A 72,089-nucleotide genomic window follows, 5' to 3' on the forward strand; every position below is an offset into this window, starting at 1 on the left:
GTGACAGACCGCCGGGAACAGTAGTGTGACAGACCGCCGAGAACAGGAGTGTGACAGACCGCCGAGAACAGGAGTGTGACAGACCGCCGAGAACAGGAGCGTGACAGACCGCCGAGAACAGGAGTGAGACAGACCGCCGAGAACAGGGGTTAGAGAGACCGCCGAGAACAAGAGTGTGACAGATCTCCGAGAACAAGAGTGTGACAGACCGCCGAGAACAGGAGCGTGACAGATAGCCGCGAACAAGAGCGTGACAGACCGCCGAGAACAAGAGCGGGACAGACCGCCGAGAACAGGAGTGTGACAGATAGCCGAGAACAGGAGTGTGACAGACCGCCGAGAACAAGAGCGTGCGAGCTCTGACAAAAGTGCATGACAATCCGTGATATACCGTCATCAAGATACATTGTGAACAGACAGAGATAAACAGATCGTTAAGTTAACTTAAAGCGATAGAAAAGGTAGGAAGAGCATCAGAATGTAACATTACCCTTTGTCAATAACCAATCTTTATGAAGCCTAAACAAATGTTGTCACCCTCCTCGACGACATACGACCTGCCTGTGCAATACTTTGGGTTCACTCATAAAGAATTAGTTGATAACCAATTTGATTGTTAATTCGTTTTAGACATTTCTCATGTTATGTCTTTCGTAACATAAAGCAGGAGAAACATGTCCCACGGCAAGGTGAAGTCACGCGAGATTTCATCCCCGCCTGTCATCTCTCTCGATCAATATCTGTGCGAATGTGTGTACATACTCTCTAACGATAGCTACATAGTAACAGTAGCTCATTGTTGAATGCTGCATGGGAAGTTAAACATATTGAGGCATATGTTACAGTGTACACAATATTCTAAAGGCAGCGATATGTTGACGAGGTAACTCCTTCTTGGAGACAAGATAGTGACATAGAAAGGCTTTGTTAAAGGCTGTTGGGGTATACAAGCATGTAAAGTCAGCTCGGTGGTGGTATAGTCAGGCATACAGTATTGTCGAAGACAAAATGGTGTGTACATTTCTGTCATGGCGCAACGAGATAGTGACACGGTAAGGCATTGTTGAAGACGAGATGGTGACATAGTCAGGCATTGTTAAAGGCGAGATGGTGACTTAGTCAGGCATTGTTAAAGGCGAGATGGTGACTTAGTCAGGCATTGTTGAAGACGAGATGGTGACATAGTCAGGCATTGTTAAAGGCGAGATGGTGACATAGTCAGGCATTGTTAAAGGCGAGATGGTGACATAGTCAGGCATTGTTAAAGGCGAGATGGTGACATAGTCAGGCATTGTTAAAGGCGATATGGTGATATAGTCAGGCATTGTTAAAGGCGAGATGGTGACATAGTCAGGCATTGTTAAAGGCGAGATGGTGACATAGTCAGGCATTGTTAAAGGCGAGATGGTGACATAGTCAGGCACTGTTAAAGGCGAGATGGTGACATAGTCAGGCATTGTTAAAGGCGATATGGTGACATAGTCAGGCATTGTTAAAGGCGAGATGGTGACATAGTCAGGCATTGTTAAAGGCGAGATGGTGACATAGTCAGGCATTGTTAAAGGCGAGATGGTGACATAGTCAGGCATTGTTAAAGGCGAGATGGTGACATAGTCAGGCATTGTTAAAGGCGAGATGGTGACATAGTCAGGCATTGTTGAAGGCGAGATGGTGACATAGTCAGGCATTGTTAAAGGCGAGATGGTGACATAGTCAGGCATTGTTAAAGGCGAGATGGTGACATAGTCAGGCATTGTTAAAGGCGAGATGGTGACATAGTCAGGCATTGTTAAAGGCGAGATGGTGACATAGTCAGGCATTGTTAAAGGCGAGATGGTGACATAGTCAGGCATTGTTAAAGGCGAGATGGTGACATAGTCAGGCATTGTTAAAGGCGATATGGTGACATAGTCAGGCATTGTTAAAGGCGAGATGGTGACATAGTCAGGCATTGTTAAAGGCGAGATGGTGACATAGTCAGGCATTGTTAAAGGCGAGATGGTGACATAGTCAGGCATTGTTAAAGGCGAGATGGTGACATAGTCAGGCATTGTTAAAGGCGAGATGGTGACATAGTCAGGCACTGTTAAAGGCGAGATGGTGACATAGTCAGGCATTGTTAAAGGCGAGATGGTGACATAGTCAGGCATTGTTAAAGGCGAGATGGTGACATAGTCAGGCATTGTTAAAGGCGAGATGGTGACATAGTCAGGCATTGTTGAAGGCGAGATGGTGACATAGTCAGGCATTGTTAAAGGCGAGATGGTGACATAGTCAGGCATTGTTAAAGGCGAGATGGTGACATAGTCAGGCACTGTTAAAGGCGAGATGGTGACATAGTCAGGCATTGTTAAAGGCGATATGGTGACATAGTCAGGCATTGTGAAAGGCGAGATGGTGACATAGTCAGGCATTGTTGTAGGCGAGATGGTGACATAGTCAGGCATTGTTAAAGGCGAGATGGTGACACTGTAAGGCATTATCGAAGACGAGATGGTGACACTTTAAGGCATTGTTGTAGGCGAGATTTTACGGTTATCAGAAAACATCGGCCATGCCATTCTCAATGGGATAGTTTAGTTGAAACATATTATATTCACAAAAGCGTGAAAAGGATTGCGCACTAGATATGACAACTTAGGAAAACCTTCTCCAAATCACATTTACAAACAATATTGTTACATTAATAAAAAAGGAAGTAAAAAACAGAGGGATTGCATAAAATAAGAAGACATATTTACAATAACGACTTAATCAAATCTTTTACTGCCTTGAATACATGTTCATTTCTTTTATTGTTACCTGTGCGTTGCCATGTAATAACAAATCAAATCAACAAGCATTGTCATTAACAATTTGTTCAAATTCCTGTATTCTATATACATTGTACATAATATATTTACATGCCCAATAAATATTGACACAGATTTGCATAAAACTGTCCACAATGACACTTTGGATAATTGCTTAAACAACAATTGAATGCAACGTTATTCAATACACAAACCAAACACTTCAATTTCGTGTGATTATTTTTTGTTAAATTCCACGTCTATATGAGTAGAATGATGAATGTTGTATATTTCATTTTTAAAGTTATCTTGAATTCCGGCACTGGGTTGCCGTATTTTTAAACTGTAATGACAAGAACATTGGGAAATAACATGACGTTAAACTGTAATGACAGGAACATTGGGAAATAACATGACGTTAAACTGTAATGACAGGAACATTGGGAAGTAACATGACGTTAAACTGTAATGACAGGAACATTGGGAAATAACATGACGTTAAACAGTAATGACAAGAACATTGGGAAATAAAATGACGTTAACCTGTAATGGAAGGAACATTGGAAAATAACATGACGTTTAACAGTTATGACAGGAACATTGGGAAATAACATGACGTTAAACTGTAATGACAGGAACATTGGGAAATAACATGACGTTAAACTGTAATGACAGGAACATTGGGAAATAACATGACGTTAAACTGTAATGACAGGAACATTGGGAAATAACATGACGTTATAACAACCAATGTGGATGTGTTATATAATATTTTTAAAATACGAAAAATGTAAGGCACGTGTAATTTGCAGCAAAACGGCCACCAAAATATTATTCCACAACCGGATAAAAAGCGTTCAGTTATAAACTCCGTCGTGTGGCATGAGTTCTGCCATGTGGAACTAGATCTTGCCCTTAACATGACGGATTGGCAAATGATTAATCGTAGCCCCCACAGATATAACGTGTCCTCATAGATTAATACAAACGAGTTACTGTACAAAATGGGATATAAAGAATCATTTCTTTGTAATTTTTATAAACAAACCTTAATGCACATGTTCTTTGCTTGTGAAATTATAAAACATGTCTGGAACAACCTTAAAAAAATGGACCAAAGACAAAACAGGACTCAAACCAAAATTTCCAATATTGAAAATTTTATTAGGATATCAAGAAAAACGAAATGATGTTTCAAATCATATATTAACTGTAACAAAGCAAAACATTAAAATCAAACATTTCCGACTCCCTACCAAATTTCCAACACATTAAACAACAAATAACCAACTCATATAAAATCGACAGAAATATATAATTTTCACAATGTAAATACACAGTTCACAAAATGTTGGTCACTCAGTCACCATCTGTTCGACTTTACCCACGAACCTACATAATCCAACAAAGATCCTGACAGAAAAAGCTTTGTTTGTTATTATTAATACATATGCTTTGTAACTTGTATGTATTTAAGATTCGTGTAAACTATATACTGTAAACTTATTGTTTCTGTAATAAAAAAAAGAGTTCCATGTGGCTTTAGGCAACAATCAGACTCTTTTTTTGTGCGAATTGTTTGAGTGTTAGGGTAATACCGGTAGGACAGGACATGCTACCGCATGGGATGATGCTCATAATATCAACCACTGGTTTGTCTGTCCCAGATGCAATTCTTAAAGAACGTCGTGACATAGCTGGAATAGTGCCGACTGGGGTCGAACAACAAATATAAAGGAAGAGAATTTATGGAGATTTTCTCTTAATTATGAGAAACACAACGTTTCGGAGTATATGCTTAGTCCTTCATCAGGTGAATGAATGCTATGAGTCAGAGAGCATATATATGTACCTGTAAGAACAACGAAAGTAATAACATAAAAAAGGTAGAAACTTAACAAGAAAACCAACAGATAATTGGCGCTGATAAATAAGATAATAAAAGGTGGAAACTTAACTTCTAAATGCCTTTAAAAAATCTCTTCCTTATGTGTATCACTTCTAAATGCCTTTCAAAGACTTGAACAAACATAAAATATATTTTAAAAATATCGCTTTGAAGGAATTACTGTGGCCGTCACAAGGTAGGTCACGTGATAAATGCAACAATATCGCCCTTTGACATTTTGTGAATACACATGTCACTAAACTGGAAAACACATTCATAAATACTACTTTTAGTTCATTGATGTCATGAGGGGCGTGTATTTTCTCGGTGTTTCGGCTGGTCTTCCTCTTCGGGTAGGAGCAATGGCCACGAGCAACTGGTCTAGATCTCGCTTTCACACTTGAGTTGTACTAGGGCAAGAGACAGTATTGTATCGTGACTAGATCAGAAGTCAAACCGTCATAACAGGCCAATTATTGTCTCTTGAGCCAAACACCAGCGCCTCAGCCCGTCCGGTCGGAAGACGATGAATGAGTAAACGCCAAACAAGAACACAGCCCCGGGTAGAGAGAAGCCTGACACTATCGTCACCATGTACCTCCACCCCCAGGCGCCTATCTCTCCTCCCCACTCCCCGGGGGGTGAGCGCGAGTCACGTGTCCCCTCGACTTCCCTCTCCTGCCCCTATCTCTTATGTGGCTCTCATTAGCACTGGCGGTGTGAGGAGCTACTGAGACGTGGTGTGTGGAGGAGCGATGACGATCGCTGATTGGCGCTGCCGAGAGGAGAGACTTTTCGACAGGGGAGGTAATTAATGAAATCGCTTTGTTCCGACGGTGTGTCGTCATTTCAGTGATGGTGTCCCCGCGATACTTGACTTAATTGATATTTTCTGTGTACTTGTACATGGTGTTCCTGATGGACTTATTTACACAGATAATTAATCAGCCTTGTTTATTGTAGAGATTGAGATTAAATAAAACTTGACGGAGTTGAATATTATAAATCATCTCTTTTTAAAATTGATTTTGGAAGGTTTTGTTTTGATATTCTTAAGTAAAGCGCGTACCGACGCTCAGAGTTGACATCCAACAAAAGCCCAATTTTGTTATGTTTGTTTGTTTGTTTGTTGTTTAACGCCGCACTCAGCAACATTCCAGCTATATGACGGCGGTCTGTAAAGTAATCGAGTCTGGACCAGACAATCCAGTGATTGCATCATGAGCATCGATCTACGCAATTGGGATCGATGACATTTATCAACCAAGTCAGCGAGCCTGACCACCTGATCCCGTTAGTCGCCTATTACGACGAGCATAGTCGCCTTTTACGGCAAGTATGGGTTGCTGAAGACCTATTCTATCCCGGAATCTTCACATGTCAATTTTGTTATGAGGAGAAACGATTCCCTTTAGGTACTTGTCTCTTTGACCTGAGTGCGACGTAAAAGAACAAACAAACAAGCTACATTATCAGACCTATTAGTTGATATACGTCTAAGATCTGCATCACTTTAGCCTTTTCTCCCCTATTGAGCTGACACGCTATGATATAACTAGAGTACTGTTAAAATTGAAACTGAACCCACTCACTCATTCTTATACTCAAGGGAAAAGGGATTGTGATTATATGAATTCATTTTTTAAAGAAATTATTAACTGTAACAGTGGTATTCAATAAAGTGACGAACCGTACAAAGTAGAACCGCCTTTATTCGGAAGGTAAGACAAATGTACAGAAACAAAAACTGCAAATTCGACTGAATTTCAGTTGAAAATATAAAATGTGGTTGAATTTCAATCAGAAACCAATGCAACGTTGGGGTAAATTATCGGGTCCATCTACCTCAATGTTAAATGAAATATACTTCAAAGCTTAAAAATAGGGGGATCTTTGGGGGTTTTTTTACAAATTTTAAAACCATAAATAAATATACGGTCACCATTACTTTTGCAGTTGAGTATAGTCGGTTGAGTATACACGTGACCGTCCAGAGTTGCTCCCCTTATTAGTCTTGCAAGAAACACATGGGTTCGGATCCCGGTTTAAACTGTTTATGTAAACCTGCAATAAATAATTGCTTCAGGGTTGTGTGAATTTTCTGTGTAGGTAGACTTCCAGACACGTGGTTTCGTGATAACACGTCAAAATATGAATCTGTCATCAGATGCCACCTGTCGACCACAACCTCGAGATCAACATCAAATCTAACTCTTAATGTTCCTATATTCAGTAGCAACCCATGCTTGTCGTAAGAGGCGACGAACAGGATAGGGTGGTCAGGCTCGTTGACTTGGCTGATGCATGTCACCGATCCCAATTGCGTGGATCGATGTTCATGATATAAATCACTGGATTGTCTGGTCAAGACCCGATTAATTACAGACCGCCGTCATATAGCTGGACTATTGCTGAGTGCTGCGTTAAACAACAAACAAACAAACAATCAAACAGCATGTCATCTTATCCCGATTGCCTAGATCGATGGTCTTCATATCGATCACTAAATTGTTTGGTCCAGATTCGATAATTTACTGACCGCCGTCATGTAGCTGGAATAGCGCAGCGTTCAACAACAAACAAACAAACAAACAAACAAACAGTAGTCAGTAAGTGAGTGATTATGTTTTACGCCGCTGATATCAATATTCTAAGAATATCTCCCGGAATAACAAATGGTTATATTGACGTATGATCTAAATATACTTATTCACATTCAATTATATCTGGAATGTGAAGTTTCTGACGGGCAAAAGAAAGCATACACTTAAAAATTGGATTTGAGCAAAACCATACAAAAAAATTCAAAATTTTAATTAGCTGGAAACAGTCGCCGCAGCCTGCACACTGAAGGACCAAAACACAACTCTGACACCAGTATCATATACTTTACAATTGAATAACCATTTCTTGTTTGTTTCATATTTAGCCAACATCCAACACAGGTGATAAATTTGTTTGACAGTATGGCCTATGATTGATTTTGGATCGTGGTGTACATTTTACATATATTTTCAATTGTTTGAATTGATAAAATAATTTTCTCCGGTCATTCTTCAGTGACATCACACAAACGCCAACCTACCCGCCCGCCCGCCACGTGGTCGTTATCATGTGTGCTCTTCATACCAATCCAATTAAAGTCCGTCTTCCTCATCATGGAGACAAGCATGTAAACACCGGAAGACCGGTTTCAGAAAGGCTTGAAGGGGGATTTTAATTACAGCAGAGATTTAATAAGTGCAAACAACCGTCAAACATTTTCTTCACCTAAACAAAAGATCCCCATGAAACAAAACAAGCAATTAGAAGAGTCACTTCTATTCACCGCGGAACTGACGTCTTCCCCGACCCACTTCCTGCTGCGCAGCCGCCACACTAGGACCCCCTGCAGCGCCCACCAGCATCACCGCTACAGTTTGCACGTGCATTGATACTTCGGCACGTGCGTAACGTGAAGGTCGAGGAAAATATACCAATTGTCGCCACTTGAGAATTTCCTTCCCATCACTCAGTCGGCAAACATCTTTGTAGATAGTGTTGGTCCCCCAGGCAGTGAGAAGGGCGTGTCACGCGACAGGTACCCCGTGTTGGGGGCTCTCGCCCATTACGAGCTCAAGTCGCTGCCATTATCAACCTTCGTTGAGAACATGTCTCATGCTCGCAGTTTAAGAAGTCGTCCTGTGCTAAGAAAATATTGTTCCTTAATAAGACATACTTGCTGTTCATATGCGACCTTGTATCTGAAAATGCCATCTTACAAAAGTTTGTGAATGTCAGCATGTGTACGAAACAACATCACAGATAGCTGAGCGAAGGTGTGAGTAAGTGATGTTTAACGACGCTATGAACAGGTGAGGTGAAATGGGGTTTAACGTCGTGTGTGTGTGTGTGTGTGTGTGTGTGTGTGTGTGTGTGTGCGCGCGCATGGGTACCTGTGCTACCCATCTGATATATAAAATGCCGGAGTTTAACATGGGTATCTCACTCAGGCACAGTATACTGAATCCGAGCCGCGACCTTGTATCCACACCGAGCATCAGGCTGGGTAACAATACGTACCATCTTTCAAGGTCTTTCGGTGCAGACGCTGTATCTACTAAGCCATGGAGGCGATCCGGGGTGTCAGTTTAAAGATCGAGCCATACTTGAAGAGAAGACTTGCTCTGATATCAGTGTAAACATGCCTGTCTGCGCTTTGCAATATACCACATCCTTACAGCAAAAATAACTATGTTTTGTTTGATGGTTTGTTTGTTGCGTAACGACGAACGCAGCATTATTCCAGCAATACCCTGGAGGTCTGTAAATAATCAAGTTTGCATCAGACAATCCAGTGATTGATATCATGAGCATCGATCCATGCAATTGGGATACGATGACATGCATCAACCATGTCCGCGAGCCTGACCACCCCGTAACGTTAGTCGCCTCTTATGACAAGCATAGTCGCCTTTTACGGCAAGCATGGGTTTCTGAAGACTTATTCTACCCCGGATCTTCACGGGACGGGTGTTATGTAAATGATTACCTATGTGTGTATCAAGATTATATGGCTTCATTTTATCGCTGTGGAATAGTGTCTGTTGCTTTTAATGCTTATAATTGTTGGTCCTCATTGTATTACCTGCTTGTGAAATACTTCAATAAAATATGTTGTGCTGTAACAATGCAACGTTGTAATGTGTTTGGTTGAGAAACTATGATCGTCGACAATGTAATGAGTTGTGTTCAGAAACGACGTCAATAAAATATGTTGCGATGTGGCAATGAGGCAATTTAATGTTTGTTTGCCAGCTAATCTGCCAGTTAAATTGGGATACGATGACATGCATCAAAACGTCAGCGATCCTGACCACCCGATCCCGTTAGTCGCCTCCTACGACAAGCATAGTCGTCTTTTACGGCAAACATGGGATGCTGAAGACTTATTCTACCCCAATCTTCACGGGTCAGAAATATGTATTTACGTCAATGAATGAAGTATTTTACATTACTCGTTACGACGCTATATTCGCTTACATAATTCTTTCGTTCACATAATATGTATGACAATAAGAAGAATCCTATCTACAAACCGCTTCTTGGAGTTCTGCAAGAGACACGTAGGAAGGGTATAATATGTCTTCAACAACTCATGCTTACCATAAAAAGCGACTTTGCTTGTCGTAAAAGGCGACTAACGGGATCGGGTGGTCAGGCTAGCTGACTCGGTTGTTGCGTGGATCGAAGCTTATGTCAATCGCTGGATTGTCTGCACTAGACTCGATTATTTACAGACCGGAATATTGCAGAGTGCGGCGTTAAAAAAACAAAGGTTTGGAAGAACTCAAGGGGATGTTTTAAGAACGCTAGATTATACACACAACGCGAGGTTTATCATCTACCAAGGGATGGAAAGACTGTTACGTTGATCACAGAGACACTTGACAACATAGGCGATCGATGAGTTGTACCATTCTTCATCACATTAGGTTGCTTGGGAGCACCAGTATGAAGTTGTCAATCTTTCAGAAGTGTTGACAGCGCACTGTGCAGGAGACTGTCCACAGGGAAGATGTGTTCAAGACTTGGTAGGTCCAGTTCAAAGTCTCACGCTTGTTGAATGATCGTATTTTAATAGTTTGTCTGGATTCCGTTGGTATCTGCTATGGTGTAGGTCTGTGTTTAAGGACTGTCTGGACACAAACGTGAAAAGTATTGCAATATGTTGACGAAGCTGTTGTCAAATGCTCTTGAAGTTATGTCCAATTTGCTTGGAAGCTCGTATTTTGCCCACATGAAATCTTGGTAAAGTTGTGTGGAAGAATTGCCTCTTCAATAAGGAAGTCTTGTGGAAGTCTGTTTAGACCGTGTGACTGTCACAGTAAGTTGGTATTAGAGCCGTGTGACTGTCACAGTAAGTTGGGATTAGAGCCGCGTGACTGTCACAGTAAGTTGGGATTAGAGCCGTGTGACTGTCACAGTAAGTTGGGATTAGAGCCGTGTTACAGTTTGTTAGAGTCTTGGCTTGTTACGCCCCTTAATGTAAAAATTACTCTTAATGTAAAAATATTTTACATTAAGGGTTGCGTGTTCACCCTTGTTACAACTCTTAATGTACAAAATACTCTAAATGTAATTTTTTTTTACATTAAGGGTTGAAGTGATAGATAATATTTTTTTACATTAGGTTTTATCACTATGAAATAATACTTATCGAACTTTCATGAAACATCGCAGATTTAATTGATCGTTACTTTGTCTAGATGTGCAAAGGACTATTCATTTTTAGATTCCTCTCTACAACGACCACCTGGTTGTTATATTCAGGCTTCATAAAAGGGTTTATGACCCCCGACCCTTTTAACCGATTTATATCAAACTTACGGTTTTACAAAGGTTATTCTTCGATACTCCGCAAGGTACCCTCGTTACTAGCCTAATACCGTAACGACGGAAAGGACGACTCAGCCCAAGCAGATCAGACCAAGTTGTTGATGATGGTGGGTTGTTAGAATGCTCCATGAACAGTTTTAAGCATAAGATAATAGGCATTTTGTTGCAGTTTTACGGATATGACAGTTAAGTATACACCAGAATCATTACATTGCTATTACAAACGACAGGAATTCCAATACAATGATGTTTGGTTAAAACAAACCCGTAGGCTTCCCAAGTACCATGCCGAGTCAAATATAGCCACTTAAGGTTTATATTTTTTTCGGATATGAAGTCTATACCTTTTCTATATCAGTTTAGCATATCCTGTAGTAAGACCATTGTTGATTGAAAATAGCGAAAAGGAAATAGGCATACGGCCTGAAGAGTATTTCATGTCAGTAAGGAACCGACCATTCGATCTTCTGGGGGAGCTGACATAAGCTCACCACGGATCTTCGTACCGGGTGAGCTGTAAATGCTCTCTTTCAACATATTTTATGAATAAATAGTATTGGATTGTGAATAGATTTAGATGACGGATAGACGGATGACGCGCGCCGTACAAAGACGGATGGCAATATGTCACATAAGCCTTTCGGATAAAAATTAAGCCAACTAGAACTGTCCTATGGGGGATTAATGAAGGCATGTCGTACAGTGTCCGTAGCTAGACCTACGTACATATCTGAAGATGTCGATGTAGTAGTTTAGAAGTTGTCCAGACAAATTGAAATGACGAAGTAATAAAAGGCAATAACTCCGCCCAAATGAAAAAAAAATTGCAATGTGCCCAACAACATGCTGAAGTGGCCGCGTGTACAAAGTTTAATTGAAATCAGTCAATTTGTTTGGAAGGAATTGTTCGGAAAGTTATTTTCTGCGGACAGACAGACAGACGGGCTGACACATTGATTCCATTTTACCCCCTAACTTCGTTGCGTGGGCACAATGAACTAATAATCTAATGAAATGATATTCACGAGGGTTTTCAAAAGGAATTCACAAATAGATATTTACACAATTAGATGTTTGAGACCTGTCAATTACAAAATGGCGACTGTGAGACCTTCTTGGATTTCTAGATGAGGTTATATTACCTTATGTTGTGCTGACCTAGTTTATTAGTATGGTAATAGTCTTAAATAGGGTTAACTATCTAAATTTCGACCAATCAGAGGACTCCATTCCGTTGGTATTGTAATAAAATCTGTGTGCAAAAATATATCTCAATATCCCTTTTAATGTCAAAAAGTCATACTGTATAGTGTCCCTAGATACACCTTTGTACCAAGATTGAACAAAATCGTCAGTTATGACCCATAAAGGACACCTGTAAATAACGACCAGGTTGTCGTTGTTGAGAGGTTGTTGGAATGTGAAAGGTGCAGTGCACTTACACAAGTTCCATGGCTCTACTTTTTGTTGTTCCAGAGAAACCGCGCACAGTTGAAGGAAGAATATATTCTATTACGAATAATTAATCTTCACTTTATTGAGTACTTGTAGGCCACGAGCTTTTTTTGCACAAACGAAATACAATTTAGGTGCAAACAGTATCAAATAAAACGCATTTTCTTTTTAAAAAGCAGTTTTAAGATAATTGCATATTATCAAAGTTGGAGTATTTGTGTTCTTACAGCATTGGCGTAAAACAAGTACTTTTCTGTATTCATATTGATAATAGGGTCTTGCGATCACAGTAATGTATTAAACTTCAGAATATTTGGAAAGATGTAAAAAAATGCCATAGATGGCTATAACATAGAAAAATGAACAAAACGTGATATTCGTTTTCCATATGGTTTAGGTTACAAACTTTACGCTGACGTAACATATTTAAAAGTAACAGACATCATCAAATCCTGATCTGAAAATAACAGTTTTAAGTTTCGTTACCAAATTTAAGTGGCCTTGTTCATCGTACAACCGCAACATATTGTAACATTTTTAGGAGAAACGAGATTCCTGCATATTATATAGAGACAGCCAATATTTGACACATTTCAAAACAGCGTGTCCCTGAACCCCCAAATTTCAGCCTCGTATAAAAATATTGGTGTTACCTTTGTATCAAAACATTTAAAGTAAAAGTGAGGCGAGTATGGTTTCAAGGAATGTATACTAATTAACAGGACACCTTTCTTGCCTGATTTGCAATATTATTTAAGCATTCAACTTCAGTCATCTATTGCTAAAATACAAGCCAAGATAACCGTGTCTAGTAACTGTTTCACGCCTATTTCCATCATAATACCATTTTTTCATAACGTTATAAACCTCCCCCATTTTTGAAAAACAACTATTTTGGTTTTCGATAGATTGAATGGCATTTCCCATTTACAACAGTCATCATGCAAGATATTCAACTTCATTTGTACGTTGTTGACAGTATTGCCAAACACAATAAGGTCTTCCGCAAACAGAAGTAGATAAATATAAATAAATTCCGGATGTAACTTAATACCAAAACGACAATTTTGTTCCATTTCAGTAATAAATTCGTTTATATAAAAAACCTGAAGCAAAAAGGGACAAAGCTACACCCTTGCCTCACACCCATGAAGCAACAAATATACCAGATACTGTTGTTTGAACGAGCACAAGCCTTTACATTACTGTACATGGATTGTAACATTTTACCCATTTTAGCGCTCAAACCATGTTTGTACATGGCTTCCATAGATGTCGTCAAGGCCAGCTGATTTATTATGTTTCTTGGCGCTGATGCTTTCAAAAGGTTCGGACCTGGTGATTGGGTCTTCTTATACGCCAATTGTCAGTTCTTGCACATAACCTTGACCTGTCACTATGTCCTCCATCCCACCACGATTATCCTGAATACCCATTGGTTCAGAATTCAGCGACGAGAAATGTTTTGAGTCTACCGCTTTTTGGCATTTTCTAGGTCACTCCTTTTACATTGTGCAAACTGGTTCTTCTTGATTCCACACAGTTATAAGGTATAAGTTATCTTTAGGTTTTTTTTGTGAACGCATTCAAATAATGACACCGTTCATGTTTTTTACGGAGACATTCATCATCATCATCATCGGGGATTATGTCACTGGATGCTAAACCATAATCTATCACACTACACCCTAAATGCCCAATAAGGGGTACAGTTGGCCCTGTTTGTCTAAGGCGCCGCGATTCGTTGTGCAGAGTTGCGTCCCTTGGGCACGCCAGAAATCTATGATTGTGGGTTCGAATCCCGGTTCGTCCCGATTATGTTTCTAGGTTTGTTAGCACCATACCCGTGCTCGTGGGTTTCACCGAAGTGGTAAACGTCTGAGACCTGCATCACTTCGGGCTTTCCTCCCACAATTAGCTGACACGCCGTCATATAACTGGGATACTGTTAAAAGTGGCGTTAAACCCAACTCACTCACTCACTTAATAAATGCCAAATAAATGCACAGTCACCGATTTGACAGTTTGTTCCAAATATTCCATTCACAATATTTTTGTTCAGAATTGAACACATTTCCAAAGTTATTTAGTAATTTATCACATGGATATATTTCCATCTCAAATTGTGTAAAAAAATCTACTAAGTAATTCTTACTTTCAACATGATGAATAACATCCTTCTCCACATAGTTCCGCGTCATACCGGCTGTACTGTTCATGTACAATTGACCCGTGAAAGGTCTTCAACAACCCATTCTTGCCGTAAAAGGCGACTATGTGTGTCGTAAGAGGCAACTAACGGGATCAGGTGGTCAGACACGCTGACTTGGATGATGCATGTCATCATATCCCAAATGCGTGGATCGATGCTCATGATGTCGATCACTGGATTGTCGGGTCAGGACTCAATTATTTACACACCGCCGTCATATAGCTGTAATATTGCTGAGTGCGGCGTTAAACAACAAACAAACAAATCCGACTACAATGATAGAAACAGCTGGGTACTCTTCCAGTGTACTCAATAAAAAATACAGCAAAATCTCTACCCATTTTGTCTATCGTTGTTATAATACCAGGTCGATCTCTCCGGCTGGATATATGTAAGCACACATAATGTAGCTCTACTGAAACCAAACATACTTTTATCCAACAGAATAGCAACAGCATGTTCTCTGTATCGAACATCAATAACATATCTTACCAGTGATTATTTTATCAAAAGAATTCCTCCCGAATACAACCCGAACATGAACCTTCTTGTGGCTGGTAAACCAAAAAGTTTATATTCTCGAAGAATGTCACTAAAGTAATTTTCTGTTGACTATGTTTCATATAAAGCAACAATGTCATGTTCAGGTACAAAAGAAACAAAGCCAATGTCGGACAGTTTGTTGGTTAAATCTTCTATATTCCTTGCAATGTAATATATGCTTTTGCATAACTTCCGACCTTGACGGCAGCACACGCACCTGATCTACAGTTGACGATGTTCCACTTGAGTTGCGATCTGCGACTGGAGCCGACAACTGATGCTCATCACCTTCCAGAGTAGTAGCTGGCATGTCCTCAATAACGAGCCTGTCATTCTTATAATAGCCCCTCCTGTTCTCAGATCTGAGCAAAGTGAGTTTCTCACGCTGTCGCTTATGACGAATAATTGCAAGAAACCGAGCAAAAACAATAGAAAACGGGAAAATAGCAAAAGGTATCCTATATTTCCAATCAAACCTTGTTTATAAGAATATTTTACATTAAGGGGAGATATGTACGATATTTATCCTTAATGTAAAAAAAATATTCTTTACATTAAGGGTTGCGGGTTGTTACTCTTACATGTATTTTTTTACATTAAGAGTTAACACGTAACCCTTAATGTAAAAATGTTTACATGAAGAGTATTTTTTACATTAAGGGTTGTAACCTTGGTTACAGTCGTGTTACAGTCACGGGGAGGTTTGAAACATTGCATCTTGCTGAATCGACGTTCAAATATAGTGAAGCAACACTGTAACACTGTATCCAAGTGAAGCAAAACTGTAACATCCTATATAGTTGAAACCTATACACACTTGATCCCGTTAAAAGCAACACTGTAACATTATATATAGTCGAAGCCTTGCTCAGACTGTCCGAATATATTTCTGTGTTTCACATCTACCGCCCGTCGCTGTTGAAATTTATTTCCTGATGTCATAAAAAATATTCCTACCATTGCACAATCATAGAAAACCCAGGTCACCTTGATCTTTCTTCAGCTATATTTTTTTTCAAATTCCGAAGTTAAGCGACAAGATCTACATCATAAATTAATTTAAAGACTATTACCATGTTGTCTCACCATGAAGATCCGGGGTAGAACAGGTCTTCAGCAACCCATGCTTGCCGTAAAAGACGACTAACGGGATCAGATTGTCAGGCTCGCTGACTTGGTTGATGCATGTCATCGTATCCCAATTGTGTGGATCGATTCTCATGATGTCAGTCACTGGATTGTCTGGTCCAGACTCGATTATTTACAGCCAGCCGTCATATAGCTGAAATATTGCAGAGTGCGGCGTTAAACAACAAATAAAAAACAAACAAACATCTTTCAATTTCATAAATTAGTTACAGAATTAGTGAAAAACTGTATTATATATGGGTTTTTTTTCACCCACCTCCTCTGTTGATGGTTAAGGTTGGAGATTAAATATACGTAAAAACTACGGATGGCGTGAGACACTTGGACTTCTTGTTATAGAAACCCCTTTAGAAGTTCTCTGATCTCAGAGTCCAGGAAGAGCCGGTGTACAAGTACGTGAACCAGACTAGAATGGCAGCCTCTCGACTGACACACCTGGCGATTGTGTACAGATGTCTGTGTCTTACTGCTTACATCTGCCGTGTGACAGGTGGGAGCATTGTCTTAATGTCTGTATATTCTAGATAAAAATATGTACGTTTTATTTAACATAATTAAATACAGATATACGCATGTCGTAATACATTTACATTAAATACAGGACGTCAAAATGGCCGACACGATCAACATGACAGGGAGAGATTTCCGAAGTTGTTAATGAACCTGTGGCGATTACAAATGTTCGTCAGCATTTAGCATTTGGTCGACCATTAAAATGTGATCATATAGATGTGTCAAATAGATACAAAGGTAATTTAATAGATTGCTGTAGACACGGATCGAGTCGATAGTTCGGGTGTTTAATTTCTTCGTTTTGTTCACTAGGATGGGTCGTAGCGAGAATATTCGTGCACAGGCATCGCCTGGACCGCCTCCGTGGTCTTGTAGTAGGGCGTCCGCCCGGAGAGCCCAAAAGACGTTAAAAGATGGTACTTGTTGTTACCCTGTCTGGCGCTCGGCATTAAGGGGCTAAAACAAGGGCTGGTCGGCTCGGAGTCAGTATACTGTGTCTGAGTGGGGTATTCATGTTAAACTGCGGCATGGTATCTCAGTGAGCCATCACTATAAATCGGCATCAGTCCGGACTAGCACAAGCAGCAACGAACACACACACACACACACACACACACACACACACACACACACACACACATGCACGTGGCTATATAAGTGAAATAATCTAGGACGCGACGTTAAACCCAATTTCACCTCACCCAAGATATAATAAAAGTCTCAGTTATTATTATTATTTATTAGTTCTAGGGAATTACCAGGGTTTTCTCCAGGAACTCAGAAGTGGTCCCACAGTACTTACGTATGTACGTACGCCAAAATATCTTGTTTACGCTTATGAACGTCTGTTTGTTAAAAATGCAAAAGGCTGTAAAGTTCTGAGCCTAGCTACGAACAAATTATAGTCCACCCGTAACAGAGAGTGAGTGAGTGAGTGAGTATGGTTTTACGCCGCTTTTAGCAATATTCCAGAAATATCACGGCGGGGGACACCAGAAATGGGCTTCACACATTTTACCCATGTCGGGAATCGAACCCGGGTCTTCGGCGTGACGAGCTAATGCTTTAACCACTAGGCTACCCGACCGCCCCCCACCCGTAACAGTTTGCATCTATTACGTACACTGATTTCCAAGCTTTATCAGCTCCATGTTAACCAAATACGCAACCAGGACACATATTCCTTCACGCGTCACTAAGATAAAATACACGATAAGATGATGATGATCAACGACTCGCCACACGTCACATGGCCGATACAGTAGGCATCTCTCATGAGAAATTCTTCAACACGCTAGGTTCCAAAACTCTCCAGGTTCATCATCTCTAATGAGAATTTACGTCGTTTTAAGGTAGACTCAGCTGTTTTTAGGCGAATTGTAAACATTTGATGAGTCTTATGTTCACCACTATCAGCCAGAGACTCAACACCAGTCAAAGCAGTGGAAACATCTGACGTCTCCTCTGAAGAGGGCAAAGTCTGTTTCATCAGCTTGCAAGGTGATGTCTTCGGTTTTCTTAGATTCCAAAAGGAATTCTATTGGTGGACTACCTCCCAAAGGTCGGGCCATGAATAGCCAATTTTATACTCATGTTTGTTAATGTCAAGGCTGAACGTCGTGGAAAACACACTGAAGGTATGTTGTTCCACTAGGACAATGTACTCGTGTAAAAAGTCTGTTGTTGCAATGTCTGCAATGCATGACGTTTTGTTTGTTTGTTGTTTAACGCCTCAGTCAGCATTATTCCAGCTATATGAATACATACAGAAGCGTTCTTTCTGATCATTTAGACCCTTTAATCTTAAACTCTGCGTTTCAGTATACATTGAGCAACGTCAGAGAGTTTGACTGCATGATCGTTTATGAATATCCTCGCACATTCAAACTATCGAAGTATCGACTCGATCCGTGTCTAGGCTGACAGTGACAGTCTACAACAGTCTATGAATTTACCTTTGTGTCTAATTGACACATCTTTAGTCACCTTTCAATGATCGACCAGTAGATTAAAACTATCCGCCATAGGTTCATTAACAACTTCCGAAATCTCTCCCGTCACGTTCACCGTGTCGGCCATTTTGGCGTCTTGTACGTGATGTAAATTTATTACGACGCGCTGGCATTGTGTCTGATTTACTGAAGTAGTTCTTAACAGACATTTCTCATCTAATGAGGATATTATTTGAAAACATTTGTTGTAAAGAAACTACAAAAGTTGTTCCTGTAGAGCATGTTGAGCATACATACGTTCATGTCACCTCTTGTTTGGAGGAACTATTTTTTTCCGCGATTTTCACCTTAGTGTAAATACTTTGCTAAAGATTTGATAACATCTTCATTGTTGGAGTTCAACATATTTATAATTAATTGATTGTCTTTGTGTGTGATTATTAGACAGAAAATTTGACCTAAGAGTCTCATTTCTTTCACACACAAAAAAACATGAAGTTCCTTCATTCTCCTGGTTGCTTCAGGTGGTACAAATATAATTAAGAGAATCAATAACCTTGGTTCTAAGACATTTATTGACATGGAAGTTATAGAGAGAGATTCTAAATGTACAAAGAGCACTCAATTGACAAGGTCAACAGAAAGCTGATTAGTTAAGGATGTCCTCTGAGGGATGACTCCACGCCCTTCTATACTAGCCTTGCAGCGTCTTGTCTTGGGTGAACCATTACAAATATGCTTTGTTTATGGAGGATGTGGGGAGAACAAAACAGGATCTTCTGGCACAGTAACATCTCCTGGCTACCCAAACAACTACAATGACAACCTTGACTGCGACTACAACATCGACGCCGGTACGACACTGATCCGCCTCGTCTTTGTGGACTTCGTCATAGAGACGTGCTGCGATTATGTATCGGTAAGCACACAGACAAGAATGAGGCGGGGCGTTGGCATGGGAACAGACGTGCGTAGTGGCATTAATGCATTGTGTGTTGGTAGATAAAGCACTGATGTATTATGTGTTGGTAGATAAAACACTGATTTTTTCTGTGTGGGTAGGTATAGCATATTTGCATAGTGTGTGGTGAGATAAAGCAATAATAAATAGTGTGGGGATAGATAAATCCTTGACGTACTGTCTGTGGGTAGATAAAAAATTGAATAGAATAGATAAAAAATTGAATAGAATAGGTCTTCGGCAACACATGCTTGCCGTAAATGGCTCATGATGTCAATCACTGGATTGTCTGGTCCAAACTCGATTACTTACAGACCACCGTCATATAGCTGGAAAATTGCTGATAGCGGCGTTAAACAACAAACCAGCCCTCTAAAAAGAGGAAACGATGCATTTATTTTACAAAGCATCCAGCTCAACCTTTGGCATATGTTTTGTTTCAAGGTTTTTCTTATATTACTTTTTAAAAACCAGCTCAGGGATGACCTCACGTTTTAGAATTAGTTATATTTTAGCAATTGTTTTTTGTGACAAAGGTGTATGATGCCTCCGGCAATCTTCTGGGTGAACTGACAGGCGACAAGGATTGGTATACTATCGAGCCTTCTCGGTACTACCGCCTCCATTTCCACACAGACGTGAATGAGGTAGCAAGGGGATTCAATGCCACATGGACAGGTGAGGTTCTCTACACTGATCTCAATCAGACTAGAAGAGGGTTCAACGACACTCCAACCTGACCTTGGTCAAATACCGATGAGACCTGTGAAGATCCGGGTTAGAATAGGTCTTTAGGAAAGCCATGCTTGCCGTAAGAGGCGACTATGCTTCTCGAAATAGACGACTAAGGTGGTCAGACTCGCTGGCTCCAGGCTGGTCAAGACTAGATTATTTAGACCGCCGTCATATAGCTGGAATATTGTTGATCGCGGCGTTAAACAAGAAACGAACAAACACAATTATGAAACGGTATATATATATATACATATATATATATATATATATATATATATATATATATATATATATATACCAACCCAACTGTATATAGCCCATCATTCAGAAAATTAATTCCTCAGGGAAGATCCATCGTAGAATTGGTCTTCAGCAACCCATAAATGCCGTAAGAGGCGACTAACGGGGTCGGGTGGTCAGACTTGGTCGATGCATGTCATTGTATCCAAATTCCATAGATCGATGTTCATGATGTCCAGACTCCATTTTATAGCTGGAATACTGCTGAGTGCGGCGTTCGACCAAAAACAAACAAAATCAGAGAATTGATTTTCCTCCATCAGCCTGAATAAATCTGAGACGTCTCATATTCCAGCGAACGGATAACTAACAAAGGAGGGATGATGTTGTTTACCGGTAATAAAATCATATGTTTGAATTCCTCCAAAATGTCTATTCTGATTTTTCATCCCAAACTGGTTCCCACAGGAGATATCGCTTGGGTGAGATCAAGCGATATCTACACTGTAGATATCGCTGCAATGAAATTGCATCATAATGCTTTGCAGACCATTTTGACGTCATTGTTACCATGACGGCACAATCAAATACCATCACTAATGGCTCTGCTACTGAAGCTGTTACCAGTACTTTTTACACTTATTACTTATTACTGTCTACAAACTGAAAAAGTTGGAAGAATGATGCTGGATGATGAAAGAAATCTCACCCTCGTGTCTTTTGATATCAAATATAACAACAAAAGTGGGAAAAAAACTGCTCAGCAAGGCTCGGAATTTTTCCACTTTTATCAACTTGTGTTGATATATTTAATATCAAAAGACACTAAGGTGAGATTCTCCATTTCTCAAACATTACCCTTTAGAAACTTGTCACTTTCAGTTGCTGCAGCCCATTTGGCACAAGACATCGACGCCAAAATCCACGCCCCTTGCGACTACAACGTGACCAACTTCGTGCGCAAGTCGACATCTGGACTTACGCTGAGTTGCCTGGAGACGCTGACGACGAGCACTATCTACCAGTGTCTGCACATCTGCATGGCGGATTGGTTGTGTGCTGCATGGCATCACGAAGGCGAGGTGTGCTCCTTGTTTCTGAACCGCGCCGGCAACAACCTTCCGGAAGTTGTGTACATGCAGAACTGACCGTACACGACATCATCGCTTGTCCGCTTGATAGCCGCTTGATAGCCGCTTGATAGCCGCTTGATAGCCGAAAGCTAGAAGACAATGTTGTTTCTTGTTTCTGTGGCGACAAATTTACCTTATATTACAGCCCATAGGTAAAGAGTGAGTGAGTGAGTGTGTTGGGTTTAACGCCACTTTTAACAGTTTTCCAGTTACATCACGGCGTGTCAGCTTAATGTGGGAGGAAAGCCCGAAGTGATGCAGATCTAAGACGTTTACCACTTCGGTGAAACCCACGAGCGCGGGTATGGTGCTGACAAACCTAGAAACATAATCGGGGCAAACCGGGATTCGAACCTACAATCATAGGTTTCTGGCATGCCTAATGGACGCAACTCTGCAAAGCGAATCGCGGCGCCTTAGACGACTGGGCCCCCCATAGGTAAGGAGGGATATTGAGGGGTTTTCCCTTGAAAATGATGGAAAAATAGGTCTCCAGGTTGTCACACACAAAAAGGGCATTTACTCGTCATAGTGATAGTTTCGAAATTGTAAATCTTGAGGTTATTCTGTTTGGAACAAAATCCAAGAAGACGTAGGGTGTTATCTTGTTTGTTTGTTTGTTGTTTAACGCCGCACTCTGCAATATTCTAGCTGTATGACGGCAATCTGCAAATAATCGAGTCTGGACCAGACAATCCATTGATCACATTAGCATCGATCCACGCAACTGGGATACGATGACATGCATCAACCAAGCCAGCGAGCCTGACCACCTGATCCCGTTAGTCGCCTCTTACGACAAGTATTGGCGCCTTTTACGGCAAGCTGAAGGGTTGCTGAAGACCTATTCTACCCCGAATCTTCACGGGTCGGGTGTTATGTAAATGATTACCTATGTGTGTATCAAGATTATATGGCTTCATTTTATCGCTGTGGAATAGTGCCTTTTGCTTTTAATGCTTATAATTGTTGGTCCTCATTTTATTACCTGCTTGTGAAATACTTCAATAAAATATGTTGTGCTGTAACAATGCAACATTGTAATGTGTTTGGTTGAGAAACTATGATCGTCGACAATGTAATGAGTTGTGTTGAGAAACGACGTCAATAAAATATGTTGCGATGTGGCAATGAGGCAATTTAATGTTTGTTTGCCAGCTAATCTGCCAGCTATACGACGGCGGTCTGTAAATAATCGAGTCTAGATCAGACAATCCAGTGATTGATATCATGAGCATCATACATGTCATACAGGTTGAATATTTATGACAAGAATTTTTACTTTGTCAGATTGTTCACGTTACCAAAATGTTTCCTCATTTTCTAATACAGTAAACTACGGTTATAACGAACTCAAAGGGACCACTAATTTTAGATCGTACTAACCGTAGTTCGTTATAAGCATATAAACAGCATATATACACCAAATGGCCGGGACTAAAAAATAAGTTCGTTATATCCGTCAGTTCGTTATAAGCGTGTTCGTTATAAACGTAGTTTACTGTATGTCACATTTATTTTCTCTTTTCTGTCAATTTCTTGACGGATCCGTGTCGGGTCACATCCTTGTCACCAAGGTAACACCGTCCACGATTGCATCAAGTTGCAATGGATATTTTTTATAAAACTTCTAAAATGAAGATGCCAAACGTTAGATCGTCGAGGACGGGTACGTGTGAAGTTCCGGGTAGAGAATAGGTCTTCAGCAACCCATGCTTGCTGTAAGAGGCGACTACGGGATCGGGTGGTCAGGCTCGCTGACTCGGTTGATGCATGTCATCGTATCGCAGTTGCGTGGATCCATGTTCATGATGTCAATCTGTGGATTGTCTGGCCCATACTCGATTTACAGACACATAGCTGGAATATTGCTGAGTGCGGCGTTAAACAACAAACAAAGAGGATGGGTACAATTTCTTATCATTGTCTGGTAAGAAAGACGCAGTGGAGATTTTAGTTGCGCTTCATTCTTTTCGTAATTTTGTTACTGGACGATTTCGTGATATTTCCACATTGATCGGATCTACTTCTTCAATGCATTCGGAGGGGCGGTCGGGTAGCCTAGTGGTTAAAGCGTTCGTTCGTCACGCCGAAGACCCGGGTTCGATTCCCGACATGGGTACAATGTGTGAAGCCCATTTCTGGTGTCCCCCGCCGTGATATTGCTGGAATATTGCTAAAAGCGGCGTAAAACAATACTGTTTAAATGTTTGCGTTGTAGTGCATGTTGTGTTAAGTAATCTGTCGGATATCCGAGTCGAATTGGTCCCAAGTGTTCAATACCCCTCGTATGACTCGGTGGACCTTGATCATTGTTCACGTGACTTTTAGAGTTAGACTTTTGCTGACGACATTAATTCACTTCCTGGTTAAGATAGGGTCGGTGATCGAAATAGAACAAAACAAAAACTGGAAAATCTATGATGGTGGACGTGTTGTCTGTAGGTCGTAAAAACATCAAAGAGACATGGTGACTGGAATTGTTTTCGTTAATGACGATTATGATGTCTTCATGATGATGCACTTGACTGCCATTTGTCAACATGTGTACCACTGTTACAGGCGATCGTCTGGGCCAGTTACCTATGTGTTTAGAATGTAAAGATTATTAGATCTAAGCATATTTAGGAATCGTTTTAATCCTAAACGCGTAAGACTTACGGGACAGGGAACGCGAATGGTGTATGTTTAGGGTCTAAACATTTTTGTGCTGTGTAGGCAAGCCAGAGACCTATCGTGTGTTCGAATCCCAGATTTGGCCTGATTATGTTTCCAGGTTTGTCAGCACCATACGGGGGCACGGCTGTCCCAGTCGTCCAAGGCGCCGCGATTCGCTGTGCAGAGTTGCGTCCCTTGAACACGCCAGAAACCTATGATTGTGGCTTCGAATCCCGGTTCGCCCCGGCTTTCCTCCCACATTAAGCTGACACGCCGCGATATAACTGGAATACTGTAAAAAGCGGCGTTAAACCCAACTTACTCACTCACTCACTCAGTACCATACCCGTGCTCGTGGGTTTCACAAAGAAGTAAAGGTCTGAGATCTGCATCACTTCGGGATATCCTCTCACATTAAGCTGACACGAGGCAATACTGGAATACTGTTCAAAGCGGCGTTAAACCAGATCCATTCACTGAACATAGACAGCCTACCCTGGATATTAAAGCATCTTATCAGCGTTAAATCAGTTCTACACCAACGTTACTCTGTGGGGTTGTGTTATACAATCGTTACAAGTCGAAATTCTGACCTGTTGCACATAACAGTCACCTTGTTATGTTATCTATTGCACACCTCACCATTCTGGGTTATCTGCACCTTGGAAAAAACGGTGCTTTACGTTTAGCTCGAGGTACAGTAAACTACGTTTATAACGAACTCGCTTATAACAAACTGACGGATATAACGAAATGTGTTTTTGATCCGGTCCATTTGCTGTAAATTTGTTGTATATATGCTTATAACGAACTACGGTTATAACGAACTACAATTAGTGGTCCCTTTGAATTCGTTATAACCGTAGTTTACTGTATTGGTATTTACAACTTGCGATCAGATTTCTTGGGGATATTGACACAACATTGAGGACGATCATTCATTTCTCCCTCAGATTCGGTGCATTGAAAACCTTCATCGAACAATATCGATATTCAGCATTATCGATGAGTTAGTCATAGGAATCGGTCTTGTCTTGGCCTGAGAGTACTAATGAGGTAAACTTTGTAAAATAAAGAAGAATATTAACCCAGTTTGATATTTACAAGGTTCCTGTTGTAAATAATTTCTATAACGAGCAAAAGACGTCAGCGGTGAAAACGTCCAAGTTCACATGACAATAGCTTTAGATAAATACATATCTGTCTTAAAATATAGGTCAAGTTAAATAACCAGCCAATAAAATGTAAACCAGGTCAAAGGCTATTTCATATGACAACAACTTACCTGAGCCTGGTGTTGACATTGGCAGATATTAACCACATGCATGCTTGTCTTAGAGGCTTTTCTTGGATACCTTTGAATTTCTAAGAAAGACATCATGAAAATAAAAGCGACATAATCATAAATATGAAACGTCAAGGCCAGGGAATATTCAGCCTCGATTATCTGCTGAAACAGATTCCATTGGGCGTGAAGGCTAAATAGCTGTGAAAATGTAATGCATGGTCCACTGATATTCAGCGTGATTGCATCATGAACATCATTTTTGTCACTGTTGCGTAAAATTTGGAAATGTCCTCCACAATTTGAAAGCTTTACTGAGGTCTTGAATGTTGTATCCCTGATCAAGCAACTTTTGAGAAAGCGTCGTGTGACGTTCTTTGAAATCTTCAGAGAAAGGGCATGCTCGATTGTACTTGGCTTGACTGGCTTGAGCTGCCGGAATAGTGCCCAACATAAAGAGAAAGTTGAAGTCATCCCACTTATCATAAAGTCGTCTGGGGATTATTTAAGAATTGACTTTCACTTTGTGTGAGTTCATTAGTGTATGAACCTTCATAGAGTGAGGTTAGTCACTATATGGCTGAAATATTGCCGATGTGACTTTAAATATTAACTCACTCACTCACTCATAGAGTGAGGGCCAAACGGTTTTGACGCCGGAGTTTTTATATCACTATTTTGTACCTCGAGGGTTGTAGCGCTAGATAGTCATGTTTACACTGACAGCCATACAACAACCATCTGTATCGCGGAAAAAATAGTTCCCCAAAGGTGACATGAGTATGTATGTGTGTGTACAAGACGGCAAAATGGCCGACACGCTAAACGTGACGTTGGAAATTTCCAAAGTTGTTAATGAACCTATGGCGGTTACATGTGTTAGTCATCATTGATCACTCGGTCGGTCATTGAAAGGTGATTACAAAGATGTGTCAAATTGATTATGAGGTAAATTCATAGATTACTCTAGACTATATCTGTCAGTTTAGACACGGATCGAGTCGTTACTACGATATTGGATGTGCATAGCTACGTTTTGTTAACAAGGATGGGTCGGAGCCACGGCATTCGTGAACGATCATGCATCAAACTTGTGACGTTTCATAATGAATGCTGAATTCAAGATTAAAGTATCTAAATTAATCAGAAACAACGCTTTTGTAAATATGCATTCGTTCAAGGGAAATCCTAGTTTTTCCCCAGGAATGTGGAAGTAGTCCGTCAGTGTTTACGTCATTTCAAGAATACGGTCTCGTGAAAAACGTGTGAACGTCAAATTGTGTCGTTCATACACTTGTGAAAGTCAGTTTCGCGGTCACGTGACAGGCCTCTCTTCCAATGGAAAAGCCGTATATAGTATAAACTTCAAATTAAACAAAATATTGTTTTGTCACTCTCTATCTTTATGCATGTTTCTACATATGAAAGAGATGAGTCGGTTTCACGGATCTCCTTTTTTTCTAGTTCAGGTGGGTAAATCAGTGAAAGGGAATTGGCCATTTGACTGTTATTGAATGATATCATATCATCGATATAACCGTAGCATGCGTTAAACGTCTTGGCCATATTCCCATCTGTATCGCGGAAAAAATAGTTCCCCAAAGGAGAGGTGACATGAGTGTATGTACGTGTGTGTACTGTGTGTACTGAAAACCCCGAGTTTCACCATAAGCTCAGTAGCTTTATCTATGCTGAGTCAACTACCAAAGAAATGTTTGGCCCGAGACATTAAATTAAAACATCCCCTATCGCTGTTGCAACACGAATACATTACAATTTCTTATAACAAGATTTTCTTTACTTATAAGCAGTAGATTCTCTGCACTTGTACACACAACCGTCGTTATACAAAATTAACAAATATTTTTTATTGGTCTCCACAAAATCAGTTAATGCACTATCGTGTCACTAGATGTTTTTGTTCATCGAAATCTTGATTGTCTGGATTGTTTGCAGGCCGCCGTCGCATGGTAGGAGTACTGCTGTGCGGCTTCAGTCAATAAATACTTACTTTCTTTTGTAAACTATGTGAATGGTGGGTGCTTCCGGTAGGGCAGGACATGCTTACACTTTTCGCGAACACCTTGTGTCATCACTGATTTTCTGTGGTCAATCCATGTAACTTCTCATCTCTTTTGCACTTTCCGCCCAATGGAATCTGTTTCGGCGGATAATCTAGATTGGTTATTCTCTTTTCTTGACAATTTATATTTACAGAGGACGACGGATCACTGGAATACAGTCTTGATCTGTGTGTTACAGGAGATGACGAATCACTGGAATACAGTCTTGATCTGTGTGTTACAGAAGATGACGAATCAGTTGAATACAGTCTTGATCTGTGTGTTACAGAATATGCCCCATTGGAATGCCGTCTTAGTTTGTATGTTACAGAAGATGACGAATCAGTTGAATACAGTCCTGATCTGTGTTACAGGAGATGACGAACCACTTGAATACAGTCTTGATCTGTGTTACAGGAGATGACGAATCACTGAAATACAGTCTTGATCTGTGTGTTACAGAAGATGACGAACCACTGAAATACAGTCTTGATCTGTGTGTTACAGGAGATGACGAACCACTTAAATACAGTCTTGATCTGTGTGTTACAGAATATGCCCCATTGGAATGCCGTCTTAGTTTGTATGTTACAGAAGATGACGAATCAGTTGATTACAGTCCTGATCTGTGTTACAGGAGATGACGAACCATTTGAATACAGTCTTGATCTGTGTTACAGGAGATGACGAATCACTGAAATACAGTCTTGATCTGTGTGTTACAGAAGATGACGAACCACTGAAATACAGTCTTGATCGGTGTGTTACAGGAGATGACGAACCACTGAAATACAGTCTTGATCCGTGTGTTACAGGAGATGACGAATCACTGGAATACAGTCTTTATCTGTGTGTTACAGAAGATGACGAATCACTGAAATACAGTCTTGATCTGTGTGTTACAGGAGATGACGAACCACTGAAATACAGTCTTGATCCGTGTGTTACAGAAGATGACGAACCACTGAAATACAGTCTTGATCTGTGTGTTACAGGAGATGACGAATCACTGAAATACAGTCTTGATCTGTGTTACAGGAGATGACGAACCACTTGAATACAGTCTTGATCTGTGTGTTACAGGAGATGACGAACCACTGAAATACAGTCTTGATCGGTGTGTTACAGGAGATGACGAACCACTGGAATACAGTCTTGATCCGTGTGTTACAGGAGATGACGAATCACTGAAATACAGTCTTGATCTGTGTGTTACAGGAGATGACGAATCACTGGAATACAGTCTTTATCTGTGTGTTACAGAAGATGACGAACCACTGAAATACAGTCTTGATCTGTGTGTTACAGGAGATGACGAATCACTGAAATACAGTCTTGATCTGTGTTACAGGAGATGACGAACCACTTGAATACAGTCTTGATCTGTTTGTTACAGATGATGACGAATCTGTTGAATACAGTCTTGATCTGTGTTACAGGAGATGACGAACCACTTGAATACAGTCTTGATCTGTGTGTTACAGGACATGAGGAACCACTGAAATACAGTCTTGATCTGTTTGTTACAGAAGATGACGAATCAGTTGACTACAGTCCTGATCTGTGTTACAGGAGATGACGAACCACTGGAATACAGTCTTGATCTGTGTGTTCCAGGAGATGACGAATCACTGGAATACAGTCTTGATCGGTGTGTTACAGGAGATGACGAATCACTGGGATACAGTCTTGATCTGTGTGTTACAGGAGATGACGAATCACTGGGATACAGTCTTGATGATGCTTGATGTTAACGAACCACTGTTGTTCGAATCTGCTGAATTTGATCCATCGTGTTCTAGATCATCAGAACCTGTTGAATAAATTTATGACGTGCATTATGTAGGTAGCAATGAGGGTAACTGACTACTTGACACGTAGGTAACATTTAGACGCATGACTACAGGACATATACAGATTTAATAATAATAATAATAATAATAGTGTACACTAGGTGAATGCTCACAGCGCTACATAAAATAGGAAAAACTCTGCTGAATAAAAGGCCATTGATTTGGCAGTTGATGTTGATTTTAGAATTGTTGAAGGAATGTCTGAACAGGAATGTCTTGAGATGGAACTCGAAAATTGTTAGAGTTTTTGCTTCTTTCACGTGTCGTGGGAGATGGTTCCATGGAGCTGGAGCATTGTAGGCAAATGATCTCTGCTCAGACCTTTGTTTTGGACACTTGACAGGCCGTGTAGGTTTTCTTAGGACACGTGACTACAAGTTACCTGAGGACCGCAGTGTAGATGTTTTGGAACTCTTCGTGCCAAAATCCGTTTTGCTATTGGTGACCACGGGATCTGTGTTATAATATATCATTATGTGGAGTATGTCAATAGACACATATGATTTTTCTTTCGATTTCACATACAAACATATTTAGTCATATCAGATTGTATTTTAATCATTTTTTGTTTATTGAAAAGACATTTTAATCCGCATGTTGGCCACACAATGCCACCTAAATCTTTCTCTTGTGGGAACCAGTTTTTGATGAATATTATTATTTTGAAAGATAATAGTCATCACACGTAATTAAATGACTGACCAAAAGGTATGAATATGTTGAATACAAGACATGATGCAATAAGTACGCACGCACACACGCACGCACGCACGCATGCACACACAAACAGCACATCACACGCCACTCCCATAAATGATGTGATTTACCTGATCCAGTTTTTGATGACATTTCAATAAGTGTTGAGAAGTCTCCCGATGGGGTGGTCACTTCCTTTTTTCTCTTTGTGACTCTCACGTGACCTGCATGTATTGTAATGTAACCACACGTCTTTAGGTATAGTACACATAGAGTAGGGTGGGTCGTTGGTAGAAACATACGATCACGTAGTCGAATGATACGAGTGCTCTGGACAGATGTGTACCGTTACGTTTCATTGACTATTCACAATGTTGTTGTTTTTTGTTTGTTTATTTGCACGCAGCAATATTCCAGCTATATGACGGCGGTCTGTAAATAACTAGCCAGGGATTGACATCATGATCATCGATCCACGTAATTGGGATGCGATGACATGCATCAACCAAGTCAGTGAGCCTGACCACCCGATCCCTTTAGTCGCGTCTTGCGACCTGCCGAAAACCGTTTCTTACCCGGAGCGTTCACGGGACACGGTGCTTTTGGCTGCGAGATCCGGTTATATGGACACTGGTGTGTATGTAACGCCAAAAGGACCATGTTCACAACAGTGGTCTAAGTTGTGTCCTTCAGTCGTATTGATCCGGTGATCGTGATTCGATTTCCAGATTCGCCCTGGTGATGTTTGTCAGAGGCGTGGTCGCTGCTTACACCAAAAGTGGCAAATGCCTAACACCTGCATCACGCGTTGCTTTCTAACTTCAATGTGACACGTTGTAATATAATTTACTAAATAATATTGGGGGCGGTCGGGTAGCCTAGTGGTTAAAGCGTTCGCTCGTCACGCCGAAGTCCCGGGTTCGATTCCCGACATGGGTACAATGTGTGAAGCCCATTTATGGTGTCCCCCGCCGTGATATTGCTGGAATAAAACCATACTCACCCACTCACTATATAATATTCAAAGCGGCGCTAATCCAAACTCACTCACTCACTCACTCACTCACTCTTACCGATGAGCTTGGCTACACCAAGAAGGATGGCCAGTAGCACTATGGCAACAGAGACTGATGCGTAGATTGGCATCCCTTTCGATGGAGCTGATGTTCCTATAAGGACAAAAACACTTACTTATTTCACTCAAATCCAAATTTAACTCAAATCCACATAATCTCAGATGAGCTGACGCATTGGTGATATGTTTCAGTGAATGTGTATACCTTCTTGTGTATGTATAGTCCCATTGGTTGCAATTTGTTGTGTCATTGTTGTTATTGATGAAGATGTGCTCGGAGTCCTCTGAAGCCCTGTAGTTACCGATGTTGCTGCTGCTACCAGGATGATTGATGTTGTTGCTTTTTCTGATCCTGCTGATGTAGACATGGTCGTAGCTGCTGTTGATGGCATTGCTGATGTTGATGTCGGCATGGTCGTTGTCGCTGATGTTGATGTCGGCAAGGCTGTTGTTGCTGCTGATGAGGTCGGTATGGTTCTCGCTGCGGTTGATGCTGACATGGTTGTCGCTGCTGTTGATGCTGACTTGGTTGTTGTTGTTGATGTTGACAATGTTGTTGCTGCTGCTGGTCTCGGCATAGTTGTCGCTCCTGTTGTTGTTGGCATGTTTGTTGTTGCTGCTGCTGATGTTGACACGGTTGTTGTTGCTGATGTTGATGCCTGCATGGCTGATGCCGCTGCTGTTGATGTCGGAATGGATGTTGTCGCTGCTGTTGATGTCGACATAGCTGTTGTTGCTGCTGTTGATGTCGGCATGGTTGTTGAGGCTGCTGTTGATGTCGGTATGGTTGTCGCTGCTGTTGATGTTGGCATGGTCGTTGTAACTGTTGCTGGTGTCGGCAAGGCTGTTGTTGCTGCTGTTGATGTCGAATTGGTTGACGCTGCTGTTGATGTCAGCATGGCTATTGTTGCTGCTGTTGATGTCGGTATGGATGTTGCTGCAGTTGATGCTGACATGGTTGTCGCTGCTGTTGATGTTGGCATGGCTGTTGTTGCTGCTGTTGATGCTGACTTGGTTGTTGTTGATGTTGACAATGTTGTTGCTGCTGCTGGTCTCGGCATAGTTGTCGCTCCTGTTGTTGTTGCTGCTGCTGATGTTGACACGGTTGTTGTTGCTGGTTTTGATGTCGACGTGGTTCTTGTTCCTAATGTTGTTGCCGGCATGGCTGTTGTCGCTGCTGTTGATGTCGACATAACTGTTGTTGCTGCTGTCGATGTCGGCATGGTTGTTGAGGTTGCTGTTGATGTTGGTATGGTTGTCGCTGCTGTTGATGTTGGCATGGTCGTTGTCGCTGATGTTGATGTTGGCATAGCTGTTGTCGCTGATGTTGACGTCGGCATGGTTGTTGTAGCTGCTGTTGATGTCGGTATGGTTGTTGTATCTGCTGTTGATGTCGGTATGATCGTCGCTGCTGTTGATGTCGGCATGGTCGTTGTCGCTGATGTTGATGTCGACAAGGCTGATGTTGCTGCTGTTGATGTCGGTATGGTTGTCGCTGCAGTTGATGACATGGTTGACGCTGCTGTTGATGTCAGCATGGCTGTTGTCGCTGCTGTTGATGTCAGCATGGCTGTTGTTGCTGCTGTTGATGTCGGTATGGTTGTCGCTGCAGTTGATGCTGACATGGTTGTCGCTGCTGTTGATGTTGGCATGGCTGTTGTCGCTGCAGTTGATGTTGACAATGTTGTTGCTGCTGCTGGTGTCGGCATAGTTGTTGTCGCTCCAGTTGATGTCGACATGGATTTTGTTGCTGTTGTTGATGTCGACATGGTTGTCGCTGCTGTTGATGCAGACATTCTTGTTGCTGTTGTTGTTGACGTGGTTGTTGTTGCTGCTGATGTTGACATGGTTGTTGTCGCTGCTGTTGATGTCGGTATGGATGTTGCTGCAGTTGATGTTGGCATGGCTGTTGTCGCTGCTGTTGATGCTAACTTGGGTGTTGTTGTTGTTGACATGGTTGTTGTTGTTGCTGATGTTGACATGGTTGTTGTTGCTGCTGATGTCGACGTGTTTGTTGTTGCTGCAGCTGCTATCGGTATGGCTTTTGTTTTTTCTGCTGATGTAAAAATAGGAGTTGTTTTTTGCAACTGCATTTGGTTTACTTGTGCCGCGGCATAGGCGCATCCGCCCCAACGCTTATCGACGCCATACGTGACGTATACCAGTCGTTCCCGGGTCCAGCGTGCCAATACATCATTGATGTTCACAGTGTCAAGAGGTATAATCATGTATTTAGCAGCGAGGTCATTCGCCCCCTTCGAATTCTCCTGATGTCTTTCGATAATGGCCGCACCATAATTATTGTGTTTTCCCCGAACAGGCTCCGACACAACCTGTCTGCTAAACTGACCCACTGAAGGTAACAGCATTGTAAAGTAGTGGAGAGTGGTATTGGACCTTAAAGCACCGGACAGCATGACGATCAAGGGTAGCTTGTCACTCAGAATAACAAACTTTTTACCGGTCACGTCCAGGTTGAAGTACTCCCCAGCCGAAATACGAACAGTCCTGTTGTGCCCGCCGTACGCTCTGTAGGTGATATTTGTGCTTTCGTCTCCTCTTTTGCGGACAGCTACTATCCGCACAGAGCTGTAAGTGATGACTGGAAGAGGAGGCAGGATGTAAGAAAAGCCAAGATTGTGCGGAGGTGGGACTTGTGTACACCAGATATCGCGCCAGGGTGTGGAATAGCCCGAAAACAAAGCTAGAACGTCTTCCCCTCGAACTTCTGACCCCGTTATATCCTCTTCACAGGTCAGCTGAAAAGGTTCCAATGACGTAACGTTGTAAAATCTTGGAAAACCTATACTGACACTTGTTCTCAAGCTTGGAGACCCATGTTCAAAACATGAGGTTGGCCTTATGTTTCTGAATACCACAGTGACTGTTTGGGATTGGTTTGACAGAATCAGTAAATTGTACCACTTCGTGTTCTCCACGGGCGAATATGTGACGACGGTGTACACATTTTCCAGTAGATGAGATGGTAGGACCTGAAAGTTGCGTCTCCTTCTGTCCGACATACCGTTGACGATGACGGGGTTGTCTGTGGTGATGGTGGTGACTTGTAGGTTGTAGGAAAAATTACAGTTCTTATTGACCCAAAGATGGTTCTGTCTCAGGTTGAATGAGTAGGATTGCTTGGATGAGATATTTACGTGTGTGCGTCGGTCGGCAGCCAGTATGGAGAAACAGTTCCCGGGAACGGCAAACATATAGGTGTACATCGTATCTGAGGAAACAACAGAAGAAACATGTCAGTGATGCAGAGACTGCCATACCGCCGCGTATAACGTTATTTCATTGCGAGGAAAGTCTGTACTAATTCAGGGGACACCAGTAACCCAGATTTCTAAGGCGCTGCGATTCGCTGTGCAGAGTTGCGTCCCTTTGGCACGCCAGACACCTGTGATTGTGGGTTCGAATCCCGGTTCGCCTCGATTATGTTTCTAGGTTTGTTAGCACCATACCCGTGCTCTTGGGTTTCACCGAAGTGGTAAACGTCTGAGACCTGCATTACTTTGGGCTTTCCTCCCACATGAAGCTGACATGCCGCGATATAACTGGAATACTATTAAAAGCGGCGTTGAACCCAACTCACTCACTCACTCACTGAACTGATTCAGTGCGTTCACCTAGTCCTGCGTAAGAGCTCATGACTGTGACATGGTGCTGAAACACCTATGATCAAAGCCTAGGGTGAATCTGATATCGAATAAGAACGGAATATTTGAAACAAGATGCTTTCTCGTCTTGTACATACATAGAAGACATAGGACATGTAGAAGCGTCTTGTAAGACAAATATAGGTCATACACTAGCCCAGAGAGGTCATATATCTGCAAGAAGGTCATTTGCCATCAGGCAGGTCATGTGTTGGTGTCATGAGGGAGGTAATTTGTCATCAATCAGATCATTTGTCATCAATCTGGTCATGTGTCATCAATCAGGTCATGTGTCATCAATCAGGTCATTTGTCATCAATCAGGTCATTTGTCATCAATCAGGTCATTTGTCATCAATCAGGCAATGGGTTATCAGGGAAGTAATTTGTAATCGGGGAGTCATGTGTCATTAGGACATACACTCACCTGCACGCGTCCACATGTAGATTGCCATTATCGTCACAACCTCAGCATGACGCGCTAGTTTCATATTCATGCTGCAAAGAAAAAAGACAATTCTAACACATGCATCCAAGTAGGAACACAAACGCTGACTCTACCCCCAACTAGGAACACAAACACAAGGAAAAATTCCAATATATACAAAATATACAATTTTGTATAGTTGGTATATCCAAAAATATACAATTTTGTATATAAGGATAGATTTTACCACTATTTCATTGAATTTCTTCAGTTCGTTAATAGGTATTTGGGGGGTTTGAAAATATTAGTAATGTTATCGAACAGTATTATTGCACCTGGCAATAATACGTTAATACTATTTTCATTATGGCAACTATATTTGGAGTGTTATGAAATAATTTTTATTTCTTTATGTTGACAGCATTTTACATAAGAAATACAACATTTGTGCAGATTTTAGTAACAGATCAATAATATAAATAATTCCGCCGTCTTAACTAGATCGCGGTTAGAAAAAACACTGTTTGTATAACGAAAGGCTGCCGCTGTCTTTACTAGGCCGCGGTTAGAAAAGCCCTGTTTGTATAGCGAAAGGCTTCCGCTGTCTCAACTAAATTTGGGTTAGAAAAGCACTGTTTGTATAACGAGAGGCTGTCGCTGTCTAAACTAGAATAACCAATAAACGGAATAGCAAGAGAGTAGCCTTTTCGCGATTGTCACGATCATTGCAAAATAATAAATTAAAAAATCATTAATTCAAAATTGTACAAGGAAACATATATGGGAAACACTTTGTTGGGATAAATTCCTATTATATTACGTTCACGACATTAGTTCTGGGGTTTTAAAAGTAAAATTTAATATATATGTTTCTGTTATTTCATATAATGGTGATTCTAAATATAAAATATTGGTTGATATTGTTTGACAAACAGTTGTATACACCGTCCATTGTGATACTTCTACATAGGGATGTTTGTTTAGTGAATTGACATGCGTTCGTTGTAAACAAGGATCATTAGTGTGAAAGGATTACTAAGTTTGTCATCCAGTATAATGCACTTCCTCTATTAGCATAATTAGAACAGAGTTTGTAATTAGTTACATCCGGACCCCAGTTAATCCGTTAGGCAGCTACATCAGTTGAGAGAGAGAGAGCAACTGGAGAAGAGGCGAGCAACTCAATGTGATTTATGAATTCGTGGAATTTTAATAAATAAACGAACGCCTGTCGCAAAAATGCATTCGAACATTGAACACGAACAATCGCAGATATTTCTATCGTACATTTGAGGGTGAACGTGAACGAAGCCGTGCAGGATGCCTTACAGCGATTTGTCTTCAGAACACACAGTGAGCTCAGGTGAGTTTATTAACGATGATATTTTCATTCATTCATAGATATGGCATTCATGAGCGCTGACACTATATGTGATCGCAATAGAACATTTGGAAGACTAGACACATATAGATTCACTATATGACAACATCAAATCCAGTATTTGTTTAACGCAACAGGTTTAAAGCATTCAAAATTGTGCATTATCATAAAATACAATGTGTGTCGCTTCGTCTTCCATGTCAAATACATTAATGATTTTTTAAAAATATAATTTAATATTACTATGACTTTTACATTATAACCAAAATTATGGAGTCTTGCATGTCGAGCTAACAAACTATTGTACATATTATTCACATTGGAATTTCTGTTTACTGTGTTTGCGGTGGAGTCCAGACAATTCCTCAAATGGACAATTCCAAATACTACTGCGTAAAATATTAATGCCGATTTGGGGAAAATTACCAAATGGATGAAAGCAAGTAAAATTGAATTCAGCAGAGAAAACAGAAACTTTTCTATTTCACGTTAGTCTTCACAAGTGCAAAACCTAATCTTAAAATGAAAGGAATTAATATTTATGACTTTGGGAATAATATTTCAGTCAGATTCTGATATTGACGATAGAGTTAAAAAGGAAAGCCCTATGATTAATTGCCTTAGAAGTCTTAGATACCTTTCTGGTGTCCACCGCCATGAACCATACTCACTTACTCAGTTAAATAACTCCTTTTACATACATCGTTAGAAGTTATGTGCAAGCATATAATGCCCATATTTTGGATAATTGTACCAAGAACAAGAATTAATCCTAGAATGTTTACACTAAGATTCATTTCGGACGCTGAAATAATGCCGACGAGACGTTAAATTGTAACTCACTCACTCAATACGGACTATACGGACTATTTGTGGGGCGATAAGGGGTACAGGCCACGAGAAAATTTATAAAGAAACTAACACAGCCATTACACCTTTTTACAAGATGGAAAACATCTTTGCTGTTAGTGATTCATTTATAGAAATCGAACCAATACACAGGCTATATGTTGTAGAACAGAATGCTATGCCAAGTCATTCCTACCTGATACCATTAATAATTGGAATAGCCATCTGATATAGAGGATTATTAAACTTGGACAGTGTTACTTATATACAGTTAAGCCATGATACCAGATTTTGTCACATAATCTTTTATTGCCTCGGACTCAGTTGTAGTGATTTAAAGTTCCATCGGATTACAAAACAATATATTCAGAAACGATTCGCCTTTCTATTCTAAAGGTTAAGTGAGTTTATATTCAGTGGTTTATGGGAAACAGTTTGTCAGTTTAGCTATTTTGAAATCAGTCCATGTACATCCTACGTTCGGGTGGATTTGCACTAATGTAATTAATTTATATTTCAAGACACGTACTAAGTATTAAATAGTTATATAGCTTTTCTTAGTAATTGAACACCTTTCCATCGACCGCACGAGACTGTTGACCTATCGGGTTTTTTCTGTCCTAATGTATAATTACACCATCCTCAGGATACCAATAACAATGAAATGTACAAATTAACAAACATGACCAACATTATTATTTCCTGTTAATTTAGGTGTCATGCATGTAATTATGGCTATATAAACATATGTTTAATTTTTCAGTTGGTGTGAAGTCGGCCACAAATTCAAGAAACAGTTGATTCTGAAATTCTTTAATCATGTACTTTTAAGTATATTTTCCCAATATTATCCCCAAAAGGGCAATTATATTAATGTCATATTTTTTCAGTCAATGTTTAAATACCAATTACGTAATATTTATGTTACTTTGATTTTATAAGACCAATGTTGTTGTTACAGACCCAGGGACTGACTAGATTCATTCCATGTCATAAAAGTGCCGGGACATAATGTGGTGGCAATACATTCTCTAATTAACACCTGTCACAAAGGCACGGGCCATTTAGGTTTGTCCTCAGGGAATGTGTTATGCAATTTGTGTATTCACAAAATAACATTCAACAAACTATGTACTTAGTCCGGGGATGTAGGATTGATGCATTCGTACAAGGTATAAATAAACGAATTACATTTCTTTCTTAATCTTGTTCGAAATAGGCATAATGTCGGAAAGCGCAAGTTAAATCCCCAAATACTGACTTCGTTCCTAAAAAAATCACAACCCTCCTTTATAATTGTATCACTGTGTAGATTATTTTATATTTTAATGATGTAAATCACGTACCTGTCACTTTTAATGTAGAATACTTCGGTCACTCAAGCAGTTCCGCGATTCCTTTCCCAAAAGATCAAAGATTAAAAACAGTTATCAAGATTTATTTTCCATATCTTTAGAAATACTTCATCTTTACATTGAAACTGCCATCTTAATGTATTATTCTGTATTGAATGATATATGCTCCTATACCGCCGCTGGTGTCTTAAAACTGTAATCTCAAACATGTCTAATGAGTACTTCAACTCTTGATCATATACTTGGCAGTTGAATATTCTCTATAATTGAAATTAATCCTCTATTAGTTTACAGTGACGATTCTTGCAGGCTATATAATGCAGGTACGGCCTGTTATGTACCATTCAATCTTTATCTTTCTCACTTTTTTTATAAAGGCATAATGATCGATAATCTCTTGTGTTGCAGTGTGGAATGTTAATTTATTGTGACTAAGACTAATCCCTTTCTCCAGACATTAATTGATCACTCACCAACAACTGACAAGGGATTACTCCTTGTTAAGCCAGTACTAAGTGATACAGTATACTGCAGGTTAACTAGATTAATTAACTAATTAAGGGTTAAATGAGATTGTTTACTTAGAGTGTGATGTAATCTGTTTGATGTCGAATTACAAAGAGTGAGGTTAAGCATACCCAACACTACCGGTAGCACCTGGCATTCACAAATAGTGTTGTCCTAATACATCAAGCCATAATACTGACACGTTGCTTAAGGGTTATCGGAATAAATTTGAATTTCACATATTTTCCTCTTTTGCTCATGAGCATATACATGGATATACATGCATATGCATCATAAATTTGAAATTCAATTGTAAATAAAGTTGTTGTTTTTCTTCAAAAGAGTCGTAACCGAGTCCTCGGGATACGCCATCGCGACCTTCCCGTCCAGTAGAAACAGAGGTACGAGGACGCATTAAAGATAGTTCAGTAGATGTCCTCCGAGGAAAGTAACTATGACGAAGACGGCATAAAGATTTTTTACAGTACGACCAAAGAACTGCGAGTCGACGGAACTGCAGATGGCGAAGAGGCTCGCAGATGAGACATACATGAAGAAGCTGGACAGTACAGCAGCCTTCCATAAGGCAAGACGTGTCCGTTGACCACCATCCAAAAACCCATTCCCTGACATGAAGAAGGATCTGTCAGGGGTCAATACCGAGTGTGGTGTGGTGTGGCGGTGCGGTGCAGTGCGGTGCGGTGCGGTGCGGTTCCGGTGCGGTGCGGTGCGGTGCGGTGCGGTGCGGTGCGGTGCGGTGCGGTGGGGTGGGGCGGGGCGGGGCGGGGCGAGGTGGGGTGGGGTGGGGTGGGGTGGGGTGGGGTGGGGTGCGGTGCGGTGTGTAACGTAATATATGTGGGTGGGTTAGTGACTTAATTTGCGGATGTGTGTGTTCGTGGTACTTCTATTGGGGTGTGATGTGTATTTTGTCTCGTTATCCAGAATGGTTGGTTGTTTAAATATTGACACTTTAATAAACTATTTTTCTTCTTTTTGTTCATAGTCAGGATGCCGTGTATAAATTCCTAGACTGCTGACATGTGTTATCATATTTTGTCTTCAAATACCACGATGTGCCCACTGATACCGTCATTATGTTTATGGCCTGATTGTTAAGAACTATCAGTTGCGATATATTATATGATTGTTTTGTATAAAATCGGCATGCTGTTCACTTTCATTTGCACTGGATTCTTTGCGTAATAGCCAGAGTATCTCACTGTTGAATTTTTCTTTTATCACGTGCATTTGCATAAGTAAAGAAAATATCAATTTAATCTGAATACGTCAATGTGTCAATTTCTTGTCAAAAAGTACAGATATTTATATTCGACTTCTTATCATTTGTATTTGTAAGTATTTTTTTTAATTTTCTTGCGCCTGTTACATTACATTTACGGTCGTGGTTTGTTGACTTTGCTAACGATATTAGTCTGAGCTCCCAGAAATGTTTGAAACATTTGATTGCATTTTAAGCAATTACGCTGCTGTTTGGACAATATTCATACCAACAAATGTAACCATGGCAAAAGTCAAATAAACAAAGATGGCCACCTGGGTTCCAGCCACTAATGCCTACGTCCACTTTAGCCTACAGTTACTAGCCTACAAAAAAATAAAGCAGTGTGGAATAATGCCTACACAATGAAAACAACATACCCATGCTAGGAATGAACTCTACCATTATTAGATTTCTTTGAAATCAGCAAATATCTGCTGGTGTATACTATAAGAACTAATGCAATGATGCAGAAATAATAAATTATTACTGTTAGTGTTATGGCAATGTGAAATAAAAAGTGACTTCATACAATTCTGTCTTTTGTTGCCTATAGGCATTATTCCACTAAAGTGGACTTGTCCAGTTAGAGGTTGGGTACCATTGATAGCAGGTGTCGCTGAAAATCACTGGTGCACGACTTTGTTTATTGTAGACTGTAGGCATTAGTGGCTGTAGGCATTAGTGGACGAGGACGCCACCTGGGAGCAATACTGCCACAAACGTCCAGTGTCCCTTTTCCCATGTTGAAGCATATTGAGAAAAGCTTACCTTTGTACTTACTTACCTTTTGTAAAACATAAGACATTAATAAAACATATATCCCCGTGTTATGGGTTTTCGGACCCTGAATAAACATTCATAGTTTTTTCACATGAACAACTGTAAAACATCTCATTCACTTATAAAAGACAACTTTATCATAAAAAAGGTCATCATTGGAGTATTAACAGTTTCTGTGTGACGCCACACCCCCCGTTATAGTGCAAGTATTCATGATAGAAAACGTATGATGTCCGGAAACTTAAGATCCCATGATTGTGTTATGAATAATAATAAAGGCATCGGTTGTCCGGCAACACGATATTTTCGGAGTATTTTAAAAAAAAATCTTTGATCATATTTTGAAGAGGATTTTTTCCAAGACTTCTGTTTAAAAAAATGCGATTTTCCGCGTTCCGCCGAGATTTGACATTTGACAATGTATACCCTACAATTAAACGACAGCTCAGAACAAACCAAATTCAACACTTTTAAGTAATGATAAAATAGTTTTCATCCTCTGTGCAATCCACTCTGTTGGCTAACCTGCTAGAGAGCATGTTACAAATCACGTCGCGGCCTCCCCGTACAAACGAATCCAAGCTCAGTACAAATCGATTTCAACCCTTTCAATACAGAAGTCACCGCCAATGCAATCACCCTCGACAGCAAATCCTCTCTGTGCATTTGACCATACATTGTACTCCCGCTAACATTGTGGAGTACTAATTAAACATTCCAGTAATGTTACACGCCACTGTATCAGGTTTTTTTTTGTAACTTGCTAATACTATTTTACACATAGAAAACAATTATAAAACAATACATAGCAACTATCCCCCTTTACCAACATATATAAAGAAACACAGTGCTCAACTTAAAACACTTCATTTTGCACATATATAATAATTATACACGAATACATAACAATTATCTCCCTTTACCAATATATACAAGAAAACAAATTTGGATACATTATATATACAAAATTGTATATTTTTGTATATGTCATATATATACAAACTTGTATATTTTTGTATATATCATCATACCAATCTTGTATACGCTTTGGAAATATAGTCATTCCAAAGCATTTACAAGCTTGTATAGATGGTTTTTCTTTGCAGTGAAACACTCACTCCACCCCCAACTAGGAACACAACACACCCACACCCAAGTAGGAACACAAACCCTCCCCGACCCCCAACTAGAAATACACACACACACACAAAACACACAAAAACACAAAAAACACCAAAAAAAACACACAAAAAACAACACACATACAGAAAAACACACACACACACACACACCCTTACACATCGCTAAAAGTATATAAATCTTAACCCCCATTTCACCTCATATAAAGGACTTACTGTCAACTGATTCCTTGTACTCCTGTAAGCTAATGTCAAAGAATGTCATCTGCTCGTTGTCTCTCTCCACCTTAAGGGACTTCCGTCATACGCGCCTTGCACAGACAGACTAGATGGTATGTCAAATCAGTTGCAATGCTTATCAGCAATGTCAAGTACTATGACTTCATTGGTAAGCCCAATCCAACAAGTAAATCCGTCACATAAATAGCGAGTGAGTGAGTTTGTTTTTACGCCGCTTTTAGAAATACTCCAGCAATATCACGGCTGAGGACACCAGAAATTGGCTTCAAACATGGTACTCATGAGGGGAATCGAACCCGGGTCTTTGGCGTGACGAGCAAACGCTTTAACCACTCCGCCCCCACCGCCCCCTCACATAACCAAATTATAGGTCTAAACAAAAAGGGAGTCGTAGTGGATAATGGAGTGGGAGGATGGTGGGAGGATGGAGTGGGAGGATGGTGTGCGGATGGTGTGGGAGGATGGAGTGGGAGGATGGTGTTCGGATGGACTGGGAGGATGGTGTGCGGATGGAGTGGGAGGATGGTGTGCAGATGGACTGGGAGGATGGTGTGCGGATGGACTGGGAGGATGGTGTGCGGATGGAGTGGGAGGATGGTGTGCGGATGGAGCGGGAGGATGGTGTGCGGATGGACTGGGAGGATGGTGTGCGGATGGACTGGGAGGATGGTGTGCGGATGGACTGGGAGGATGAAGCGGCATAAAACCCTAGTCACACAATGTCCCGAGCCAAAGGGGTAAATATAGCATGAATTCCCAGCACGACTTCTCTGTTATCAGCACAGTACGACACCACCTCATAGAGACTTCCCGGTACACCTGACCTTAATGACGGTTTTCATGTAGCAGTGCAATAGATTACATAAGATTACATCTGAAAACATGACACGTGACCTGCGACGATTACTCAAGTTTCGACGTTGTGTACACTATTCACGTCTGTTGGTAATATGGCGATTTGTAAGGGGTAGCACACAACGTGGCGGTTGAGCACGGCGATGAGATGCATATAGACGATTTCTAATCGTCTGACCCGTAACTCGTTCTCCAGTGGCATGAAGAAAGTTTGCGCAATAGTTTGATTCGCCTGTTGAGCTCTATTTCGTTAGGCCTGGTTCTCAGGATGAATCGATCCTCTACTCTTGTCGTTGACCTGGGACACCCTGGTCGTCAGCATTTCCATGTTCCAGTTCCATGGTCTACTAATCACAGACACAGTACATTGAACGTATTGGCCGCAGCACGCTGCCAGTTTCCAGTTTCCAGCATGCCATTTTCCCCGTAGACGCCATGAGCGTTGCAGACGCCGCATCTTCAGTTCATACAAAATCAATTAATGAAATCAGGTAAATCACAACAATTTATGTGCAGTGTGTTGAGAGGGCCAGCAACCCTGCCAAGTCCTTCGCATGGATGAAGTCGGCTGGCCTGAAAAGTGAAACAGAAGGCTTTCCGTTTGCTGCTCAGAACAAGCCACTTCCCACTCGAAACCGTGAATGTGTGGTTTTGTATCAAAATGTAAATATTAAATGTAAACACTGTCTGTGGATGCCCAGCTTTGGCACAAACACAGCATCTAAAGCGACATGATGGAGTGGCCCGATCCTTTTATTACCGTCTTCGCAATGCTTGTGGTTTGGACAGGACGTCAATGATAAATAAAAAATGCAAAATTCTTTAAAAAAGGGCCCGTGCACAGCATCAGACGGATAGTGAAAGGGTGGTGAAGTGATGTGGGTAGATGTGTATGGCTTTTTAGCTGATGTGGAAGATGTGTGTGGATGTTAGGTGATGTGGAAGATGTGCATGTGTGTTAGATAATGTGGGAAGATGTGTGTGGATGTTAGGTAATGTTGGAAGATGTGCATGGATGCTAGGTGATGTTGGAAGATGTGCGTGGATGTTAGGTGATGCTGGAAGATGTGCATGGATGTTAGGTGATGTGGGAAGATGTGTGTGGATGTTAGGTGATGTTGGAAGATGTACATGGATGTTAAGTAATGTTGGAAGATGTGCGTGGATGTTAGGTAATGTTGGAAGATGTACATGGATGTTAGGTAATGTTGGAAGATGTGCGTGGATGTTAGGTAATGTTGGAAGATGTGCATGGATGTTAGGTAATGTTGGAAGATGTGCGTGGATGTTAGGTAATGTTGGAAGATGTGCGTGGATGTTAGGTAATGTTGGAAGATGTGTGTGGATGTTAGGTAATGTTGGAAGATGTGCGTGGATGTTAGGTAATGTTGGAAGATGTGCGTGGATGTTAGGTAATGTTGGAAGATGTGCGTGGATGTTAGGTGATGTTGGAAGATGTGCGTGGATGTTAGGTAATGTGGGAAGATGTGCATTGGTGTTAGGGGATGTGGGAAGATGTGCATTGGTGTTAGATAATGTGGGAAGATGTGTGTGGGCGTGAGGTGATGTGGAAGATGTGCGTGGGCGTGAGGTGATGTGGGAAGATGTGCGTGGGCGTGAGGTGATGTGGAAGATGTGTGTGGGCGTGAGGTGATGTGGAAGATGTACATGGATGTTAGATAATGTGGGAAGATGTGCGTGGGCGTGAGGTGATGTGGGAAGATGTGCGTGGGCGTGAGGTGATGTGGAAGATATGTGTGGGCGTGAGGTGATGTGGAAGATGTACATGGATGTTAGATAATGTGAGAAGATGTGCGTGGGCGTGAGGTGATGTGGAAGATGTGCGTGGGTGTGAGGTGATGTGGAAGATGTACATGGATGTTAGATAATGTGGGAAGATGTGCGTGGGCGTGAGGTGATGTGGGAAGATGTGCGTGGGCGTGAGGTGATGTGGAAGATGTACATGGATGTTAGATAATGTGGAAGATGTGTGTGGGCGTGAGGTGATGTGGAAGATGTACATGGATGTTAGATAATGTTGGAAGATGTGTGTGGGCGTGAGGTGATGTGGGAAGATGTGCGGGGGCGTGAGGTGATGTGGAAGATATGTGTGGGCGTGAGGTGATGTGGAAGATGTACATGGATGTTAGATAATGTGGGAAGATGTGCGTGGGCGTGAGGTGATGTGGGAAGATGTGCGTGGGCGTGAGGTGATGTGGAAGATGTACATGGATGTTAGATAGTGTGGGAAGATGTGTGTGGGCGTGAGGTGATGTGGGAAGATGTGCGTGGGCGTGAGGTGATGTGGAAGATGTGTGTGGGCGTGAGGTGATGTGGAAGATGTACATGGATGTTAGATAATGTGGGAAGATGTGAGTGGGCGTGAGGTGATGTGGAAGATGTGTGTGGGCGTGAGGTGATGTGGAAGATGTGCGTGGATGTTAGATAATGTGGGAAGATGTGCGTGGGCGTGAGGTGATGTGGAAGATGTGTGTGGGCGTGAGGTGATGTGGAAGATGTACATGGATGTTAGATAATGTGGGAAGATGTGCGTGGGCGTGAGGTTATGTGGAAGATGTACATGGATGTTAGATAATGTGGGAAGATGTGTGTGGGCGTGAGGTGATGTGGAAGATGTGCGTGGGCGTGAGGTGATGTGGAAGATGTGCGTGGATGTTAGATAATGTGGGAAGATGTCTGTGGGCGTGAGGTGATGTGGAAGATGTGTGTGGGCGTGAGGTGATGTGGGAAGATGTGCGTGGGTGTGAGGTGATGTGGAAGATGTGCGTGGATGTTAGATAATGTGGGAAGATGTGTGTGGGCGTGAGGTGATGTGGAAGATGTGCGTGGATGTTAGATAATGTGGGAAGATGTGTGTGGGCGTGAGGTGATGTGGAAGATGTGCGTGGATGTTAGATAATGTGGGAAGATGTGTGTGGGCGTGAGGTGATGTGGATGATGTGTGTGGGCGTGAGGTGATGTGGGAAGATGTGCGTGGGCGTGAGGTGATGTGGAAAATGTGCGTGAAAATTTTAGATAATGTGGGAAGATGTGTGTGGGCGTGAGGTGATGTGGAAGATGTGTGTGGGCTTGAGGTGATGTGGAAGATGTGCGTGGGTGTGAGGTGATGTGGAAGATGTGCGTGGATGTTAGATAATGTGGGAAGATGTGTGTGGGCGTGAGGTGATGTGGAAGATGTGTGTGGGCGTGAGGTGATGTGGGAAGATGTGCGTGGGCGTGAGGTGATGTGGAAGATGTGTGTGGGCGTGAGGTGATGTGGAAGATGTGCGTGGGTGTGAGGTGATGTGGAAGATGTACATGGATGTTAGATAATGTGGGAAGATGTGTGTGGGCGTGAGGTGATGTGGAAGATGTGCGTGGGCGTGAGATGATGTGGAAGATGTGCGTGGGTGTGTGGCGGTGTGGGAAGATGTCATCATAAAAAAAACAATCATGTCGCGGAGCCATGTAAGGCCCCTTGCTTTAGATATATTTTGTCGAAATTGACCATACAAGAATACCGACAGTCTCACTTTGGATTCGAAAGGGGACGCGGAATGAAACGTTATTGGTAGATTTCGTTTAACAAGCGTTTTAAACGTTTCACGGGAAATGGTCACCATTTGTGTCCTATACTCAACAACAAAACTTCCCGTGACACCAATATTTTAGTGCATTTTTCAAAGAAGTAAAGTTTGTTTTTCAATATTGTAGTACATGTATGGAATCAAGTCACAAAAAAGCAACTCCTACAGAAAAGCATGCATTCCATGCAAAAGTTGACTTTTATGCAAGCCCCATGCATTTCGCTATCCAAGAATGGATATAAAAACATGTGCGTTAACGGGATTCCATATGCATTGTTTACTATCGTGCTGACAACAACCACTCAGAAAAACAACAAAATTACGCAATTATTCCACATTACGAAATGCCACGCCTGTGCGAAAATGAGCGTCTGCGAGCCATTGGTATGCTTGAAGCAGGATCGAGTCAACGTGATCTTGCAAGACAATTTAACGTCCACAGATACACCATTTGGTGTTTATGGCAACGTTGGCAACCGGCGAATGCAGTCAATAATAATCGGCAAGACAACTGGATTCGAACAACACACCTACGAAATCGATTCCAGCCAGCAACAGTGACTGCAAGAAGCGTCCCTGGCCGTCGCTGCCTCAGATGTACAGGGATTGTCGCCAGAAGCCCGGACAGACTTCGAATTTTGACAGGAAACCACCGTCAAGCACGTCTAGAGTGCTGTAGACAGCGTCTACGCTGGACGGCCATGCAGTGGGGATAAGTTCTATTCACTGAATACAGCGATGGACGGACTCGAGTGTACCGACGTCGAGGTGAACGTTACGTCAATCATTGTGTCATGGAAGAAGATCGGTTCGGGGGCGGCAGCGTTATGGTATGGGGTGGGATTACAGCAAGACAGAGGACCCGTTTGACAGTGGTAGAGAGGACCCGTTTGATAGTGGTAGAGGGAAATCTCAATGAATAGCGCTACCGCGACGAGATCATGGGCCCTGTTGTTCTACCGTTTTTGCGTCGTCATGGCCATGGCATTATCTTTCAACATGACCACGCCCGGCCTCATATTGCTCGACTTGTTCAGAATTCTCTTCAACAAAACAACGTGAATGTGTTCCACAGACACTCCAGGAACTTCGAAACATGCTCCAGCAGATATAGACAGATATCCTACAGGACTTTGTGCGACGCCTGGTCCATTCCATGAAACGAAGATGTGGACACACACGCTATTGATTTGTAAATTGGCATTTTGGCATGTTCATTTTTTTCTGAAGTCAGTATGGCAAATTAAACCATTTAGACACTTACAGGGGCCTTTTATATGTTACAAACCGAAATTGTTTCAGATTTGGTAAAAAACATTACTTTGCATTAAATCTTATTCCATGTCACAGGAACTTTTGTTGTTCAGTATACATAAGTGGATGTCTTCCCTTCGCACGACTGTCATTGCCATTATGTGTTTTATCAGACTCACCGTAGGCCGAACTATTTCACTGATCGATAACTGATGTGAGTGCGCCACCTTGATTGAAATGATGGAACGTTAGATCTCGGGGTGGTAATTTGAACAGCGTCATGACGTCGGCACATTTTGAAGTAACACTGACGTATGATAAAAAGTGCACTTTTTGGCAGGATAAAATAATGTCGGCTCTTTGAACTTTTAGGGGAGCATCTAAGAAGTGACAGTAGAACACTGTTAGGTTCTTCCTGTTGAGTCTCGAAATCGACGTAACTATATGAATTCTCACAATCAAGTGTACTCTCCAATCTTTCGTGAGCGTATCTAAATTCTAATCAAATCACATTTTAAACGTGTAAGAATTCTAAATGTGTTTAGATTATGAACATGTTTGAATTTAAAAATGTTTACTTTCATTGTTTCTATCTCGTGAGATTTGAGGTCATTTCAAGTGTTAAGATTATTAACGTTTGACATAAGAACGCAAAACCTGTGTATCATTTAAGTTTAAAACACAGCCCTAAACAAGGTTATAGCTAAACATGTATATCGCGTTTTTAATATATAAACATATGTTCACAGTTCAGCTTTAGTCATATGTTGTATCTTTGGCACAGGCAGCCACCGAAATGTGTTTCCTTGGAAACCGATATTGATATTTGATATTCTACACAGCCCCCCCAGCCCCCCCCCCCCCCCCCCCCCCCCTCAGGCACCTTCGCTTGTACAAAATACATTTTCTGACATCTTTGTTTCAGCAATCACAGCTCGCTTTGTTTTCTATCAAAAGGACCTGACACACGCCACATGTCTTCTGTGCGTTGTTTGCTGGAGGGACATCGTATTACCGAGGTTCATGTTGAAAAGGCCTTCATCGTCAGACCATTCTGTTGACAGTGAGGTGCTTTCAGCCATACCCATATGAAAACACAAGGACTGTATTTATTAAACCCTCCAGAAACTGACTTGTGTGCCTTCTGTTTAAATGATCGGTCAACTGTGTATAATACTGACACGACACTGAACACGAGGTTCAAGCAGGTTCTATTATCCAATTGATTACAGCCACGGAAGACGAAATGCCCGGACGAGGCTCTTGAAGATCTGTATACACAATGGCTCTATATAACTAATGGCTATATACTTCACGGTGACGTCACCCCCGTCCTGGTGCGAGTTTCTTCCAATAGGACAAGCGACTGATGCTCTCTTTATGAAGACGTAGTGAAACATGATTTATCCGTTGGATCCTTCGGACCGCGTTTTGTGAGAACGTAAAGAAAGAGTATCAGAAGCTGTTCGTTTTGGCCTTATCCGCCACCACAGTCCGGATCGAGCAGTGCGTCTACACATGGCCAAAGGAGGAGAATACTGACCTGGTTAAATACGTGCAAGGTGGTCATTTGGCTGTCATTGATGAATGCAGGTGGGGTTGCGTATAAGAGAAACTATAGGCTTATAGAGGACAGAGTTAACAATTTACCACGATGGCCAACAATACCGATGGAGATGCAGCCTTGTTCACCCCCACAGAGATAGTTGGCATAGCAACAGTAACAGGTGTCATCGCTGTCCTTACAACGGGAGGTAATCTTCTTGTCATCCTGGCCTTTGTCACTAACAGTTCCTTGAGGAGGTTCTCCGACTATTTCATCCTGAACCTGGCCGTCGCGGACCTTTTGATTGGTTGTGTCTGCATCCCGCCCTATATTCCCTACCTGCTGACAGGAGTATGGGAACCCGGTAGGGCCTTCTGCAAGATCTGGCTCGTATTGGACTACATCGCTCCTGCGGGATCTGCCCTTAATATGTGTGTCATCAGCATCGACCGATATTTACAGGTGGCTTTTCCTCTACGATACAGAGCAAAACAGAGTAGGAATCTTTTGTTTGTGATGATTCTTCCCCCGTGGGTGGTAGCTGGGTTAGTGTACGTCCCTGCCATTGTTTTCTGGGAGATGTGGATCAACAAAGATGTTATTCCAATCAAGCAATGCATGGTGCCCTACTTCTATAACATGGAATACGCTGTGTTTGGATCCATGATGGAATTTACTATTCCCTTTGTTGTTGTTGGTACATTCAACATACTGATTGTCCTACGCCTGAGGAAACAGACCCGTTCTTTTGCCGGTAGGAACAGGATTGCACCGATTGCCCATTCCTCCGCATCCGGGTCGATGTCTACCGGAAACAATCAGCAGATGCGCGCAGCTCGTGCGCAGACAGTGTCCCGCGATCAGAAGGCGGCGCGCTCTCTGTTCATCCTAGTGCTTGTGTTTGGCGTCTGCTGGCTTCCCTTTGAAATCCTGGCTCTCGTGAAGAGTGTCTGTGGGGACTGTGTGGATCCTGTGTTGTATGAGGTTAGTTTCTGGATCCTGTGGCTCAACTCCACCGTCAACCCCGCCCTCTACCCCCTTCTCCACCGGCGCTTCAGGAGCGCTTTCATCCAGCTCCTCCGGTGCAGCAAGGTCCCGACCAGACACGAGGGAACGACACACACCGCGGCTTGACCCACAGATGGATACAATGGCTTTGCTAGATGTCAGTTTGCAGCGGGCACTGAGCCAGCATCCCAATGAAGTACGGTGTTAATAATGACATAATTAACAATAATTTAGAAAGATATATGATTAGTCAAACGAGATTTTCATGTGTGACGATTGCCTTCATACTATCTTTTTTAACATATCGCGAGTTGAAATAACATTTGTAGCACCTTTGTCTTTTGCCTTCATATCTTGTTTTTATCTCGAAACTTTTTCTCCTACCCATGTACCACCTTTGTCTCGAACCTTTTGACCACCTTTGTCTCAAACCTTTATATCACGTTTGTCTCATACATTTGTTCCAACTTTGTCTTGAACCTTTATATCACGTTTGTCTTATACATTTGGACCACCTTTGTCTCCAACCTATTTTGCAACCTCTGTCTCGTATCTTTATAGGCCATAATCTCGAACCTTTATAGCATCTTCGTTTCGAACTTTTATTGCACCTTCGTTTCGAACCTTTATATCAACTTTGTCTCATACAAGGTTGTACCACCTTTGTCTCCATCCTTTTTTAAAACCTTTTCCCCGTACCTTTATAGACCCGTGTCTCGTACCCTTGTACCACCTTTGTCTCCATCCTTTTTTCTCTTGTATCTTTATGCAACCTTTGTCTTGTATCTTTATGCAACCTTTGTCTTGTATCTTTATGCAACCTTTGCCTTGTTCCTTTATGCAACCTTTGTCTTGTATCTTTATGCAACCTTTGCCTTGTTCCTTTATGCAACCTTTGTCTTGTTCCTTTATGCAACCTTTGTCTTGTATCTTTATGCAATATTTGTCTTGTACCTTTATGCAACCTTTGTCTTGTACCTTTATGCAACCTTTGTCTTGTATCTTTATGCAACCTTTGTCTTGCACCTTTATGCAACCTTTGTCTTGTTCCTTTATGCAACCTTTGTCTTGTTCCTTTATGCAACCTTTGTCATATACATTAGTAGCACCTTTGTGTCGAACATTTACATCACTTTTGTCTCATACATTAGTACCACCTTTGTGTCGAACCTTTGTGGACCCTAATCACGAACCTTTATAGCACCTTTGTGTCGAACCTTTATATAGACTAATCAGGAACGTTTTAGCACCTTTGTGTCGAACCTTTACATCAGCTTTGTCTCATACATTAGTACCACCTTTGTGTCGAACCTTTGTGGACCCTAATCACGAACCTTTATAGCACCTTTGTGTCGAACCTTTACCTCACCCTTTTCTCATACATTTGTACCACATAAGTGTCGAACATTTTTAGACCTTTGGCTCGTATCTTTATATCACCTTCGTCTCGAACCGTTATATCACATTTATCTCGAACCGTGACATCACCTTTATCACATGTGCATACTATATTTGTACATTGATAACACGGCCTTTTCTATTTGGCTCATGCCCTTATACCACATTTGTCTCGAACTTGTGTAATGCATCTTTGTAATGAATCCTTATTCCATGTCATCTCTGTTGATTTTCTTATGGCGGTACGTTGGCCGCAGTTGATTTTAAGGTGGCACAAAACATGTTACGTTATGATTTGGGCAGCGTCCTTTAAGCACCCCAGAAACCTATGATTGTGGGTTCGAATATTGAGTTATCTACTACTAGCCCCTAGCTTCCACAGGATATATGGGGGCACGGGTGGCCCAGTCGTCTGAGGCGCCGCGATTCGCTGTGCAGAGTTGTGTCCCTTGGGCACGCCAGAAACCTATGATAGTGGGTTCGAATCCCGGTTCGCCCCGATTATGTTTCTAGGTTTGTCAGCGCCATACCCGTGCTCGTGGGCTTCATCGAAGCTTCTGGCTTTTCTTCCAAATGTAGCTGCGTTACTGCGTTAGACCCAATTGGTCTTTGTTCTGTATAAGCGCTGCAATGTCATTTTAGCCTAGTGGTGAAAGCTTTCGATCGTGACGCCGAAGACCTACCTAAATCCAATGAAGAGCTTGCAGTAGATTTGCTTAACTAATCAAGTTAATATTTTGACAGTGAGGCCTAGTTACGTGGAGTCAATGTGCTAAAACCACAGGACCAGATTCTTGTCGCACGTGCTGTAGAATTTGAGACTAATACTTTACATAAAGAACAGTCTGCATACACGTTGCTATCTCATATTATGTAGTAATAATTTCAGCTTGTCGTTACCCCTTGCGTATCTAGTTATATCTGCAGCCGCATATTGAGTTATCTACTACTAGCTCCTAGCTTCCACAGGAGATACGGGGGCACGGGTGGCTCTGATGAGCCGCGATTCGCTGTGCTGAGTTGCGTCCCTTGGGCACGCCAGAAACCTATCATTGTGGGTTCGAATCCCGGTTCGCCCCGATTATGTTTCTAAGTTTGTCAGCACCATACCCGTGCTCGTGGGTTTCACCGAAGTGGTAAACGTCTGAGACCTGCATCACTTCTGGCTTTCCTTCCACATTAAGCAGACACGCCGTGATATAACTGGAATAATGTTAAAAGCGGCGTTAAACCAAACTCACACACTGACGGAAAATACGCATGTATGCTAAGTAAGGTAGTACTAGTATGTCAAATCAAGACATGTTACTAAATATGACTGACTGTCTAATATGATGTTAACCTTTTACATGCATCATGTTTATCAGAAACAGAAAGGTAATGCATCATGTTTATCAGGAACATAAAGGTAATGCATCATGCTTATCAGGAACAGAAAAGTAATGCATCATGTTGATCAGGAACAGCAAGGTAATGCATCATGTTGATCAGCAACAGGAAGGTAATGCATCATGTTATTTTTAAGATAATGTGTCCGTACCAAGTTTATCCAGAAGACAAAGTGTATGCATCCTGTTTCCTCACAAGAAAAAGTCGATGTATCATGTTCATCAGCAAGACAAAGTGTCTGCAACACGTATATTTAACCAGACAAAGCTGATGCCTCATATTTATCCAAACAACATTGTCAAACTGATTGCATCTTGTTTACCCATACGACAAAGTGTATACATCTTGTTAACCCACAAGGCATAGTATGCATCTTGTTTTCCCACAAGAGAAAATGAACATATCTTGTTTACCCACAAGACAAGGTGTATGCATCTTGTTTATTACCATGATAACGTGAACGTATTATGTTTATCCACAAGACAAGGTATCTGTATTATGTGCATTAGCAAGATAAAGTGCATGTGTGATGTTCATCCATAAGAAAGGGACATTGGAGACAATTTTCAACTTCAGAAAGAATCATTGCAGCCATTTGGCTGATAGCCATGTGGTTAAAGTGTTTTCTCACCCCGCCTTAAAACCGGGTTCGATTCCCTACGCGGTACATTGTAAATGACATTCTTAGGTACTCGGTCGTGGAATATTGCGGAAAGAGGCGCACAATGAACTGATTCCATCACTTGATTATACAGACACAGATCAATTGTTAGTCACAATTAATGACAATTGTCAAGCAAGCTTGTTAATGATAAAATCAGAGTACGTGTTCTTATCATCTGACCTTCAGTCATTGTGTGGGGGAAAAACAGACACCATTGATTTGCTCCGAAGGACGGTGTCGGGTAATTGCAATGTTTTGTCCGCTTTGGCTGTGGTGGATGTGCTGTTCGGTATCGCCATGACAACAAAACCAACAGGGTAGAAAAAAAAAACAGTAGGATAAAACACACACATATACATTTTAATATTTTGCTAAACGCAAATGGATGCTGCTTGTGGCGTGCAGTGTGTATTGCGAACCTTGTGATAATGTTTTCTTGCTGCACTATCTCGAATACTTATTGCTACTGATCATCAGATAGACTAATTATAATAGTCATTTAAATGGTGATGCCGTGACGAGATGCACGAGGGACATCCACTTACCGTTCATATGATATTAAACATGACTACATACACACATCAATCTATATTAACACAGTGAATACGTGGACACACGCGTGCTTCTACAGAGATTAACACAGTGAATACATGAACACACACGTGCTTCTAGAGAGATCAACACAGTGAATACATGAACACGCGTGCTTCTACAGAGATCGACACAGTGAATACATGAACACGCGTGCTTCTACAGAGATCGACACAGTGAATACATGAACACGCGTGCTTCTACAGAGATCGACACAGTGAATACATGAACACGAGTGCTCCTACAGAGATCGACACAGTGAATACATGAACACACGTGCTTCTACAGAGATCAACACAGTGAATACATGAACACGCGTGCTTCTACAGAGATCGACACAGTGAATACATGAACACGAGTGCTCCTACAGAGTTCAACACAGTGAATATATGGACACACACATACTTCTACAGAGATCAACACAGTGAATACATGGACACACACGTGCTCCTACAGAGATCAACACATTAGATACATGGACACACACGTGCTTCTACGGAGATGAACACATTGAATACATAGACACACACGTGCTTCTACCGAGATCAACACATTGAATACGTGGACACACGCGTGCTTCTACGGAGATCAACACATTGAATACATAGACACACACGTGCTTCTACAGCGATCAACACAGTGAATACATGGACACACACGTTCTTCTACAGATATCAACACATTGAATACATGGACACACACGTGCTTCTACGGAGATAAACACATTGAATACATAGACACACACGTGCTTGTACGGAGATCAACACATTAAATACACGGTCACACACGTTGTTCTACAGAGGTCAACACAGGTAATATATGGACACACACGTCCATCCATTAACACACATGGGTTAAAAATAAAAGCAAAGGAAATACATTGACACACGAGCGTGTCTACTAACTAGCACAGTGAAAACATGCGCCCGGAGATCGGGGTTCGATCCCCGGCCGCGTCATACCAAAAGACGTTGAAAGATGGTACATGTTGTTACCGTGCCTGGCGCTCGGCATGGGGGCTTAAACAAGGACTGGTCGACTCGGAGTCAGCATACTTTGTCTGAGTGGGATATTCATATTAAACTGCGGCACGGTATCTCAGTGGGCTAGCATTACACTCTTCAAAAAAAGAAACGCACAGTTAGATTTTTAGTAAATTTATTGTACCTAATAAAGTCGATATACTTAATTTAATATTATAGATACAAATATGAAATTTTGGCGCTCGATAGTCACATGTTGTAGTTGTACAACAGCATTGAAAACCATTCATTGTCGTGTCACAGAAGGCCACAAGGTTGCGCTGAACTCAGTATCTCGTGTGACATCCCCAAGCAGCAATCACGGCTCTGCATCTCCTCGACACTGACTGGATAAGTGTACGAATTCTGTCCTGCGGAATTCTTCTTGTAACTTTTGGCCAACTGTGGGAGTGTCTGCGGCGTGTTCTGATGTTGACATACACGTCGATCGAGTTCATCCCAGAGGTGTTCCATTGGGTTGAGATCTGGAGATCTCGACGGCCAGGGCAAAGCGTTGATGTTGGTATTATGAAGGTAGTCTACCTTGACACGAGCTGTGTGCGGTGGAGCGTTGTCCTGTTGAAGCAGCTCCCTCTGGTGGTCAATGATTCGAAGAAGGTAAGGTTGAATAAATTTGTAGCGATTTACTGTCAAATTTCCCTGAACCACAACCAAGTCAGGTCTCGTGGTGTAGCATATGGCCCCCACACCATGACAACTGGTCTTCTGGGTCGGATTCCAGTCTCGCGAAGATGGTTCCTGACAGTCTGGTCCGATATCCTCCTCCAACCAGGGATGCGTCCTGCAGTCTCCGTAGCAGTGGCATTGCGATGATGTAGGTGGGACAGTCGAATGTAGGGATACTGTGCAGGGGTAGTAACTCTTGGTCGGATGGTTCTCGGACGGTCTGCAGTTGAATTGAACTGTGTATATCGGCCCCAAAGGCGGCAAATGATGCTGTGATGGAATCAGAAGGGCATGCAACAGAAGACTGCGATTCCCCTCTTTGGATACTTCCTATGGCGATGTTCCGATGGGCAGCGCTGAGTCTCGGCATTTTCGAACATGAAAAATGTTGACAACTGAATGACAAATTATTGGCTTATGCTTGCTTTTTAATAACCACTACCACGAGTTACGAATGCCATAACTTGCACGTGCATTTTGCTTTACTGTTTTCCTCCATAACATTTTTTAACAAGTGTGAAAACAATGCCGTTTAAGACATTGCAATCGACAATGGTTGCGTTTTGACGCACCGTTTGTCGAATATCAGGCCACCAACATTTTCCAAAAACATATATCTAATTTATATACCGGATTTCTTGTGTGGTCAGTTCAATGAACTACATACTACTGTGCGTTTCTTTTTTGTGTGTATAAAATCGGCATTAGTCCAGACTAGCACAAGCTGTGTGTCTGTGTATGTGTCTGTGTGTATGTGTGTATACATATACATTTATTAGCCATATGTAAACTGGGCTGCAAAAGAAAGTATAGGTCGAGTTCCATGATCGATAAAAAAATAACAAGAGGTTTTGTTGTCAATTATAATATAATCTAGGGAGGGGTAACAAATGATTGATCAACCACAGTTTGAATGAAATTGTGCAATCACAGGTAATATAAGCTCAAGGTAAACAATGGTGGGAGAAGAAATTTCATTTTCAAAAGTTGTCTGAAATGTCACCAAAATAATTGTCATACACACTACAAGTTCATTGTCGACACAGTTGCCTTCAATAGCGTGTATGACGTCCAGCTGCCTCAATGCATGCTGTGATACGCCGCCCCATCGATGACGTCAGTCTTCTGATGACGTGGACTGGAATCCGTTGCCACTCGCCTCTCAGGGCCTACTGCAATTCTTGTCTGTTGACGGGAGGCTGATGGTGTACTCTAATCTGTCTGTCAAGATGGTCCCACAGATATTCAATAGGATTCATATCGGGTGAGTGGGCAGACCAGGGCAAAACGTCAACGCTCTGCTGGTTTAGAAAGTTCCGAGTCAGTCTTGCAGTATGGGGCCTGGCATTGTCGTGACAATGTCCCCTGCTGTTGGTTTTGTAAGAACGGAAGCACAACTGGCTGCAACAATTGGTATCTGTACTGCACAGCGTTCAGGTTTCCCTGTATAATCACCAAATCAGTCTTCTGATATACACAAATACCGTCCCACACCTTGACACCTCCCCCACTCGACACCAATTTCTCACTTGCCAGCGTCGAACCTGCCTCGCGCATCGCAGTCTTAGGCTTCGATGTTGAGCAGTCAGTAACATTCCTCGGAAAGGACGATACGCTCGGATTCCAGCAGCACGAAGTCGTCGTAGTACTGTACGTTGGCTAATCGGATGTCACAACGCTGTTGCTGCCGTCGCCGTCGCCGTCGCCGTTACGAATCTGTTTTGCAGGTGAATGAGCCGTATCTGACCGTCTTCCAGTGGTGTTGTCACTCGGGATCGTCCGGTTCTAGGCCTGTCCTGTGTCCTCTCTGTCTGCCTGTACCGTTGAATCAGTCTGGCTACTGTCAATGGGGTACAACCAAACCTTCTGGCAATTTGGACCTGTGTTGCCCCCATTTGGGCCATACCGATGTCTCTCTCCCTCTCTGCTCCTTTGACAGTCGTGGCATTTCTTTTGTGTGCTTTCATCACGTGTGGTTATACCCTGCAGACGAACGCATTTATATAGCTAACATGCACTTGTAGTTTTTGCCATAGGCGGGAAACCTGTTTCACCATTTTTTTGTCACCGCATGAGCGCCGTCAAAGGTGGCGCGTTCGGGTGAGGTGTTTTTTTGGTACCTGTTCCTGGGCAGTCATATTCCCAATACCCACTTATACTTTCTTTTCCCGCTTATCTTATATACACACACGAACATGCACGTCGCTATATAAGTGCGATAATCTTTGACGCATCTTTCCGAGGGAAGTGAGTTAACTTAAGTCCAGTTTCCACCCCTGCCGAACTAGGCTGGTATTATGGAGTTACATTTTGGCTGGACTAACGAGTCTATGCATAGTCCAATCAAAATCGCGCACTGAAATCGAAATCCGGTTCGTAAAATGTCATGCAGATTTCGGTCGACTGCAGGATTTGCATAGCATGTCGACCGCTAACTCGTTGTCAACAGATATTTTCTAAAACTGTTCATGCTTTTAATCAAGGTGCTCACGTGATTCGATGCACTTCGCGATGTAAGACTCGTTTTATCACAATATAGATCTTGATTATCAATCAGATCGTCTTGACTGGGCGCCACCGTTTTGTTTGAAGCAAATGCAAGTGATACGAGAGGTTGAATCTGATTGGTCAATAGGAGAGGCATAGAAAGGACATAACTCGTAATAGCCACTGGTGGCGCTACGATCGAGCCAGAATTCCAGCCTAGTTCGGCAAGGCCGGAAACTGGACTTTTAAAGTCAGTTAACTCTCTTGCCTCGGGAAGATGTCTTGGACGCGACGTCAAACCTTATTTTAGCTCACCTCACCATCATTTCAATTAGGTGTTTTCACTTGAATACTGTTACCTCACAAACTCACAGTGCACATAAAGCTCATAGATTGTCTCCATTGGCCATTGATTAAAGCAGTTTTGCAAAGGATTCGCGTCAGGGCAGGTATTTGGTCGGAGTAGTCTGTACACACCGGTACACGTCCATGCCGCGGACACCTGATCTCTGTAATGCATTACTGTCGCATTTGAAACAATTGCATGTATTCAATTCAAACATTCGATATTACATCTGTTTGTTAATTTCCGCCTAGTTCCGCGTCAGCCAACACAGTGACGGAGTACAAAACTGAATCACAGTCAAGGTAGGAGATTGGAGGTAGCATTGTCGCAAACAGTCAGGGTAGGAGAGTGTATGTATCATTGTCGCAAACAGTCAAGGTAGGAGAGTGTATGTATCATTGTCGCAAACAAACAAGGTAGGAGAGTAAATGTACTATTGTCGCAAACAGTCAATTTAGGAGAGTGTATGTATCATTGTCGCAAACAGTCAAGGTAGGAGTTGGGAGGTAGCATTGTCGCAAACAGTCAGGGTAGGAGAGTGTATGTATCATTGTCGCAAACAAACAAGGTAGGAGAGTAAATGTACTATTGTCGCAAACAGTCAATTTAGGAGAGTGTATGTATCATTGTCGCAAACAGTCAAGGTACGAGTTTGGAGGTAGCATTGTCGCATACAGTCAAGGTAGGAGAGTAAATGTACTATTGTCGCAAACAGTCAAGGTAGGAGAGTGAATGTACCATTGTCGCAAACAGTCAGGGTAGGAGAGTGTATGTATCATTGTCGCAAACAGTCAAGGTAGGAGAGTGTATGTATCATTGTCGCAAACAAACAAGGTAGGAGAGTAAATGTACTATTGTCGCAAACAGTCAATTTAGGAGAGTGTATGTATCATTGTCGCAAACAGTCAAGGTACGAGTTTGGAGGTAGCATTGTCGCATACAGTCAAGGTAGGAGAGTAAATGTACTATTGTCGCAAACAGTCAAGGTAGTAGAGTGAATGTACCATTGTCGCAAACAGTCAAGGTAGGAGAGTGAATGTACCATTGTCGCAAACAGTCAGGGTAGGAGAGTGTATGTATCATTGTCGCAAACAGTCAAGGTAGGAGAGTGTATGTATCATTGTCGCAAACAAACAAGGTAGGAGAGTAAATGTACTATTGTCGCAAACAGTCAATTTAGGAGAGTGTATGTATCATTGTCGCAAACAGTCAAGGTACGAGTTTGGAGGTAGCATTGTCGCATACAGTCAAGGTAGGAGAGTAAATGTACTATTGTCGCAAACAGTCAAGGTAGGAGAGTGAATGTACCATTGTCGCAAACAGTCAAGGTAGGAGAGTGGAGATACCATTGTCGCAAACAGTCAAGGTACTAGAGTGAATGTACCATTGTCACAAACAGTCAAGGTAGAAGAGTGAATGTACCATTGTCGCAAACAGTCAAGGTAGGAGAGTGGAGATACCATTGTCGCAAACAGTCAAGGTACGAGAGTGTATGTACATGTACCATTGTCGCAAACAGTCAAGGTAGATGAACGTACGTACCATTTTAATAACCACTGTATGTAATAATACTAAGACGGCATGACGACATGACGACTTTTGCTTGTCACGACACAACTGAACCTGTTCGCACTTTGATTGACAATTACGCATCTGATGACAGCCACAAGATCGATCGTATTATCAAACACAAATATTACATCGAAAATAGTTGTGTGATATGTTTGAACTCGGAATGAGAAACTCGTTACATGTGTCAATAGCGGGATGCGGGATTTTACAAGCTGATCGCTGACCTCGACATTAGCTGTCATGGGGTACAAGACCATTGAATCAAAACCAAATACACACCCGTATCCCCATTGAGGTATCGAAACACATCATTTCTATAATCATATGTATGTGTGAAGTCAATTTCTGGTGTCCCCCGCCGTGATATTGCTGGAATATTGCTAAAAGCGGCGTAAAACCATACTCAATCACAATATAATCTTTTGTAATTGCTGCTAAAGGTAGAGTTCATTGTACAATTCCGAGTATATCATAAGCATGTGTTTGTGAATCACTACCAAATAGCAATGATATCAGGTTTTCGCGAAAATGTGAGGTATCCTGCCACACCTGTGGCACACGTCACAAACACATGCAAAGGCAAGTCAATTGTTCCTCTGAACAAACACGGGATCATACGGTACGAGTCAAATAATGCGTCAAATGTCGGGTTGTCCTTCACATGTTTGACTAAGGCCTTCAATACTGTATCCCTGATCAAACAACTTTTGAGCAAGTGTCGTATGACGCTCTTTGACTCTTTCTGGACAGAGCATGCTTGATTGTACCTCACTAATTGAGAAATATAGACACCAAAGGAAGGATCTGCTGAACTATTGCGCGACATAAAGGATCATTAAGGGATGGGTTATTTGGGGAAACTTAAGGTCCTCCCGCTTGTCATACAGTCTTGTGCAAAGTTTTCTGTCCCTCAAAATCTTTATGAATAGATCTAAATATGTAACAGACGAGGCAGTAACTCGGGGTATACATTTTGGCAGGTCGTATTGACATCTTGATGCGTATTGATCCTACAGTACCCGATAGAATTGGTCTTCAGCAACTCATGCTTGTCGGAATAGGCGACTAACAGGATCGGGTGGTCAGGCTCGCTGACTTGGTTGATGCATGTCATCGTATCCCAATTGCGTGGATAGATGCTCCTGATATCAATCACTGGATTATCTGGTCCAGACTCGATCATTTACAGACAGCCGTCATATAGCTGGAATATTGCTTATTGCCCCGTTAAACAACAAGCAAATGTATGTGTGTAAAGGGAATAATTTGCCGAAGTAACAGCATATTTGATTTTGCTTCGTGGTGAGAGCCAATTTGTCTTTGGTAGGCATTTTAGAAGTTGGAAGGACATGACCACATGCAACTATATTTGTGGACAGCCAGATGTTTTATTGCAGTCTCACCTCATATTTACATTATAAAACACATATAAAAAGTTCAGTTCACATGTATGAACCACCTATGACATTACTGGTTATCAGAGACGTTTTGTGCAATCACAGACATATTGTAATACAGGCACCTTAAGAAACAGATAAAATCCAATCATACTAAAAGCTAAAAACACAAAATATTCCGAAAAACATTTTAAAATCGTACACTGTTACCATACAATTATTTATATAGCATGTTTTTTTTCTCTTTTCTTAAATAGACTTGCAGGTTTTGGCGCATAATATCATAACACTACAAATGGAGAGAATAAAACATACTTTCTGAATATCAGTAAAGATACTCAAACGGTCTCAATAGTTTAATAATTATCGGTTTCCTCAGTAAAATTAGAACAGTGTAACAATGCGTGACATTCGTCTTTCACACAGTCAGTACACGTCAAACAAACCCTGTCAACTAAAGAATGTAAACATAAGTCTAAAATAATATACTGTTCCACAATGACAATAAATTGGAAGATTGTCACCACCAGTAGAACAAATACTATTTGGACGGTTAATGGAGTCTCTCCTGTCATTGCCAAACTCTCAAATATTGCTCGCTTGACTTACGATACTTACGGTTTTTTAAACCATTAGATGTAGGAATGAAAAGGCCGAGGCTACTCAACTTTGGGAGCACTTGGAGATTCCAGTTTCCTGTGGTATTGATTACATTCTCTTCAGCCCACATAAAACCCTATAGGTTAATCTATCAGGAATAATATTGCACATTCTGTTGTGGTGTCGAGCTACGCTCCCCACTATCGTACAATTGGCGGTGCCTAACCCATATTCCCATAAACTGAAACATTCGGGGCAGCCTTCCCAAGATGGATAAAATCTTCATTGCTCTGTTCCGACCATCAATTGCTGGCAGGGTATGAGAACTGCACATATCTGTACCATAGTCCATTGTCGACCATACCATCGAGTCGCTAGTGTATATGTGTTGTACCTCATTCGGCCAAGAACATTGAACTAGGAGATAAGCTAGTTTGTATTAATTAAAAAGACCTTGATCACAAGGTATATACCTGCCCAGCGTGTACTCTTTTGGGCTAATTAACCGTTAATGGAAATCATAATTGCTTTTAGTATTAAATTGGTACTATAGTCATCTCCTCGTTACCACACGTACTAGTTTCACTCCCGTTAATCAAATTGGCTTCATCATTATATTGTTATCGTACTACATTCAAACGTCGTTTACAAGGAAAATAGAAATTGTGATCAATGAAATGTACCATGGTTTCACAGCCCTATTGGTGTTTTTCAAGAAGGTTTGTTGTTTAACGCCGCACTCAGCAATATTCCAGCTATATGACGGCGGTCTGTCAATAATCGAGTCTGGACCAGACAATCCAGTGATTAATATCATGAGCATCAATCCACGCAATTGGGATCGATGACATGCATCAACCAAGTCAGCGAGCCTGGCCACCCGATCTCGTTAGTCGCCTTTTACGACAAGCGTAGTCGCCTTTTACGGCAAGCATGGGTTGCTCAAGACCTATTCTACCCCGGAATCTTCACGGGTCTTTACAAGTTGGAAAAAATCACTCGGGTGAGTGAGAGGCGTTATGTACGAAACTCTTTTGTGAGCCTGTGGACATGTATCTCACAGGAGGTGAGGTGAGGTGAAATAGGGTTTAACGTCGCGTCCAAGATTATTGCACTTATATAGCGTGTATGTGTGTGTTTGTGTGTGTGTGTGTGTGTGTGTGTGTGTGTGTGTGTACCTGTACTAGTCCGGATTTATGCCGATTTATAGTGCTAGCTCACTGAGATACCATGCCGCAGTTGAACATAATACCCCACTCAGACACAGTATACTGACTCCGAGCCGACCAGTCCTTGTTTTAGCCCCTTAATGCCGAGCGCCACACAGGGTAACAACGAGTACTATCTTTTAACGTCTTTTGGTATGACGCGGTCGGGGATCGAACCCCGGACCTTCGGCTCTCCGGGCGGACGCTCTAACATTAGACTACGGAGGCGGTCGATATCACCCAGGAGGAGATGTCAAACCAGTTTGAGCCTAGCGTTCATATTACTGTAACATTGTCGTGAATTTTAAGTACTCTTCAACATAGTCCCCTTGCGGTTTAATAATTATCCATGTCTCCTCAAGATCAGATCGCCTTCGTGTTCTAGTGGTAGTGCGTCCGCCCGGAGAGCGGAAGGTCCGGGGTTCGATCCCCGGCCGCGTCATACCAAAAGACGTTGAAAGTCGTTACTTACTCTGTCTTGTGCTCGGCATTAAGGGGCTAAAACAAGGACTGGTCGGCTCGGAGTCAGTATACTGTGATTATTCATTTTAAACTGCGGCATGGTATCTCAGTGAGCTAGCACTATAAATCGGCATCAGTCCGGACTAGTACAAGCAGACACACAAACACACACACGTACATGCACGTCGCTATATAAGTGCAATAATCTTGGACGTGACGTTAAACCCCATTTCACCTCACCTCACCTCACCTTCAAGGTCAGATGGGAGATCAAATTGTAGTCTTTCAACCATCCTCCACAGCTGCAAACAATCGCAAATGCTGGTCAATCTGGGCCATATATGGAGAATAAGGTGAATGAGGTTGAAGCTGTTATCCACATTCCAACACAGCATCCTCCTGCTGGAGGGAACACACGCAGCAGGGGAACACCATGCTGAGGTTTTCCTCGACGCTTCCCCCATATAGATTAATGCACTCTTTTCAATAAGTTGACATAATATTCACTTATCATAGTTGTTCCTCAAGGTAACTATCGATATTCAATATGGATTGGTTGCTTTAAAGTTATTGGTTTTGGGACATCCAAGTGTTTCCGCTCCTAGATTCCCGTTTGCTCTCGGGACCACATAGATGGATTCATGGCCCCGTTCCACAAAGCGATCTTAGTGCCACGTTGATCGTAAGCCTATTATAAAGTATGAGAGTTACGACCAACTTAGCACTCGCTTTGTGGAACGGGTGCCAGGTCTCATCACCTGTCACTAGAGTAAGATGAAAATATATCTGGTTAAAGGTGGTGGCCTCCAATTTATCCAAGAGCATTCCATGAACCCATCGGGCACAACCTTTGGACATATGTAGATGTTTACGAAGCAATGTTTCTACAAACGGTGGTCTCCTTTAACTAATGTAATGTCGTGCGACAATTGTTCGTGCCAGGTTGTTTGCAGCATTGAAGCTTTGTTTTATGGCCCTGGTGGTGCATCAATTAGAGCGGGGTCATCTCCCAAATACCCCCCCCCCCCCCCCCCCCCACCCCCCCCCCCCCCACCCCCCTATCCGGGATAGAATAGGTCTTCAGCACCACATGCTTGCCGTAAGAGGCACCTCGTGTTAGCATTATGTAGGAGGAAAGCCCGAAGTGATGCAGGTTTTAGACGTTTACCGCTTTGATGAAACCCATTAGCACGGGTCTGATGCTGGCAAACCTACATAACCCAAGGACGGATCCAGCATTTGTAAAAGGGAGGCGCACTTTTTTAACTATTCACTAAAACCTATGTACACTAACATATAGAATTTATAGATGAATGTTTTATCTACATGTGGTTTCAATATTTGGTTTGTTTGTTGTTTTACGCCGCACTCAGCAATATTCCAGCTATATGACGGCGGTCTGTAAATAATCGAGTCTGGACCAGACAACCTAGTGATTTATATTATGAGCATCGATCCGCGCAATTGACATCGATGACATGCATCAACCAAGTGAAAAGATAAATATTATTTATTATACATTTTATGAAAAATGATGTTTCGTGATTTCCTTTTTTACGCAGTTGTAAATATGTGCGCCTTGCTCGACAGAATATACACAAACCTCATATTATATAATTGGGAAGTTAGATTACGTCATCTCGATTTAAGAAAACAATACTATCTTACAAAAATACTCAAACATAGATATAAGTAGTTCCGTTCTGATTACCTTGACCTTCAAAAGCACCAATGAGCAGCCAGAAACTACAATCAATCAAACACTTTACTGACACGCCCACTCGTAACTTGTTTATGCATAATGGACGAACATAAATAAATACACGGAGAAAGGACTGATACTATCGAGATGGACGGCAAAAAATATTTATGTTCCTTTTCGTTATTTTGGCAATAATATGGGCGTTGGCCAAGTCAATACGTATTCTCTATACCAGTTCTTTATTTAAGTAACAGATGTAGACCATTGGCACATGGTCCATTATATAATACGATATACAGCTCAGTGCACTTATACACTATAACACTGCGGAGGGCTTGCAAATAATGCTATAAGTTTTTTAACATTCATTACATGGTAAATAAAGTTTGCTAAATTTCTTAAAACTGTGTCATTTGAAGTGATATGAATATTACATTTTCCTAATGATGATGGGACATAGTATTTCTGGAGTAAGTACATTTGGCAGGGATCTTGATGTACACATTACAGATTAGCAAAACATGGTACTTCATCTTAACTCATTGTTCGCTAATTACGTGTACATCTACCTGTCTGTATTCAGTTACCATGTTCTAACATTGTACAAAACGAACTTCTCGTCTATGTGACGTCATATAGAAGGAACGGCGTAATAGTGAAATGTTTTGCTTTGGACATTGCCTGATGTAACAGACGCATATGCACAAAAACTGAAGTCAATCAAGCGAATAGTTTACCTGTGACAAGTCAGTAAGTGGGTAGAGGGGCGGTCGGGTAGCCTAGTGGTTAATGCCGAAGACCCGGGTTCGATTCCCGACATGGGTACAATGTGTGAAAACCATTTCTGGTGTCCCCCGCCGTGATATTGCTGGAATATTGCTAAAAGCGGCGTAAAACCATACTCACTCACTCACTCAGAAAGTGGGTAGTGGTCAGAACAGACTTGGGGAACGTGCAGTGATAGTACGTTGAAACTGCGGTAATCTAAAATGATTATGGGAATAAGAATCTCACTTTAAACTTGCGAACAAAATACAAATTGCTATGGTTGATTTGTATTTGGAAGCCTATACGGTCCATCTGCAGCCTAATTTAAAGGTCCCACATAGGTACAATGTGTGAATCCCATTTCTGGTGTCCCCCGCCGTGATATTGCGGCGTAAAACCATTCTCAATGACTTAAATAAAGGTCTGCAAAGCAAAGAAAATATTTTTGAGTAATATTCTTCCAAATACGTTTGCCACACTAACATCATATGTGACCATTAATAACTCATGAATAAATTGAATTAAATGTATTGTAATTTCAACTACAATTTATTTAGATTTGTGCCATAGCCATCGCAGATTGTAATGCCCACTTAACACCCTTCACACAAAGGGAGCCAACCCACCAAGACACCACGTATTGGGCCTGCATGAATATTGATTACACTTAGTTAGAGTCACATGACTGGTCACATGATTACACAAAATATGACATGATAATAGTTACTGTTGTCTCTGGGTATATGTAAGTGTTAATTTGACCCATACTGGCAGGGATGTAGGAACAGTTTTTTTCGACAATAATTATTTATTATAAGTTTTACTTAGATGATTGGCTAATCCATGCCCCTTGCTATTTTGTTTTGATTGGCCTCTAATCATTGAAGGTGACGCCTCCCATTGTTGACAATTATAAAAAAATATAGATTTATGAAGCGCATCTTATCCCGATATTCCCTTTTCAAGAGCGCTCGGAAAGGGGGATGTGATGGGATCGGAACAATCGTGGGACTTGATAGATAGACGTCAAACACTCATGTTTCTATATTCTTTGACCAAAAATACCACGGGTGTAACACAGGGGAAACGCTGTCCCTCGTGATTGCCCCAGTTTCGTTCATATAAACTGAGTGTTTCCCAGGCAAGATACCTGTCACATGATACAATGTAAACATATGAATCCATGTCAGAATGATGAGATCTGATTGGTCCACGTGATCTTGATAAAATACCGTGCATCCCGCCTTGGAGGGAAATAAATGCCTCAGCGGTAGAATAAATCCCTTATACCCCGCCACGAAGAAGTCAGGCAAAAAACACCCTGCTTCGTAGCAAACAGCTGCAAGCTTTTTCTAATGTCAAAGTCACATGACATGGCACAAATTAGCCTCAGCTCAATCGAACAGCTGTTTTCTATCAATTTTGAATTTGTTTTTATTCTTATGCGATGTCATATTAAACCCTGTCGGAAAGATAAAACTGTAGCAGGATCTCTCGGGGTACATGGGCTTTTATCCGTCCCTCGTTAGCTTTTATACTACTCGCCTCCGGTCGTGGTATAAAACCTAACGCAAGACCGATAAAACCCAATGTACTGCTAGTGATCCTGATACAACTTATATTGTACCTATTCCCTGCTAGAGAGAGATTGAGCGTCGGCACTATCAGACACACCCAGTGGCTAGCACAGTTAGGGCAATTGGTGGTAGCTTTGACCACGCCCTGTAAATAAAGCACCAACAGTCAGGCAATACTCGGATGTTTCTACAGATGAGTCAGGGAAATGACATTTTAAGAGATAAAATACAGAAAAACCGTTACCTATAATTGGCACGCCTGGGTCTGCAGGGAAACTTCACTAATCGCTGTGAGTAGATCGCGGTTGTCCTTTCTTATTCCGATGGTGACCTTGCCCTTTGTTCGAAGCTGTCACTGAAATGCAAGCCAACTTGATTTCCACGTCTTCAGTATAGGGTCGTACAGTTAACCTAAACGTCTTTGGCGAGGATTCTGATTTCCCTCTTCCCTAATGGTATGGTCAGTATATAAATTCAGCTTGGAGATCAAGGAAACCGAACCATTGATTGCACAGTCGGGACCCCAGCAGTGAGAGTGACCGAGTGTTGGTCCGAGATTTAAAGCGCGGCGCTAATTGACTGAACTTTCATTACAGTTGCCCTGTGTACTAACAACAAAGCGGTTGAATTATCATAAGTTGACGAAAATCTGTAAAACAAAGTCTTGAGAATTGGTGCTGTCATGTTTGCACACATAACATCAGGAACATATGTTGTTAATGCGTATGGATAGACATGTCAACAATGCCCATATTTGGGCATATATCAATATCCATGCGCAACCAGATTTGCAACCGGTTTCAGTTTGGTCTGTAAACGAATGAAAATTGTTATGTATTTACACTTACTTTCACGTTAGTAATAAATAAAATACTACACACATTATCGTTAGATACATTTTTACGAAACTCGTGAATTTTCTATGGTGTTTCACCTCGCTTTCGCTCTGTCAGATACCACAGAAAGTCCACTCGTTTCGTAAAAATGGTATCTAACGAGAATGAGTGTAGTATTCTCTATTTCTGAACATTGGAGCAACGTGACGTCATATGGCTTCAATTGATCAATCATCATTGGGAATCGCAAATATCGGAAAAGTTACTACACACGATCATTCTACCGATATGGGTAATAGCGAAGTGCATGCACGCGTGCGTGCGTGCGTGCTTGCGGGCTTGCGTGCGTGCGTGTGTGTGTGTGTTTAGCTGCTTGTACTAGTCCGGACTGATGCCGATTGTTTTCGTGCTAGCCCACTGACATATACCATGCCGCAGTTGAACATGAACACCCCACTCAGACACTATACTGACTCCGAGCCGACCAGTCCTTGTTTTAGCCCCTTAATCCTTTCAAGGAGGACATTAACAGTTCCTGAAACAGATCAGCATATCCTGTCATACCGGATGCACTCGAAAATTAAGGTGAAGGTCCTGTTTTTCTATCATATCGAAGACGGCATCATTTTCCAAACGCGGTCGTGCTCTCTGCGAGAGGAAAACTCAATAGCAAATCAAACAGTGCGCAATAGTCGGAGTCACACTAGGACAACAGGATAATTACGCCACTGTAAGGGGTTCTTCTATCTAATTATGACTTCATATTGAATACGATTATCATATAAAGATGAAAAGGCGTAAGAAAGAAGTAATTGCGATCATATAAATGTATTTATTACTGGAAAATAGATTATGATTATTATATGTACTAATGGATTGGCATATTGATCAAAGGTCTAACCCCTCGTGTGAACAGACAAGAGTCAATCAATGTTCTATTTCATTGCATAGAGGCCACAGTCTTCCGTTCGTAATCAACGTGCAGGATTATTACTTATTAATTCACAATAGGGATAAATCGATGTTTACAGTAGTTCAGAGTGATTTATTGGACCAAAGTTCTTCACTTTTTTGCATTGAAAAGAATATTTACATCACTTTTACAATCAGTCTTGATTTGAGGGCACCAACAAAAAATAAGTTTATGAATGTTGGAATTTATGTGGAATAGTAATTTAAGATGCATCTTTATTAAGTCATCATTAAGGAACATACAATAGACCTATACTCGTTTTCGATGGCTCGAGAACGACAAAAATTGAAAAACTTTTCCTTTACAGCTTCCTTTTCTAAAGCATAAGTAACTACGCCGAGCGTGTTGTGAACTTTAGTAGTAATAAATCTTAAATATTTGAAAGGAATTTAGAAGTGATACACATAAGGAAGAGAATGTAAGGATGTCAACTTCTTTATTATGAGGAACTCAACGGTATATGCTTATTCCTTCATCAGGTGAATTTCTTAAATCTTAAATAATTCTCGTATTTAACAAAATATAGAAACTGAGGATATAGTATGACATTATTGGACATAAATGTCTGTACAAATCCTATTGGAAATTGTCCTTGAAACGTGGTAACACAGAATTAACTTAAACTTCATTACCACACGCCTGAAATACGAATGCGTCACCAAATCCTAACCTAGAGGACATTTCTGAGGGAATTTATCAAGAATATTTTACCGTTTTCATCGCAAAGGCGTAATATATATTATGTACCCATCTTTCGTTCAAAATACCGGGGAGCACAGCCATCTAAGGCGCCGCTATTCGCTGTGCAGAGTTGCGTCCCTTGGGCACGCCAGAAACCTATGATTGTGGGTTCGAATCACAGTTCGCCCAGATTATGTTTCTAGGTTTGTCAGCACCATACCCGTGCTCGTGGGTTTCACCGAAGTGGTAAACGTCTGAGACCTGCATCGGTTAA

At 41.6% G+C, this 72,089-nt stretch overlaps 4 protein-coding genes across 4 annotated transcripts; 2 read left to right on the forward strand and 2 right to left on the reverse strand.

The window, feature by feature from the left end:
- Positions 1-1,148: 1,148 nt before the first annotated feature.
- On the reverse strand, positions 1,149-2,480 carry LOC139453064 (soluble scavenger receptor cysteine-rich domain-containing protein SSC5D-like). The gene has a single exon (XM_071234688.1). It carries the CDS (start codon positions 2,478-2,480, stop codon positions 1,149-1,151), a length of 1,332 nt encoding a protein of 443 aa, XP_071090789.1.
- Positions 2,481-10,196: 7,716 nt separating this feature from the next.
- On the forward strand, positions 10,197-21,966 carry LOC139453065 (protein SpAN-like). Its single transcript, XM_071234689.1, has 6 exons — positions 10,197-10,253; positions 14,009-14,063; positions 16,757-16,907; positions 19,635-19,801; positions 20,380-20,521; positions 21,701-21,966. The coding sequence occupies exons 3-6, from the start codon at positions 16,829-16,831 to the stop codon at positions 21,964-21,966; spliced, it is 654 nt and encodes a 217-aa protein (XP_071090790.1). The 5' UTR covers positions 10,197-10,253; positions 14,009-14,063; positions 16,757-16,828.
- An 8,235-nt stretch (positions 21,967-30,201) lies between these two features.
- On the reverse strand, positions 30,202-34,808 carry LOC139453068 (probable cyclin-dependent serine/threonine-protein kinase DDB_G0292550). The gene is made up of 6 exons (XM_071234691.1): positions 34,607-34,808; positions 34,036-34,183; positions 31,787-33,634; positions 31,580-31,675; positions 30,638-30,730; positions 30,202-30,264 (listed from the first exon to the last, which is right to left on the reverse strand). Exons 1-5 carry the CDS (start codon positions 34,806-34,808, stop codon positions 30,661-30,663), a joined length of 2,364 nt encoding a protein of 787 aa, XP_071090792.1. The 3' UTR covers positions 30,202-30,264; positions 30,638-30,660.
- A 15,747-nt stretch (positions 34,809-50,555) lies between these two features.
- Positions 50,556-51,581, forward strand: LOC139453069 (histamine H3 receptor-like). The gene has a single exon (XM_071234692.1). It carries the CDS (start codon positions 50,556-50,558, stop codon positions 51,579-51,581), a length of 1,026 nt encoding a protein of 341 aa, XP_071090793.1.
- The last annotated feature ends 20,508 nt before the right edge of the window (positions 51,582-72,089 follow it).

This window comes from Haliotis cracherodii, unplaced genomic scaffold (genome assembly GCF_022045235.1).
Source record: "Haliotis cracherodii isolate W230 unplaced genomic scaffold, xgHalCrac1.p SCAF_9, whole genome shotgun sequence".
Classification (NCBI taxonomy): Eukaryota; Metazoa; Mollusca; class Gastropoda; order Lepetellida; family Haliotidae; genus Haliotis; species Haliotis cracherodii.

What these genes read in the sequence shown, in the direction of transcription:
- LOC139453064 (XM_071234688.1), bottom strand. Translation starts at nt 2,480, where the DNA reads ATGCCTTACAGTGTCACCATCTCGCCTTTAACAATGCCTGACTATGTC.
- LOC139453065 (XM_071234689.1), top strand. Translation starts at nt 16,829, where the DNA reads ATGGCAGCCTCTCGACTGACACACCTGGCGATTGTGTACAGATGTCTG. An exon ending in TTACATCTGCCGTGTGACAG is followed by an intron (nt 16,908 to 19,634) that starts GTGGGAGCATTG and finishes TTGTTTATGGAG; the next exon opens with GATGTGGGGAGAACAAAACA. An exon ending in CGTGCTGCGATTATGTATCG is followed by an intron (nt 19,802 to 20,379) that starts GTAAGCACACAG and finishes TTTGTGACAAAG; the next exon opens with GTGTATGATGCCTCCGGCAA.
- LOC139453068 (XM_071234691.1), bottom strand. Translation starts at nt 34,808, where the DNA reads ATGTACACCTATATGTTTGCCGTTCCCGGGAACTGTTTCTCCATACTG. An exon ending in CAACCCCGTCATCGTCAACG is followed by an intron (nt 34,184 to 34,606) that starts GTATGTCGGACA and finishes CTCCTCTTCCAG; the next exon opens with TCATCACTTACAGCTCTGTG. An exon ending in GACTATACATACACAAGAAG is followed by an intron (nt 31,676 to 31,786) that starts GTATACACATTC and finishes TTGTCCTTATAG; the next exon opens with GAACATCAGCTCCATCGAAA.
- LOC139453069 (XM_071234692.1), top strand. Translation starts at nt 50,556, where the DNA reads ATGGCCAACAATACCGATGGAGATGCAGCCTTGTTCACCCCCACAGAG.